Raw genomic sequence first — 72,089 nt, 5'->3', positions numbered from 1 at the left:
AAGACATTTACTGTTACACAGAAAGACCAACAGTACTGTCTAGCCTCGGGGCGACGTTAATTCTACTCTTCGTCATAATATGATCCACAGGGATCCTGATCATGCTGATATTTCACAGAACTTCACCCTGCTCCAATACATAAATAAAATTATACTGATTTGATCTGCAGGAAGCGGCAACTATGCTAGGCGCTTTAGTACAGAGGTTCTCAAACTTTTTTTCAGCTCAGGGTCCTCTTTACATTCTTAAAAATAATTGAAGGGGCTTCCCTGGTGGCACAGTGGTTGAGAGTCTGCCTGTCGATGCAGGGGACACGGGTTCGTGCCCCGGTCCAGGAAGATCCCACATGCCGCAGAGCGGCTGGACCCGTGAGCCATGGCCGCTGAGCCTGCGCATCCACAGCCTGTGCTCCGCAACGGGAGAGGCCACAACAGTGAGAGGGCCGCGTACCACAAAAAAAAAAAAAAAAGAAGAAAAATGATTGAAGATGCCAAAGAGTTTATGTGGGTTATATCTTCCAATGGCTACCATATTAGGAATTAAAATTTAAGATATCTTTAAAACATTTATGAATTCCTTGACAGATAATAAAAACCAATACATGATAACATAAAAGATGTATTTTTATTAACAACAACCATATTTTCTAAACCAAAAATCAATTAGTGAAAAGAGTGGCATTGGCATTGTTTTATAGCTTTGAGAATATCTGTCTTGAGAGAAAACAGCTGGTTTCTCCTATCTGTCTCTACATTCAATATGTTGTTTTGGTTAAAGTCTAAAGTTTATGAAGAAAATTTGACCTTACACATATATGTAGTTGGAAAAGAGACGGGTATTATGATAGACTTTTCAAATAATTGTGGATATTCTTCTTTTATACTATACAAAAACACAGCAGATGGTAATTTCTTTAAAGTTAGTTGCAGTGCAAAATCTGAAACCATATCAATGAGATATTTTTACTCCGTAACATTAAAAATCTTGCACTTCAAATGAATCTTTCACTAGTGCATGAATTTGTAATATCATTGATCATTTGAAAAATATTGACTCTTTGAATTACGCAGATATTTTGAATATTGACACATTTCATTATACAATACCAAAAAACTAAAATTATTAATATCACTACCACTCTTATCAGAAAAATGTTGAACTGGGAGGCTTTCGAGATCAAGATGGGAGAAACAAGGTTTCCAAACTTCTTTTTTTTTTTTTTCTTTTTTGCAGTACGCGGCCCTCTCACTGCTGTGGCCTCTCCCGTTGCAGAGCACAGGCTCCGGACGCACAGGCTTAGCGGCCATGGCCCACGGGCCCAGCAACTCCGCGGCATGTGGGATCTTCCCAGACCGGGGCACGAACCCGTGTCCCCTGCATCGGCAGGCGGACTCTCAACCACTGCGCCACCAGGGAAGCCCCAAACTTCTAATTTTTAATTGAAAGACTAAATTTTATCATTATCAACAAATACTGTCAGTTACTTTCCTTGAACTGACAGACTTATTTTTTTCATTTTCAAGGAAATGTCTGACAAATACCCAAGTCTGAGTAACTGAAGTTTGTCTGCTAATCATCCTTTCAAATACAAGGTGTTTTCTTCTTAAAAGTCAGTCAACTGGCTAGTTAGATTACTACCTCACATCTTACATCTAAAAACAAAATGTTTAGTGTTATCCAGGATATAGGGGAATAAGAAATCTCATAAACTGCTGGGGAGAGAGTAAACTGTACAATTTCCACTGGAAAATTTGGCAATGTGTATCAAAGACATTTACATGAGAAACTGACTCCTAAGGAAATAAGCAAAGAGGGAATGTATTCATACAACAGTGTTTGCAGAGGCATTGTTTACAAAGTGAAAACTTAGAAACAATCTAAATGGCCAACATCAGTAAACTGACTAAATAAATTATGCTACCTCCATGCAACAGAGTCATCAAATATGATGATATTAACATACTAGAACATACTGTTAAGTAAATACAGTGGGTTACAAAACAAAGTGGTTTTTTTTCCCTTGTGATTTCTTTTTTGATACATTAGTTGTTTAGAAATATGTTGCTTAATTCCCAAATACGTGGAGATTTTCAGATAACATTCTATGACTGATGCCTCATTTAACTTTATCGTGGTCAGAAAATACTCTGTATGATATCAAACAACTTTTTAAAAAGACTTGGTCTCTTGCCCAGTGTATGATTTATCTTGATGAAATTTATGTGAGCTTGAAAATAATGCAAATTCTGCTTTTATGTGGAATGTTTTATAAATGTCAATTAGGTCAAGTTGGTTGACAGTGTCATTCAGCTCTTCTATAAACTTACTGATTTTCTGTCAACTTGTTCTATCGGTTACTGAGAGAAAATTCTTGAAGTCTCCAACTATAACTGTGGATTTGTTTTTTTTCCCCTTTCAGTTCTGTCAGTTATTTCTTCATGTATTTTGAAGTTCTATTATTGGGTGCATACACATTCAGAATCACAATGTCTTCTTGATGAATTGCTCCTTTTATTATTATAAAATGTCTCCTTTTATTCCTGGTCATATTCTTTATTTTAAAGTCTGTCTGATACTAATATAGCCACTCCAGTTTTCTTATTAATGTTTACAGGGTATACTTCTTCCATCTTTTATTTTTACCCTACCCGTGTCTTTATATTTAAAGTCTATTTCTTATAGATAGCATATAATTGGGTCTTGCTCTCTTTTCTAGTCTGACAATCTCTAATTTTTGTCTTTTAATTGGAGTATTTAGAACATTTATACTTAATGTGGTTATCAATATGATTACCTTTAACTCTACTTTCTTGCCACTAGATATTTATTTGTCCCATATGTTGTCCTTCTTTTTCTCCCCTCTTATTCTGCCTTCTTTCAGATTAACTGATTTATTTTTTTAAGTATTTCATTTTACCTCCATTATTGGCTTATTAGTTGTACCTCTGTGTTATGTTGTTAGGAGTTGCTTTAGAGTTGTAATGTGCATTTTTAACTTACCACAGTCTATAAATAATATTATACCACTGGGATAAAGTAGCAGATGTAAAAATAACTTTATCTTTTATCTGTGTGTTCTTTTTTCTTACAAATATGAGTGACTTGTTTAGCTAAATAAGTAAAAAAAAATTTTTTTTTTTAAATTTCTAACCATTTGTTAAGTACCTGTTTTGATTCTATAACAAAAGATAGAAACATAGCAAGTTTCTGAATTCCCAGCTACACTGGTTGAGAACCAAAGTCAAGCCTGGGCTTTTTACAGTCCAAGAAATTATCTTGAAGGAAATACTCCTGGGGGTAGTAGTATTTGTGTTCCTTCAAGAAAATTCCAAACTATAGCCTCTCAGTTTACTGCTTTCTATTACATGTATGTCACTGACACATCACGAAGACCAAAACCAAATTATCTGTGTCATTAAAAAATAAAAATATGGTTTCTCTACTCTCATTTTTGGGTTTACACTATAATTCATCATGACTCAAGTATATCAAATGTCCAATATGTGTATGAGATAAGCAGCATTAATAATGGTTAATTAACATAGATATTCCTGGTTAACCTTTTCAGTTACTTGAAACAAAATAAAGTATTTGCATTAAGTGTATGCAGAGACAGATAAATTATTTTGTTGAAGAACTCAAATGTTTCTCCAAGGCAAGAATTCCATATTATTTATTATCCTTCCAAAGTCATCTAATATCATTTTCTAGTTGATAAAACCAGATCAGAAATTTGTCATACACAAGGAGAGGAGGGGTGAGACTCCTATTGTTGCTTCTAATTACACGTGAAGATAAGTGACTTTTATGAAACTAAACATATTCAAAACAAAGTTTCCTTTATGACCCACAAGTCCTCAGACCAACTTCATCCATTTGACATATTAAGTTAATACCTTAAGTGAGCCACTGTATTTTGTAAATTAATTGGTCATCCAGCCTCATGTGACTGAAGTTAATCTTACTGGTAACGTTTTAAAATTCTGATTACTGCCCTACTCCTCCTTTTCTCAGAACAATTTAAAGACTGTTTTCTGCATCAGTTGCTCTGCTCCATCTTGATAGTTAATAACACAGAATCTCAAACGATGTCATCTAAGTTCAGCCATGGGACCATCTCCTGTGTTAAATGGTCCTAAACTGAGCTCATTTTGATGCCTCAGTAAGAAAAGCCGGCTATGATAGGATCCATGATTCTCTATAACAAACAGAGGTATTCCCTAGTGCAAATACTATGTTCCAAAAGTTTGCTTCATTTTCGCATAGTAGTGGTATTTAAAACTGTGGTCAGTTTCCTAAGCTAGATCACAAGAATCTGCTTAACTGAACATAAACCAAAATGTTTAAAAAGTATATATGCAATAAAAAGAATAAAGCACTGTTATAATGATGCTAGCACTTAAATATATTGAGGGAAACAAATTCAGTTTGTAAATATTGTCTATTCATCTTAAGTGTAAGCGTTGAATAATGAAATTTTTTTTCTTTTAAATTACAAGCAACTTTTTAAAAATATCTAACATCAGTTTTAAGCTGAACACTGCTTTTTTGTGATCCACATAATCTTCATATGTACTGTGGATTCTGTGCCTTTATTTTTTTTACTTTTTATTTTATATTGGAGTATACTTGATTTACAATGTTGTGTTAGTTTCAGGTGTAGAGCAAAGTGATTAGTTATACATATATTTTTTTTTCAGATTCTTTTCCCATTTAGGTTATTACAGAATATTGAGTAGAGTTCCCTGTACTATACAGTAGGTCCTTGTTGATTAGCTGTTGAAATTTCTAATGATAGAAAAATAAGAAGACAAATGGGGGCTCTTGTGAAAATACTTTTGTGACCTTTTGGACACATGCAAGAGATTCCAAAGTTCACGAAAAGTCTGTATTACGCATGTTAACCCTAGGAGTTTTGACTTTGCTTTTCTTAGAGGTGTTACCTAATAGAGAGGCTTAATTGATACAATTAAATGGTACATTGATCATGGAAGTTATTCTTATTTATGACATTGGTTGTATGGCAGCTAATATTCTTTAAACCAAATTTTTCTCTTAATTTTGAAACACTAATTTTAAAGTCTTGTTAAATTAAGGACAAGGATTTTTAGCTGAATTCATATCCAATTACAGTATATATAAATTATTCAAGCTCAGAAAGTCAAAATTAATGAAACCATATTTAAACCATGTGTATCAGAGGAAAACCCTTTAAAACATAGAAACAAAACTTCCCATGAAAAGGATATCAAAAAAAGCATCTACTGTATCTAGTATATAATTATGCTTTTTATAAAGATGACAGGAAGTTATTTCCTAATATACTGTTAAATTTTTTTTTCTCTGACTTCTGTGGAAATAGAAAATAAGGAACATGGAAGGCTGCCATCACTATTACTAATCAAGCATGTGTCAAATATGAAACTGGTTAAACTGGTTTATTACTTATAGCCAGATTTCTTCCACAATGAGTTATAGGCAGTTCTTCAATGAATTTGCTAGACCCTGACCCTTGAGATGGTTTTTAATTGAACTATAATTGATTTACAATATTGTGTTAGTTTCAGGTATACAGCAAAGTAATTCAGTTATACATATATTTTTCCAGTTCTTTTCCATTATAGGTTATTACAAAATATTGAATATAGTTCCCTATGCTATACAGTAAATCCTTGTTGTTTATCTATGTATATATAGTGGTATATACCTGTTAATCTCATGCTCCTAATTTATCCCTCCCCACCCCCAGAGATTTTAATTCCTGATAAACACAGTGAAGAAAATGTCCCAGTCATACTAAAATGAAATAAAAATCCTAAGTTAGGTGGAGACCTATTTTCATGAGTTAAAGCAAAGACGTAAGTGAATTTAAGCTCTTGGTTTTTATCAAGATCATCCTCTCTCTAGCCCTATCTTCTTGCCCAGCTGAAGTTAAAAGCTTTCTGGTGGGCTTCCCTGGTGGCGCAGTGGTTGGGAGTCCGTCTGCCGATGCAGGGGACACGGGTTCGTGCCCCGGTCCAGGAAGATCCCACGTGTCACAGGGCGGCTGGGCCTGTGAGCCATGGCCGCTGAGCCTGCGCGTCCGGAGCCTGTGCTCCACAGCGGGAGAGGCCACAACAGTGAGAGGCCCACGTACCGCAAAAAAAAAAAAAAAAAAAAAAAAAAGCTTTCTGGGTTTCTGATTTTTGTTAAAACCAGGAAACTTTGATCATGAAAGAAAAACAAAAGCCACCAAAACACATTACAGGCTCCACTCAAAAAAGCACCGGTACGAATCTGAAGGGCTGCCGAACACGGAATTATTCTTCCCTGCCCTAAACCTCAAAACGGTTCACAGTACCACATCTCAGAAGGCCCAGATGCTGATATCTGAAGGCTGAAATCGGTCCCATTCCAGGCATGGCAGTGCTGAGTCCTCAGCGCCCACTGGAAGCTTTAGTTTCTGCTCTCTAGGAAGTTAATATTAAACCCTATGCTCTTAGGAGATGCATCCTCTAATCTGGTTACATCTATTTCATCCTACCAGAAAAAGGCAACAGTTTGAAATGTGAATAATGACTATTGAAAAGATCAACCAAGCCCTTAAATAACTTTGCAATACGGCAGGTTCTGTATTTTTTTTATTAGAGTAGTGCCAATGTTATATAACTTTATTATTTTATAATCCTTTGAACCCAAAGACCTCATCCTCCCTTGCTACATGAACCCATTAAACCCATTAAACCCTTCCAACATCACTGGATTGGCGGCAAGTTTTCTTTCAGTATTTTTCCCCTGTGTATTTCTGATAGATGAAGTGAAACTGCTTATTCACTGGTGGTCACTGAGTTCATTGGCAAGGTGAACTGGGTGGCAACTTAGTAGTGTAATATCTAGAGTTCTAGGAATGGCAGACATCAAAAAAAACCACTCCCTATTGACCGGGTCAGGAATAGCGTGAGGAAAGAAAGGCACTCGTCTGGTATTGGGGGTGGGGGCAGGTGAGGTGCAGAACTTAAAGGGGAATCAAAAAACACAGAAATGAGGATGAGTGGGTTTCCCTGGTGGCACAGTGGTTGAGAGTCCGCCTGCCGATGCAGGGGACGCGGGTTCGTGCCCCGGTCCAGGAAGATCCCACATGCCGCGGAGTGGCTGGGCCCGTGAGCCATGGCCGCTGAGCCTGCGCGTCTGGAGCCTGTGCTCCGCAGCGGGAGAGGCCACAACAGTGAGAGGCCCGCGTACCGCAAAAAAAAAGAAAAAAAAAGAAGAAAGAAAAAAAAGAAATTAGGATGAGTAATTTTTTTTTTTTATTTTTGGCTGCATTGGGTCTTAGCTGTGGCAGGCGGGATCTTTCGTTGCGGCACGCGGGCTTCTCTCTAGTTTTGGCGTGCAGGCCCAGTAGTTGCCGCGCACAGGCTTACTTCCCCGCAGCATGTGGAATCTTAGTTCCCCGACCAGGGCTCGAACCCACATACCCTGCATTGGAAGGCGGATTCTTAACCACTGGACCACCAGGGAAGTCCTGATAAATAATATTTTGATGCAATCTTTTTAAAAACAAAATTTTTTGCTGGGATGGATTTGGAGTTTGGAATTACTAGATGCAAACCATTATATGCAGAATGGATAAACAGCAAGGTCTGATTGTATAGCACAGGGAACTATATTCAATATCCCATGATAAACCGTAATGGAAAAGAATATGAAAAAGAGTAGATTTATGTATATGTATAACTGAATTACTTTGCTGTGCAGTAGAAATTGCAAATCAACTATACTTCAATAAAATAAATTTGAAAAATAAAAATAAAAAAATTAATGCAGAAAATCCAGGATGAGCAAACTGTCAAAAATTTAAATACAGAATTGCACTTTGCACTTGCATGGTTCAGCTTCACTCACCTCATTCTAGTCCTGGCTTTTCTGTACTGACTCAGTGACCCCAGAAATTCCACACTTCAGGAGCCCCTCTTTTTAAAGCATTGTCTGCAATTAACATGCAGATCTCCCAGAGGGAGCAGCATATTAAATCCCAGCAAATATATCCTAATGTTCATTAGTCTACTGAACACCTCCCAAAAACCAGACTGGGGGGCTGGAAAGAAAACAAGAAATTACTGGTGCTGGGTCTTCAACAGACAGTAAATGGCGAGTTAAAGCCAATTCTGTTTCTGACAGTCCAAGACCAAAGCCAACAGTTTTGGTTTTTCACTTCAAGATTTAGACATCATTTGTTGTATATTCTAGATCCTGGACATAAGGAGGCGCTGCCAGGCCACAGATGAAGGCTCAGAGTTAACTTCTGCTTTTAACTTCCAAAACTCACTAGGATCTGCTATAGCCCTGAAGAGAAAAGAATTTTTCTCAGCAGACACATTCGGCATTTATAGGTTTTGAAGCTGCTGTGAATTTATCTAACTACAGAGGATTTGTAAAAAAACCTCATCCAATTCAAGAGGACCTGCAGAAACTTTCTTTGGGCCACAGGGTGAGTAATATGTAAAGCTAGAATAAAAATATTTAATAATAACAATAATAATAAACCTATCAGTTTTCTCCATCATAGCCATCTTTTGCAATCAAGATAATTTTTAAGATTAGTTACCATATTTTATATAAATCTGAACACCCTTAAAATTTTAAAGATACTTATTTTTAGTTACACATTCAGCATACTTTCTTAAGCAATGGTAGACAGTATCTTGGGCCACCAATGTCAAAAAACATGCAACGAATAAGAATTTAGTCAAAACAGCTTCAGTGGGATTCCCCCTCTACCTCTAGATATATATTCTCTCTCCTCCAAACAAAAGTGATAGTTTATTTTATTTGTTTCTGACTAAATCCAGTAAACCAAGTTTATATGTTAAAATATCAGATAATCTCTTCATTGCATTTGTGGGGACTTTTCTTCTTTTCCAAGTGTCTACAGATGAAAGAACATGTTCATTTCTCAAACTTTTCTGTTTTAATTTTTCCTGATCTTACAAAAATAATACAAATGTAAAAAGAATATATAAAATATAAATATTCTAAAACTAAAGGTTAATTTTAAGCTTTGATGCTGAAATGGAAGGAAAAAAGCCATTTTCCTAGAAGCGATTAAAGTGGTTAAATCAGCCCTGGAAAATTCATAGACTGTCCCCAAAGTAAGTGACATGGATGAAATTAGGTCATCCCAATAGGAATGCAATCAGTGGCAGTAAATCAAGATAGTAGGGAACTTAGCCTGTAACTTATAATCTTACAAAACTAAACTTTTAGACACAGCATAATTTTTGCAGGGCATAAGGCTTCATATTAGAAAGTTGCAGAATAATATAGAGCAAAATATGGGTACAAGTTCAGAGGGAAAAAGGAAGGAATGATCAGTTTCTTCTGTAGTGAGAGAAATTAACTTACACATCTATGCTTTATGTTTAGTTGGCTTAAGGAACTAGAGGCAAAATGTGTGTATAATATACAATTTTCTTGTGAAGTACATTGTGTGAAATGCAGCAGATATTTCAGGTTGATGAAAATGAAAATAAGGTATTTAAGAAAATGTTAATAAATGTAATACACTAAGAAGTAAACTTTTAAAGTATAGGTGATCAAACCTCCAGAAAAATAATTTCTTAGAAAACAGTTAAATGGGGGCAGGAGAAACACCATTAAATTTAAAATTTGAGAAAGCCTTGGACAATTTTTAATGTTGATTATTAAATCTCCTCTTCTGCTTTCTTATTGTAGAAACTTAGCTGGTTTCATATTGCTACCTACTAAACTTATCCAAATCACAAAATTACTAAACTAATTGCTAATCAGTTACTTATCAAAAGGTTTTTTTCTTTGCTTTTACACTATGTATTGATAAACATGAATGACTTTTTGGACAAATTCAAGCTCTATTTAGATGCATAAAACACAGCCTATTCCTTTGAGAGTCAACCTTGGAAATCCTGATTTTGCTTGAATAAATCCCTTAACAAACCTGTAAAATAGAAAGTTGGACCTCAGCTTACACAGGACTTAATCCCAGACTGAGTTTTAGATTTCTGCAGTCCCTATGTGGGCAATTTAATTAAAGAGTAGGTTCTTTAAAATTATCTTCTATATCAATCTTTGCCAGAAATTTTTCTCTACATCTTGAGAACATACAAGGTTCTAGTACCATTATAAAACAAACAAACAAAAATTCTATTTAATGAATGCTGGAGTTTGAAAAATTAGCATTAGTCTTCTTTTTTCTTTACAGTTTGAAAAATATTAACTCCTTGTGAGTGGGTAAATTTATACACTAATGTATCAGGTTATAAATATGTCTTCATAATTGTTACAAACAAAACGATAATCATACCAGAAGATTATTTTATTTATTTATAAAATTGTCAAGTAACTTTTCAGATTCTTTTTTCAAAGAAATCAAAGGGGAGAAATATTGAGGAAATATAAATGCAAATTGCACTATAACCAGTGAAGTAAGCTGATGAGTTGTTCACAGTTCGAAATGTTGACCTGTTCAATCATAATTAATTGTAAAGTCATTTTCCTTCAACTAGGACATTTTCAAAACAAAACTAAATACCTGTTACTCAACTCAAAAACATTAAATGAGAAAATGCAGAATGTGTTCAAAATTTTTAAATAGCTCCATCAGTTTTGTAGAGTATATAAATAAAAGTTAAATATAAATGTATTTCAGGAATAAATAAAAGCTACATAGACAATTATACCAAAAAGGAAATGGAAAGATATTGACACCTTTATCTCACCAAGCCTATTATAACTGACCATTCCTGAATTAATGGAGAACTGATTTTATGGATTAAATATTTTTAGCTTGTAATATCATGCTAAACTATTCCAGATGACATCAGATTTCTAATAGGAAATACTAGATTCTTAAGAAAATAAGCAAGATATTTAGGAAGAAAATATAGAATTTCAGATTCTTTAATTTGTTTCTAATCCATTACATATATATGGGAAAAACTGTTGAATTCATAAATTTCATGTCATCTTCATGCTGGTCTGATGTAAAGTTAACGTGGTGCAGGATATAAAAATTGATATTAAGAAAATGAATACATGTGCACAAGTTATATGATACATACTCTGTAACATTCTTATTACAACCAAGTGTGTTATTGATTCTACAAAAGAAAATTAAATCACTGAATAAGTACATTGAAAGTTTAGCAATCGAGTAAATGTTTCATTTTGAAAATATTTCAAATGTGAAACTTATGAGTGTCATATTTATAACTACATATTGAAAATTGCCTTCTTGTAATACTTAATTCCTGCCTACCTTGGATAAGCTACAGGTTTTAAGAAATATAATGAGACTATTGTCAGCAGGAAATTCAGAAGTAACAAACTCACTTGCCTAATATAACACTCCTACAAGCCGTTAATAGTATCAATGATTAATTTTCCCTTAGCCACTGAATCAAAATGTTTGATTAATGGTTCACCTTGCAAATCAAAAGTAAATATCTAAATAGCATTACATTTATATCAGTTCTCTTATTTTGTAACCAATGACCATATACTGTGAATTCATTTTCTCTAATATAATAAAATGTCTGTCTTATTTATAATATTTGTCATCTGGGGGTAATTTTTTTAATAACATCTGTATCTTTACCCTGTTAATTGAGTGAATTAAATTATGCAACACAAACAACATTAAATTTGTCCAGGAACTAGTTAATGCCGAATGGAAATTGTTTATATTCTAAAGCATTACAAGATCTTAGTACCCAGGATTTCAGTCTATCACTTGAAGAATTTCTGTAGTCTTTTTGGAATAAAACTAATAAAATTATTCCCTTCGCATCTGAAAATTATTTACAGCCACTGCTCTCGCTAATCTTTGACAGAATTAAAAAAATAAAAATAAAAAAACATTAATCAAAAAATACAGCCTAATCAATAATGCAGCAAAAGTATGTGCTTATGAAATTTGTGCCCTTTGTATGTTTCTTGGGGAGAGAGGGGATTGGTTTTCTCTGTATCTAACACGGGTTTTTTATCTGACTTATTATATGCACCTTTCTGTGTGTATTTATAGTATATAAAACTGCTCACATGAATAGATAATAATTCTCTCTGCCCTTAAGTTGTAGAAAGCTGAAAGTATTTTACTAGCATTATCTCCTGAATCCTGTCTACCCCCTTGGGAATATAGATGATAAAGAAGACTCTTTCAGCAATGACATTAGTGTTCTTTTTTTTTTCGAAAGCATAACTTGTGAGAGCTGGGTCTTCACTTGATATTTGAAGTTAAACAATATTTGATTTATATTCGCTGCCGACTTTTGAGAGGGAACGTCAAGAGTAAGGGCTCTGGAGCCAGACTCCCTGGGTCTAGACCCTGGCTTTAGCACTTACTAGCTGGATGAATTTAGAGAAATCACTTCATTTTTCTATAGCTCAGTTGTCCTTATCTGAGGAATGAATAACAGGGAAATGAATGATAATAATTATATCTGCTTTGTTGAATCATTGAGGGAACAAATGAGTTTAAGCTGTGAACAGCTTAAGACAGGCAGTGACTTGCATTTTAAATGATTACATGCTTTTCATGAATTTGTGTGTATTCACATCAGAGTGGTAGTTTTATTTTCCCAATTTTGCAAAGACCAGCTATCAAGCTCTACCTTTGTTATCGTTTATCTTTAATACCTTATCGTGGCCGACGACAGTAACTGGGAACTCCGACTTTTATTTCAGATCTTTTTCCTTTGCAACGAATTCATCTATTTAATAAGTCTTACTGTGAAAAACATTAGTAAGTAGTAATTCACTTGTGCTTTTTTTTTAAACATCTTCATTGGAGTATAATTCCTTTACAATGTTGTGTTAGTTTCTGCTGTATAACAAAGTGAATCAGCTATATGCATACGTATATCCCCATATCCCCTCCCTCCTTCTTGTGTCTCCCTCTCACCCTCCTTATCCCACCCCTGTAGGTGGTCGCAAAGCACGGAGCTGATCTCCCTGTGCCATGCAGCTGTTTCCCACTAGCTATCTATTTTACATTTGGTAGTGCATATATGTCCATGCCACTCTCTCACTTCGTCCCAGCTTACCCTTCCCCCTCCCCGTGTCCTCAAGTCCATTCTCTACATTTCTGTCTTTATTCTGTCCTACCCCTAGTTTAATCAGAACCTTTTTTTTTTTTTAGATTCCATATATATGTGTTAGGATACAGTATTTTTTTTCCCTTTCTGACTTTCTTCACTTTGTATGGCAGACTCTAGGTCCATCCACCCACTACAAATAACTCAATTTCGTTTCTTTTTATGGCTGAGTAATATTCCATCATATATATGTGCCACATCTTCTTTATCCATGCATTTGTCGATGGACACTTAGGTTGCTTCCACGTCCTGGCTATTGTAAATAGTGCTGCAATGAACATTGTGGTACATGACTCGTTTTGAATTATGGTTTTCTCAGGGTATATGCGATTGTTGGGTCATATGGTAGTTCTATTTTTCGTTTTTTAAGGAGCCTCCTTACTGTTCTCCATAGTGGTTGTATCAATTTACATTCCCACCACGAGAGCAAGAGGGTTTCCTTTTCTCCACACCCTCTCCAGCATTTATTGTTTGTAGATTTTTTGATGATGGCCATTCTGACTGGTGTGAGTTGATACCTCATTGTAGTTTTGATTTCCATTTCTCTAATGATTAGTGATGTTGAGCATTCTTTTGTTTGTTTGTTGGCAATCTGTATTTCTTTGGAGAAATGTCTATTTAGGTCTTCTGCCCATTTTTGGATTGGGTTGTTTGTTTCTTTGATATTGAGCTGAATGAGCTGCTTAAGGAGACAAAATACCTGTATGCAGAAAACTATAAGACACTGATCAAAGAAATTAAAGATGATACAAACAGATGGGGAGAGATATACCATGTCCTTGGATTGGAAGAATCAACATTGTGAAAATGATACTACCCAAAGCAATCTACAGATTCAATGCAATCCCTATCAAACTACCAATGGCATTTTTCACAGAACTAGAACAAAAAATTGCACAATTTCTATGGAAACACAAAAGACCCTGAATAGCCAAAGCTATCTTGAGAAAGAAAAATGGAGCTGGAAGAATCAGGCTCCCAGACTTCAGACTATACTACAAAGCTACAGTAATCAAGACAGTATGGTACTGGCACAAAAACAGAAAGATAGATCAATGGAACAGGATAGAAATCCCAGAATAAACCCATGCACGTATGGTCACCTTACCTTTGATAAAGGAGGCAAGAGTATACAATGGAGAAAAGACAGCCTATTCAATAAGTGGTGCTGGGAAAACTGCACAGCAACATGTAAAAGAATGAAACTAGAATACTTCCTAACACCATACACAAAAATAAACTCAAAATGGATTAAAGACCTAAATGTAAGGCCAGACTCTATAAAACTCTTAGAGGGAAACATAGGCAGAACACTCTATGACATAAATCACAGCAAGATCCTTTTTGACCCACCTCCTAGAGAAATGGAAATAAAACCAAAAATAAACAAATGGGACCTAATGAAACTTAAAAGCTTTTGCACAGCAAAGGAAACCATCAAAAAGACAACCCTCAGAATGGGAGAAAACATTCACTTCTGTTTTTGCCTTTACATGTCTATCAGCTGGATTGGAGATAAGATGACTATCAATTTGTGATAAAAAATAAAGATGTCTGATCCTAACATCTCATTAACAAATGTGGTTATTGTTAAGGAATGTAAATTTTTATGTTATCTTATTCACATTTTATGAAAAATTCCAGTTTAGGATTAGGGTTTTTCAAGGCATGAGATATCTGCCAGTAAATGGTCAAAATGGAAAAGTATAATCCCTTGTCAAATAATATGCCAAAATAATATTTATTTGAAAAGTATCACATGGGAATAAAAGGTTAATTCATTAATTCACTCAAGAAATATTATTGGTTATCTATTATTTGCTAGAATAAACTAGAATTCAAAGCAGTTTCTATAGGAGTGGTGAAAATTTATTACAGTATTTAGGAACAATTTTGTGAATCCAAATTAAACCTTTTCTTTCTCACCAAGGAGTCAATCTTCAAGTCTATGAAAATAATGTTCTGTTTGTTTTCAACCCTTATAAAGTTGTCACGGGGCTATAAAAACAGCTATGGCTCTCTGCACCAAAAAGTCAGTCTTGGACTTCCCTGGTGGTGCAGTGGTTAAGAATCATGCCTGCCAATACAGGGGACAGAGGTTCAAGCCCTGTTCCGGGAAGATCTCATATGCTGCGGAGCAACTAAGCCCATGTGCCACAACTACTGAGCTTGCACTCTAGAGCCCACGAGCCACATCTAATGAGCCCGTGTGCTGCAACTACTGAAGCCCGTGCACCTAGAGCCTGTGCTCCACAACAAGAGAAGCCACCACAACGAGAAGCCTGTGCACCGTAATGAAGAGCAGCCCCGGCTCGCCGCAACTGGAGAAAGCCTGCGCACAGCAACAAAGACCCAACGCAGCCAAAAAAAAACATCAGCCTTACAATCTTGCTAAGGAAGTCAAGAATAGGAATGGATACATAGGGTTCAGAAAGAGGTCCCTGTTCAACTTCACACAGTCTGAATCATCTAGCTGCTCATGTTGTCTTTTGTTTTGTTTTGCTTTTGTTTTTTAACATCTTTATTGGAGTATAATTGCTTTACAATGGTGTGTGAGTTTCTGCTTTATAACAAAGTGAATCAGCTATACATGTACATATATCCCCATTTCTCCTCCCTCTTGCGTCTCCCTCCCATCCTCCCTATCCCACCCCTCTAGGTGGTCACAAAGCACTAAGCTGATCTCCCTGTGCTATGCAGCTACTTCCCACTAGCTATCTGTTTTACGTTTGGTAGTGTATATAAGTCCATGCCACTCTCTCACTTCGTCCCAGCTTACCCTTCCCCCTCCCCTTGTCCTCAAGTCCATTCTCTACGTCTGCATCTTTATTCCTGTCCTGCCCCTAGGTTCTTCATAACTTTTTTTTTTTTTTAGATTTCATATATGTGTGTTAGCATATGGTATTTGTTTTTCTCTTTCTGACTTACTTCATTCTGTATGACAGACTGTAGGTAATTGAAGTATAGTTGATTTATATCATTATATTAATTTCAAGTGTACAGCATAGTGATTCATTATTTTTATAAATTATACTCCACTTTAAGTTACCACAAAATAATGGCTATATTTCCCTGTGCTCTACAATATATCCTTGTCATTTATTTATATTATACATAGTATTAATAGTTTATATCTCTTAATCCCATACCACTAATTTGCCCCTCCCCCCTTTTCTCTCCCCACTAGTAACCAATAGTTTGTTCTCTATAGCTGTGGCTCTGTTTCTGTTTCATTATGTATATTCATTTATGTTATTTTTTAGATTCCACATGATGTGATAACATACAGTATTTGTCTTTCTCTGTCTGACTTATTTCACTAAGCATAATACCCTCTAGGTCCATCCATGTTGTTGCAAATGACAGAAATTATTCTTTTTTATGGCTGAGTAATAGTCCATTGTATATATTTACCATATAACTGCTCATGTTTTTAATGTCTTCTGCTATTTCAGTGAAACAGAATAGATCATTCAGTCTACTCCTTTCCCTCCCCACAAGGAAATACACAGGGAAAAGGGATGTCTTACAAATCTGTAATGGCAATGCAAAATTCCACCAAGTTTCTTTAAGAATCACAGGGCACTCCCTGTCTTCCTGAACTAAATAAAGCCTGCCTTGGGAAGAAATTGAATACCAGGATTCTGCTTCTACATTACTCAGTTACCCAGGCAACTGAAGCTTTTGCAGCCAAGTCTGATGAGTCCCTCAAAAGCAGTCTTCTTAGCCAGTATGAGAACAGTTCTTTTGAGTCATACTATTAATTCCTCTATACAAGCAGAGGTCTGGTTAATGTTCTGGAGACTGAGAAGAGAAACAAAGACCCTCTTCATTCCAGAAAAAAAAAAGAGATTTAAAAAAACTTCACCAATATATTTTATACTTGAGTAATTGTCAAACTCTTGGGACAAAAAATTTTGAGGACTTCCATTGCTGGTTAAAATAATATTTATTATAGTATTATTTAAATAAGCATAAATACAAAATGAGATTATATATTTTAGCTTATATACAGCTTTAGAAACAAACACATCTAAAATTTTAGTGCCAACAAAAAACCAAATCTCTGGCATTCATTTAATGTGATAAATCATGTTTTGCTAAAAATAAATCCACTGCCTACATGAATATAGTTCTGATGTTATGGTGGAGAATATTTTTTAAGATCAGCATCCTCAAATTACTATGTGCTGTGTAATGAATCCACACGCCCATCTACCCTCTAGATAAACTGTTATCAAACCCTAGAGTTCTGCAGTCAGGCTCCCTAGGTTCAAATCCCAGGGCTGCCACTTCCTGAGTTCTGAATGTGGGACCACTGGCAAGTTGCTTAACACCTCGGTGTTTCAGTTTCATAGGGCTGTGGTGAGGCTTACTAGAGTTGATAAATGCAAAGTGCCTCGTGTATAGTAAGCACTCAATTTATATTATTATCTTTCATTAACTCAAGCTCCACATAGTAAGCCTGCAAGAACTCAAGCCTCAGTCCAACAGACACACCAGACTATGAGGAACGGAATTTCTACTTCCTCAGGAAAACAGGAACTGAATTCAAACGAGGCTTTTTGCATAAAGTTGGGGCCAGCTTTGTACACAGAGAACTGAAGGCTACAGTTACCACTGGAAACAAGCTGCTCTCTTGGAAAACGGACAAAGACACACCTACCACCAGGTCCTGCTCATTGGCTCCTGGGACTGGGACTGTAATTTCCCCAACATGCAAACCCTAGGAGTAAAACTGCTTCTCAGCTGAGGTCACCTGCATCATCATTTTCTCCTTTCTACCAAATTATTACCATCCACATATAAGTATCACTTAATATTATATATATATATATATGTTTTTCCATCTTTATTAAGATACAATTGACATGTAACATTGTGTAAGTTTAGGGTGTACAATGTTATGATTTGATCCACTTATATATTGCAAAATGATTAAAACATAGCTAACACCTCCCACACATCACATAGTTATCATTGCTTTTTGTGGTGAGAAATTTAAGACCTACTCTCTTAGCAACTTTCAAGTATATAGTAGCTATAATTACCATGTTGTAAAATAGATCACCAGAACTTGTATATCTTATAACTGGAAGTTTGTATCCTTTGACAAACATCTCCCCATTTCCCTTGCCCCTTGCCCCTTCCCTGCCCCCACCCCCACCTCAGGCAGTCACCAATCTGTTCTGTTTATTTGAGTTCGGTGTTTTTAGAGTCCATATACAAGTGCTTTCATACAGTGTTTGTCTTTCTCCATCTGACTTATTTCACTTAGCACAACGCCTTCAAGGTCCATCCATGTTGTCACAAATGGCAGAATTTCCTTCTTTTTATGGCTGAATAATATTTCATTGTATGTGTGTGTGATACCACATTTTCTTTATTCCTGTATCAATGGATGCTTAGGTCATTTCTATGCCTTGGCTATTATAAATAATACTGCAATGAACATGGCTGTGCAGAAATCTCTTCAAGATAGTGCTTTTGTTTCCTTTGGATATATACCAAGAAGTGGAATTGCTGGATCATATGGTAGTTCTATTTTTAATCTTTTGAGGAACCTCCATACTTTTTTCCATAGTCGCTGCACCAATTTACATTCGCACCAACAGCCCACAAGAGTTCCCTTTTCTCCACATCATCTCCAAGACTCATCATCTCCTGTCATTTTGGTGACAACCATTTTAACAGGTGTGAGATGCTATCTCATTGTGGTTTTGATTTTCATTCTCCTGATGATTAGTGATGCTGAGCACTTTTTCATGTACCTGTTGGCCATTTGTATATCTTCTTTGGAAAAATATCTGTTCAGATCCTCTGCCCATTTTTTTTCATTGGATTATTTAGGATTTTTTGTTATCAAGTTGTATGAGTTCTTTATATATTTTGGATATAAACCCCTTATCAGATAGATGATTTGAAAATATTTTCTCTCATTTCATAAGTTACGATTTCATTTTGTTGATTGTTTCTTTTGCTGTGTGAAAGTTTTTTAGATTCATACATTCCCACCTATTTATTTTTGCTTTTGTTGCTTGTGTTTTGGAGATCATATCCAAAAAATCATTGCCAAGACCAACATCAAGGAACTTTTTCTTTACATTTTCTTCCAGGAGTTTTATGGCTTTGAAACTTATGTTTAAGTCTTTAATCCATTTCAAGTTAATTTTTATAAGTGGTGTAAGATAGGGGTCCAATTTCATTTTTCTGCATGTGATTATCCCGTTTTCCCAACACCATTTATTGAAGAGCCTATCATTTCTCCATTGAATATTCTTAGCTCCCTTGTAAATATCAGTCAACCATATATGTGAGGCTTTGTTTCTGGACTCTTGATTCTATTCCATTGGTTTAGGTGTCTATTTTTTTTCCAGAACCAACTGTTTTGATTACTGTAGCTTAGTAGAATATTTTGAAATTAGGACGTGTGCTGCCTCCAGTTTTGTTCTTCTTTTTCAGGATTGCTTTGGTTACCATGAGGCTTACATAAAACATCTTATGAATGTAACAGTCTATTTTATGGTGATAACCATTTAACTTTGATCAGTTACAAAAATCTACCCTTTCACTCTCCCCACTTTTATGTTTTTAATGTCACCATTTACATCTTTTTATATTGTGTATCCACTAACAAATTATAGCTATGGCAATTTTTAATACTCTTGTCCTTTAATCTTTATGCTAGAGTTAAGTAGTTAACACATCACCATTTTACAGTATAAGGGTATTCTGAATCTGACATTATGCTGACCTTTACTAGTGTGTTGTACATATATGTTTTTATGTTTTCATGTTCCTTTTACTATCTTTTCATTTCAGCTTGAAGAATTTTCTTCCAGCATTTTTTGGTAAGGCAGGTTTAATGGTGAAGAATCCCCTCAGCTTTTGTTTATTAGGAAAGTCTTTATCTCACCTTCACTTTTAAAGGACAACTTTGCCGGGTAAAGTATTCTTGGTAGGCATTGTGTCTTTTTTTTTTTTTTTCAGTACTTTGAATTTATCATCCCATTCTCTCCTGGCTTGCAAGGTCTCTATTGAGAAATGCACTGATAACCTTATGAGGATTCCTTTGTATGAGAAAATTTTTTTTTCTCTTGCTGCTTTTAAAATTCTCTCTGTTTTTGATTCAAGACAGTTTTATAATTATGTGTCTTGGAGAAGATGATTTTGGATTGAAATTTTGGAGTGACCTATTAGCTTCATGAATTTGGATGTCCAAATCTCTTCCCAGATTTAGGACATTCTCAGATATTTTTTTTCTAAATAAGCTTTCTACCCCTTTCTCCCTCTCTTCTCCTTCTAGGACACCAATGATGATTAACCAGAAGTAAATAGATTCTTACAGAATAGCAATTCAACTTCAAATCCTCTCAGTCCGTAAATTGGATTGAAATGATCCAGCATTGCTAGTGCCCCCTAGAAGCTTAGAAGAGGCAAAATGATACCTTCTCTGTAGGAAGATAAGATTAGCCTAGCCTCAAATTATTTATACAAAGAATTTTACTATGCAATATGTAGCACACAATCAAAAATAAGCAGACAAAAAAGAAGACAATATGACATGAACAAAAAAAAGCAGGAAAAAAATCAGACAATATAAATAGATCAACAGGGACTCCAATTATTAGGTTTCCAGACACAGACTTTAAAATAAATATGCTAAAGACATTTAAAGAAATAAAAGTATGAAAAATTCAGCAGAAAACTAAGAAAAATATGTATGCACATAAATTAAAAATGTATATTCAAGAGATAGAAAGTAAAATAATTGAAATGGATGGGTATAACTGCTGTTTAAATATATCTGAAAAAAAGAAGCAGTAGACTAGCACATAGGTCAGAAGAAAATATTCAGAATAAAGCACAGAAAGATAAAAAGATGGAAAATACATAATTGGATAAGAGGTATATCGGATGCAGTGAGAAAGTTTAACATATGATTACTCGGAGAAGAAAAGGAGAGGAAGAATGAACAGACGCAATATTTGATGAGATAATGGCTGATGAAAAACTGCAAATGAAATGAACTCCAAGCAGAAAAAAATAAAAAGAAAGCCACACTAAGTACATTATAATAAAGCTGATGAAAACCAAAGGCAATGAGAATAGGTCACTGAGGAAGTTTTGAGAATGAAAGGAAAAGGAAGGGAAAGACAAAAAAGAAAAGATTGTCTTCAAAAAGGTTGGACAACCAGCTGATATTTCTATAAAAATAACAAAAGCCAGAAGACAAAAGGATACTATATTTACCTTCTAAAAGAACATGACTGCTGACCAAGAATTTTACACCTGCTATAAAGACTTATTATGAGGCTATAGCAATTAAAACAGTGTGGTATCTATCCAAGGATACACAAATGACCAATGTAATAGAACAGAGTCATGAAACAGATCTATGCATATATGGACGCTGGATTTGTGACAAAGGTGACACTGCAGAGCAGTAAAGTATCTTTTCAATAGATGGTACGGGGTCAATTAATTAGGCATATAGAAAAAGATAAAACTTAGCCCCAGCCTCACACTCTATGTGTATATAAATTCCAGAACTGTATATCTAAATGTGAATTGTCAAGCAAAGTCTTTTGAAAATACCATAGGAGAGTCTTTGTGCTCTTAAGGTAGAAAATCTACTTGAACAGCACACAGTAAACACCGACTGTGTAAAAGGGTAAAAACCTGATAAACTGAATGGCATTAAAATTAAGAATTCCTGTTTGTCAAAGGACATGAACTATTAAGAAAGTGAAAAGGTAAGCACCAAGTGGGAAAAGATACTTTTAACACACACAATTAGAATGACCATAGTTGTTGACTCTAAAATGGTCACATCTGTTACCCCCTCCTTGTGTCCCAGCCATTACATTCGCATTCTAGCCAGCCAGAAAGAAGGGGGACAAATTTGCACACACAACTTCTCCATATACTCCATTTTTCAAAACTTATCACAAGGCCACATTGATCTTCAAGGGACACTGGGAATGTAGTCTTTATTCTGAGTATCTACGTGCCCAGCTAATATTCAGGGTTCTACTAATGAGGAGAAGAAGGAGAATGGATACTCTGCTATGTTCTTGATTAGAAAGCTTCCTTCCAGTGAATTTAACAGTGATAAAGTCTGGATAATTGACATGAATTTCCTAAGGCTCTGAAAAGTTTAAGTTCTTTTTCACATTCCCATTTTTCTCTATGTTCCTTTATCAGATGCAAGGGCATTATAAACAATCTTGGGAAAACATATTTTTCACAACTGATAATTGTTGTATCATTGATGTAGATTATAAACCAGTTGTTGCAAACGTACTGAGTCTGACAGATACTGATTTCTAGTTTGGGACATGCTCTTAAAAGAAGAAAATTGATGCTTAGATTATAATCTGCTTCAGCAGTCAGATTAGATTTCTTGAACTGGTGTGTTTCATCTTTGGGTGTTTATCTCAAAAGCATGGAAATGGACCTGCATATTGAATGTCCTGAGAGCGTTCTGGTACTTTAATAAAACCAAATATATGAGAGATAATGTTAGGAGTTCTCAGGAATACTGTCTCTGGGTAGTCAAAGCAAAACCCTTAACCCCAAACATAAAATTCATGGAAATTTTTCTCAGAAACAAATACAAAGCTTCCTTTCATGAGATTATAAAACCAAAGTTCAAGACAAGTTCAAACATCTAATAAAATATATTTAAAAAACACATCATTTTGCTTACTTATGCCATGCTAAATATCAGTTTGCAATATTTAAAATGACAAGGAAGGAGAAATTAAGGCAAACCAAATACTTGGAAAGCAAATAGAAAATGCATCAATTTTAAGAATGACATCCTTTTGATCTTTAAATACATATAATTTGTGAATATATATTATGTAACAGTGAATCAGGTTGTATACTTATTGGTAGGCTAGGGTGTCTGAATGCCTGGGTTCACTTCCTGGCTCTGCAACTTAACACTTGGTTGGGGCAAATTACTTACCTCTCTGTTTTTTAGTTTTTGCAACTAAAAGTAGGAAATAAAGGAATAAGTAACAAGAATATTAATTTCAAGTGATCATTTGGAGAATTCAGTGACTCAGAACTAGTCTTATAAAGTGCTTGAAACAGTAATGATTAATGTTAGGTATTATTATTACACAAATTCAGCCAGAAATGAGATTCAGGTAAAGCACTACAGGAGTTCAGAGAGAAACAGCACTTCAAGCCCGGGGGAATTGGTATCAGCTTTGTGCAGCTTCTGGGTGAAAGGAAGCCCAGTCATTCTAGTCACAGAGACAACGTGAGCAGATAAGTGCACAGAGGTAAGAAAGAGAAGTTGAGGATAAGGGAAAAGCAGATAATTCAGTTTGACTGACACAAGAGGTGATAAAAGGGCTGTGATAAAAAAAAAAAAAAAAAGGCTGAAAAGAAGAGATGAAGAGAGTTCACCTGAACTTTAAATTAGAAGCTGAAGCTTTTCCTGTAGACGATGAGACAACTTTTTTCATTTTTTCATTTTTATTTTATATTGGAGGATAGCTGATTTACAATGTTGTGTTAGTTTCAAGTGTACAGCAAAATAATTCAGTTATACATATACATATACATATATATATCCATTCTTTTCCAGATTCTTTTTAGGACGGGAACAATTTGAAGGATTCTGAGGCTGGAAATGGCATGATCAACTCTGTTCTTTGTAAAGATAATTCTGGAAACTTTGTGCAGGATGAACAAAAAGAAGACATGAACATCTGCGAGAACAGAGGTATGACAGAGAGTGGAGTGTCCTCATGCCACCTTTTAATTGTCTCCTTGCCTATTGAATACCCAACCCTTGGTCTCTCCCCTTGCCATTATTTTTTTTTTAATTTGACACCTGTTCACCATCTTCTAATCTTGCCATCATCCTAGCAAATTCCACCATGCAAGTGGATTACCCATCCTGTAGCCCCTGCTTCAATTCCTTGATTCCAAATAACGTTCACCTGCATTTTATAGCAGCCACTCACTTTTACAATCCACCCTTTTCACCAGGAACCATTCCACCTCTGCAATCTGAAACTTCAATTGCCCACTCTTAGGTATTTATTTCTTGTTCCCTATTCACCCTGATCTTGCTTTTTAATGTAAATTAAGCCATCCCTTCTGGTCCTCCCTAGCTCTTCTCTACTTCAGAGCAGCTGTGCAAATTTTCACAACTCTCCTTCAGCCTGGCCTCATGGCTATATTTTCTCAATAGAACAACCCTGACTTCTGAATGAAATAGAGACCACCATAGAGGGAGTCCCTCAACTTACTGTCCCTCAGCTACCAATTCACCTGACTTTTTATCTTCTTCTCTTTTCTACCTCAAGATGTTTTTCCTCCTAAACAAATGGATACTCTTATTCCCATTTTACATTCTAGGAAAACTGAGCTGAAGTCACATACTCGAGGTCACCACAACCAATCTGTTGAGAAGCTCTTATAGGGAGTTAGGTCTTTCTGGTACCAATCCTCAGCCAGGGATATGGGAAACAAGGAGCAATGAAATAAAGACCCCTACTCTGCTGGTTCTGCTAAGATTATGGAAACAACATAAATACAGCACACAAGTTCTCATTACGTGATAGCTTGTATTATAGGAGTGCCTTGGTGGCTTGGAGGTTGGTGATGTTACTGACAAAGTTAAGGAGGTCAAGAAGAAGAGATGATTTGGCATATGGATAATGAAGTTTGTTTTTAACACGCTGAGTTTGAGGCTGATAAGACCTCTAGCTAGGAAATGTTCAACAGACAATTAAGTACAGAGCTCTAGTGCTAAGGAAAATAATGAAGTGTGGAGATAAGATTTGGAGCCATTCATGGGGTGGAAACCATGACACAATCAAGTGAAAACATGAACTAAAAGAAGGAAAGAAGGCAGAGGATAGGGAAGCAGTAGAAAAAGAGATGCCAGTGAAGGAGACAGAGGACAAGTCACCAGAAAGATTGGAGCAGCATCATGGAAGCCGAGGAAAGAGTTTAGCTCATCAGTAAACTGGAGGCAGCCCACTGAATTTCTCTGTAACTTTTTTCCCATACACAAAAGGTAAATAATAACTTCTGACACTGTAATGTAGATCATGCTTTGCCTTGTTGCACGCATGATACCATATGCCAATATTTTAAACTTTATCCAAGAGTACTTTGCAAACTATAAAGTTCTACTCAGATTTACTATTATCACTTATGGTAGTCCCACAAAGTTGTCTTAAGATAATTCTATGATGGTTCAACCTCTTGCATGTATAATTCTCTAAATGGGACTAATTTCATTATGCTAATGTCTTAAGAGGAAGGAAAAAACTGTCATTGATGAATCAATACCAATTAAAAATGTGTAATCACTTGACTTGAGCTGAGCTAATGGCCACATTTGCATTCGCGTTGGAGGGTCCACTTGACACATAGTAAAAAATAATAACTAACTTTAGAAAATGAAATTACCCTACTTACTATAGTTTTGTGTCCCTGTTGCCCTATATTCAACAATTGGCTGAAGTCACCCCTCCACAAAGTTTTCATAGCCCCAAGCTATCCCCTCTGCCTCTAAAATAATAACATTTGTATCACACGTTTGACAAGACATTCCACTGTAGAACCTGCAGACTCAGTAGATTCAGATCATTTGCCAATTGGACAAGCCAAAGATGAGATAAAGTATTTTCAACAACTGAAGGAAGTAGGAAACCAATTCCGCATTGTGTTCATGGAAGATCTAAGGCTAAGCCACACACACACACTGAACTAAAGCTCCATCAAAAGTTTCTTTTGCATCTCCTCTAATATTGGTGAGCACACATGGTAGGCATGTAAAACTCTTACTATTATGGAAAAACATAATAAAATCGTGTTAGTATTTTGAATTGCTCCTTTCTTCCTATAATTTTCAATCACTTTCCCCCAAGTTAATGAGATTTCATTTTGTGTTTACAAAAAAAAAAAAAAAGGGCTTCCCTAGTGGCGCAGTGGTTGAGAGTCCGCCTGCCGATGCAGGGGACACGGGTTCGTGCCCCGGTCCGGGAAGATCCCACATGCCGCGGAGAGGCTGGCCCGTGAGCCACGGCAGCTGAGCCTGCGCGTCCGGAGCCTGTGCTCCACAACGGGAGAGGCCACAACAGTGAGAGGCCCACGTACCACAAAAAAAAAAAAAAAAAAAAAAAAAATCCAAACAAAAGTACAATTCTTCGGTAGTCACCAAGGATTAAATTGGACAGCAGAATCTCACATTCTCCAACTCCTGAACCATTATGGAGTTAAGCTTTAGGGAGGAGATAGGAAAGGCACTTGAAATTTGGAAGGTGAAAATGACCTGGTGTCTGAATAGAAGATGTGGAAAATAATAAGAACTTGCATTTTATGGCACTTCACTGTTTTCAAAACACTTTCACATGTATTATCTTATGTGATAACCCTCGCCTTAAATCTAAAAGGCAGGCAGGGCAGGTATCATTACCCCTACTTTATTGATAAGGAACTCAGGTGCAGAATGGTTTCATGAATTACCCAAGGTCACGCAGTCGTCTTAAATATAAATGCAGAGACCTGAATTAGAGCTTTGGACCCAAATTCTGCTTTTCCCTGCATTACAGAAGAAGCCAAGGAGAGTGAAGTATTATTTTTTTAAAAAGGCACACACATTCATGAGGGGAGGTGGAGGGCTTATAAAAAGCCCTTTCAACCAAAATGCATGAAATTTCATTTTCAGTTATGATATCCAGGGCATACGGCTATTTTTCAAAATGCTTAGCAAATTGATCTTCTCCTTTAAAATGCAACTGCCCTTGTATTAGTCATAGAGGTTTAATCATTTGTGAAGAATAAAATGGCCCTAGCTTTACCAAATGCCGTTGTAATCACTTAGGTAAATAGTCTGGAGCCATTTGTATTATTCCTTACAGGGTAATGGGTTCAAAGTTGTAAAATCTGGAAATATTTTACCACAAGAATGCTGCTATAGGCATTTCCCATTTTGAACCTCAGATGTCCCTGCCCACAGTTATATCTTGCAGGTCAAGAACTTCATTTTATAATGATACATTTAGTGAACAAACCAATTCTGAAGCTACCCACACATGGCCTCATAGACCTGGAATGGACCCCAGAGAGGTCACCTCCATCTCCCACTCCCTTCTCTTCTGATGGAGATACAACCCCTCTCCCATCAGCCCAGCTCCAATCAAGAATGTATTCCCTTCCTGGCTGTGGTTACCCTACACTCTCTGCCCTTTCCAGTGGAGAGCCTGGCATCAGTGAAATTCACCAGGCTGACCCTGTGTTGGTCGCTGGTAGGGAGAAGGTAAGAGGGTCCTTTTCTTAAAGCACTTGGGGATCATAAATGTCAAGGTGCCCACTATGAGAGTTCAACAAAGTGGAAGACATCAATGTGTCTTTACAAACACTTACCATGCACTGATAACTGCTACTTGATCTAATCCTCTCAATATTCACTGATCTTGGTGTCTTATGGATAAAAAAAAATGAGAGTCACAGGGAGGAAAGGGAATTAACATGTGTTAAAACTTATGACACAATGAGCCCCTTATACTTTCTCCAGCATTTTAATAGAGGTTAAGTGATGTGTCTAGAAACACACAATTGATCAATAACCAATCCAACATTTGAGGTATGTCCAATGCCAAAGCCCATGTGTTCTCCATCACCTGGAAGCTTTCCAAGCTTCAGTCATTCAAAACCACCTTCATGACTTTTGCTAAAATCTTATGCCATGTACTCTATTACTTTCTTAGAGGCAGTATTGTTTAGTGGTTAGAACACAGTCCTGAAATCAACCTACCTAAGTTCCAATCCTGGTGCTGCCTCCTACTAGCTTTGTGACTTTGGGCAGCTGACTTGGCTTATGCCTCTTTCCTCGTGTTTAAAATGGGGGTGAATTCCTGGTATCTAGGAATAAAGAAAAAGTATTGAATAGTTAAATTTCCTTTTTCTAATTAAAATATGTATTTAATCAATGTTTAATGCAAAATTGGTGCATATATATATCCTTAGGTTGAGGGAAAAAAATTTTGTAGCTGTTAATTTAATGAAAAATTTCTCTTGTGAATCCTTGAAAAAACAATAAGCAATACCTTTTAAAATGGTGTAACCAAAACAAAACACAAATATCAAATTAAAATTTCCCCTTATAAAAATAATAATAAATAAAATGGGGGTGAATAATATCACCTACTTCACTGAATTGTTTTGAGGATTAAATGAATTAACATGTTAAAACACTATACTAAGTGGTCAAAGTTAACTTGCATTATTTCAGAATTTTCTTTAAATCAGGCTTTTGCTAGTTAAGGAAATATATTAAAAAGGAGAGCTTTTATAACACAGCTGTGAACCTATAAGTTTTATGTGATAGTTATATTTCAACAAAAACTCAAATCAATACACAATTTTTTTTTAAAATGTGTTTGTTCATGTATCACCTAAAATATTTCCCATATCCTGCTTTGGGAATACAGTTCCATATCAGGTGTCTGCTATCCATAAAGAGAATAGAGGAAGTTGAATTTTTAAAGCTTAAAAGTAATCTTAGAGAAAGTTTTAAGCTTCTTAGATGTAGGGGAAATAAGATAAAAAATAAAATAAAAAGATAGAAGTGGAATGTAATAGACCAGATGCCAAAACTCTCTAGCAAAGGAAAGAAAACACAGTTTTTGCAAGACTTCGATTTCCATGGATCCAGCTGTCTCCTGTGGGGAGGACATCCTGAGAGAACACAAGTGGCCTTCAGAACAGACCTTAGGCCAATCTTCTGACGCTTGAGTTACAAAGAGGTCCTGTGTGAGGGAGCTACAAGGGGGACAGGAGCCCAGAAGAATTCATTGCAAGAACATAAGGGAAAAGGATGTAAGATAAAAAGCCTTTAGGCAAAGAAAACAGGGCAGAGCTGAAGGGAAATAAAGTTAGCCAAGAGCAGAACTGAAACACTCGTCATGTGCCACAGATGTACAAGCAGAGAAGGACACCAAAGCAAAGTAGCAAGAATTACTCAAGATGCTCAAGAATAAAACAAGAAACTCAAACATGAACCATGAGACCCTAGGATAGATGCACTGAAGGGACCCTGGAGATCATTCACCCAACGACTTCATGTCACAGAGGGAGAAAAGAAGGTCCAGGGGGAAAAGACTTATCCAAGATACGGAAGCACAGCCCAGTTGAAATCCAAGTTCATATCCAACATCCAAAATGTGACAGCAAAATAGAAACCCATTCTTTAATTAGAGGATAAAAGAGAATTCACTTAAATGGGGAAGAAAAACATAAGACATGACTCTTAAAGAGACACTCATTTAATGTTTTTAACTTTTTGAATCTCCAACATGGAATTTACAATAAGGCTTATTTACAATAAGCTCAATCTACAATTGAGCCTGTTCTCAATTGAGAACAGGCTATATAAAGGATAAAAGGTAGAACTAAGGGGGCGGAGTCAAGATGGCAGTGTGGGAAGACGCGGAGTTTGCATCTTCCCACAACTAGGGCGCCTGCCGGCCACTACTGGGGGAACCTCGATGCCCAAGGAGACAGGAGGAACCCCCAAGTGAACCAGTAGGATGTGGGGGGATTGGGGGGGGAGGAAATGTGGAGGCCAGACAGGACCAGCACCCCTGAGGGGTGGCTGAAAAGGTGGAGGGGTTCTCAGCCCTGGAGCGACCCACGGGGGCTCAGATCAGGGGGGAGCACGCCCAGCGTTTCCCCTGCCCAATCGGCCTGGGAAGTCTGCCTGGATCTCTGGCCAGGTCCTATGGCCTCAGAGGACCCCTCCGGGCCACCTTGGTCCTGGGGGTGTAGGAGGGAGGCCGGGAGAACAGGAGAGGCAGGTGAGAGGGGCCCTCCAGGACCTGGAGAAGCAGGAGAGAAGGGCATTTGCCCCACCCACTTGAGCCCAGGAAGCCTGCCGGGCTCCCAGCTGGGATCCCCTGCCCTCTGAGACCAGAGGCACAGGCACCCTTGGCCCCTTCTGTTCTGTTGAGCCTAAGGCCCACCTCCCACACCGGCAGGGCCTTTTCCATCCCTGTGGGTCCTGAGCATAGGCCCCCCCATCACCACCCAAACCCCACCCCTGCTTAAGGCCCTCCCTCCACAGCCAAGGCCTTTTCCACCTTTTTTTTTCTTTTCTCCTCCTCTTTTTTACTACTGTGGTTCTCTTTTACCTTCCGGTTGTTGTTTCATCTGTATTTTTATTTTTATATTCTTTCTAACATATCTGTTAGTTTCCTAGTCTAATTTTATTTTTTACTTTGTTATTGTTCTCCTTTTTTCTTGTTTTTTTTGGCCACCCTACAGAGCTTGCGGGATCTTGTTTCACAAGCCGGGGGTTCAGGCTGAAGCTCCTGCATTGGGAGCTCTGAGTCAGAACCACTGGACTAACAGAGACCCTCAGACCCCAGGGAATATTCATTGGAGTGAGGTCGCCCAGAGGTCTTCATCTCAGCACCAAGACCCAGCTCTACCCAATAGCCTACACACTCCAGTGTGGGAAACCTCAGGCCAAACAACCAGTAAGATAGGAATACAATGCCACTTATCAAAAAATAATAATAAGACAGCAAAAAAATATGTCACAGATGAAGGAGCAAGGTAAAAACCTACAAGACCAAATAAATGGAAGAGGAAATAGGCAAGCTACCTGAAAAAGAATTCAGAGTAATGATAGTATAGATGATCCAGAATCTCGGAAATAGAATGGAAGCATGGATTGAGAAAATACAAGAAATGTTTAACAAAGATCTAGAAGAATAAAGAACAAACAAACAGAAATAAACAACACAATAATTGAAATGAAAATACACTAGAAGGAAGCAATAACAGAATAACTGAGACAGAAGAACGAATAAGTGAGGTGGAAAACAAAATGGTGGAAATAACTGCTGAGGAGCAGAATAAAGAAGAAAGAATGAAAAGAATTGAACACATCTCAGAAACCTCTGGGACAACACTATATGCACCAACATTCTAATTATAGGGGTCCCAGAAAAAGAATAGAAAAAGAAATGGTCTGAGAAAATATTTGAAGAGATTATAGTGGAAAACTCCCCTAACATGGGAAAGGAAATAGTCAATCAAGTCCAGGAAGTACAGAGAGTTCCATACAGGATAAATCCAAAGAGAAACACACCAAGACACATATTAATCAAGCTATCAAAAATTAAATTCAAAGAAAAAATATTAAAAACAGCAGGGAAAAACAAAAAAAGTGGATACAAAGTAATCCCCATAAGATCATCAGCTGATTTTTTGGCAGAAACTCTGAAGGCCAGAAGGGAGTGGCAGGATATACTTAAAGTGATGAAACAGAAAAACCTGCAACCAAGATTACTCTACCCAGCAAGGATCTCATTCAGATTCAACAGAGAAATTAAAACCTTTACAGACAAGCAAAAGCTAAGAGAATTCAGCACTACCAAACTGACTTTACAACAAATGCTAAAGAAATTTCTCTAGGTGGGAAACACAAGAGAAGAAAAAGACCCACAAAAACAAACCCAAAACAATTAAGAAAATGGTAATGGGAACATATATATCAATAATAACCTTCAATGTAAATGGATTAAATGCCCCAACCAAAAGACACAGACTGAGTGGATACAAAAAGAAGACCCATATATATGCTGTCTATAGAGACCCACTTCAGACCAAGGGACACATACAGACTGAAAGTGAAGGGATGGAAAAAGATACTCCATGCAAACGGAAATCAAAAGAAAGCTGGAGTAGCAATACTCATATCAGATAAAATAGACTTTAAAATAAAGATTGTTACAAGAGATAAGGAAGGACACTACATAATGATCAAGGGCTCAATCCAAGAAGAAGATATAACAATTGTAAATATTTATGCACCAAACATAGGAGAGCCTCAATACATAAGGCAAATGCTAACAACCATAAAAGGGGAAATCGACAGTAACACTGTAATACAAGGGGACTTTAACACCTCACTTCAACCAATGGACAGATCATCCAAAATGAAAATAAATAAGGAAACACAAGCTTTAAATGATACATTAAACAAGATGGACTTAATTGATATTTACAGGACATTCCATCAAAAACAACAGAATACACTTTCTTCTCAAGTGCTCAAGGAACATTCTCCAGGATAGCTCATATGTTGGGTCACAAAATGAGCCTTGGTAGATTTAAGAAAATTGAAATTGTTTCAAGTATCTTTTCCTACAACAACGCAATTACAGGAAAAAAACTGTAAATAATACAAACCCATCGAGGCTAAACAATACACTACTAAATAGCCAAGAGATCACTGAAGGAATCAAAGAGGAAATCAAAAATGCCTAGAAACAAATGACAATGAAACATTACGGCCCAAAACCTATGGGATGCAGCAAAAGCAGTTCTAAGAGGGAAGTTTATAGCAATGCAATCTCACCTCAAGAAAGAAGAAAAATCTCAAATAAACAATCTAACCCTACACCTAAAGCAGCTAGAGAAAGAATAACAGAAAAAAAAAAAGTTAGCAGAAGGAAAGAAATCATAAAGATCAGATCAGAAATAAATGAAATATAAGTGAAGAAAACAAAAACAAAGATCAATAAAACCAAAACCTGGTTCTTTGAAAAGATAAACAAAATTGATAAACCTTTAGCCACAACCATCAAGAAAAAAAGGCAGAGGACGCAAATCAATAAAATTAGAAATGAAAAGGAGAAATAACAACTGACACTGCAGAAATACAAAGGATTATAAGAGACTACTACAAACAAGTATATGCCAATAAAATGGACAACCACAAAGAAATGGACAGATTCTTGGAAAGGTACAATTTTCCAAGACTGAACCAGAAAGAAATAGAAAATATAAACAGACCAGTCACAAGTAATGAAATTGAAACTGTAATTTAAAATTTTCCAACAAACAAAAGTCCAGGACCAGATGGCTTCACAGGCAAATTCTATCAAACATTTAGTGAAGAGCTAACACCTATCCTTCTCAAATTCTTCCAGAAAATTGCAGAGGGAAGAACACTCCCAAATTCATTCTACAAAGCCACCGTCACCCTGATTAAAAACAAGAAAAAGATATCACAAAAAAAGAAAATTATACGCCAATATCACTGATGAACATATATGCAAAAATCCTCAACAAAATACTAGCAAGCAGAATCCAACAGCATATTAAAAGGATCATACACCATGGTCAAGTGGGATTTATCCCAGGGATGCAAGGATTCTTCAATATATGCAAATCAATCAATGTGATACACCATATTAACAAATTAAGGTATAGAGTGAAAGAGGGGGCTTCCGGGAAGATGGCGGAAGAGTAAGACGCAGAGATCACCTTCCTCCCCACAGATACACCAGAAATACATCTACACGTGGCACAACTCCTACAGAACACCTACTGAACGCTGGCAGAAGACCTCAGACCTCCCAAAAGGCAAGAAACCCCCCACGTACCTGGGTAGGCCAAAAGAAAAAAGAATAAACAGAGACAAAATCTGATGAAAGAAATTAAAGATGATACAAATAGATGGAGAGATATACCATGTTCTTGGATTGGAAGAATCCACATTGTGAAAATGACTCTACTACCCAAAGCAATCTACAGATTCAATGCAATCCCTATCAAACTACCAATGGCATTTTTCACAGAACTAGAACAAAAAATTTCAAAATTTGGGGCTTCCCTGGTGGTGCGGTGGTTGTGAGTCTGCCTGCCAATGAGGGGAACACGGGCTTGTGCCCTGGTCCGGGAAGATCCCACATGCCGCGGAGCAGCTGGGCCTGTGAGCCATGGCCACTGAGCCTGCGCATCTGGAGCCTGTGCTCCGCAATGGGAGAGGCCACAGCAGTGAGAGGCCTGCATACCACCAAAAAAAATTTTTTTTCAAAATTTGTATGGAAACACAAAAGACCCCGAATAGCCACAGCAGTCTTGAGAACGAGAAACAGCTGGAGGAATCAGGCTCCCTGCCTTCAGACTATACTACAAAGTTACAGTAATCAAGACAGTATGGCACTGGCACAAAAACAGAAAGATAGATCAATGGAACAGGATAGAAAGCCTGGAGATAAACCCACGCACATACGGTCACCTTATCTTTGATAAAGGAGGCAGGAATGTACAGTGAAGAAAGGAGAGCCTCTTCAATAAGTGGTGCTGGGAAACCTAGACAACTACATGTAAAAGAATGAAATTAGAACACTTCCTAACACCATACACAAAAATAAACTCAAAATGGATTAAAGACCTAAATGTAAGACCAGACACTATAAAACTCTTAGAGGAAAGCATAGGAAAAACTCTCTGACATAAAAAACAAGATGTTTTTTGACCCACCTCTTAGAGTAATGAAAATAAAAACAAAAATAAACAAATGGGACCTAATGAAACTTAAATGCTTTTGTACAGCAAAGGAAACCCTAAACAAGATGAAAAGACAACCCTCAGAATGGGAGAAACTATTTGCAAATGAAACTACAGACAAAGGATTAATCTGCAAAATATACAAACAGCTCATGGAGCTCAATATCAAAAAAAAAAGTAATCCAATTAAAAAATGGGCAGAAATACCTAAATAGAAATTTCACCAAAGAAGACATACAGATGGCAAGAGGCATATGAAAAGATGCTCAACATTGCTAATTATTAGAGAAATGCAAATCAAAACTACAATGAGGTATCACTTCACACTGGTCAGAATGGCCATTATCAAAATATCTAGAAGCAATAAATGCTGGAAAGGGTGTGGAGAAAAGGGAACCCTCTTGCACTGGTGGTGGGAATGTAAATTGATACAGCCACTATGCAGAAGAGTATGCAGGTTCCTTAAAAAACTAAAAATAGAACTACCATATGACCCAGCAATGCCACTACTGGGCATATACCCTGAGAAAACCATAATTCAACAAGAGTCATGTACCACAATGTTCATTGCAGCTCTATTTATAATAGCCAGGACATGGAAGCAACCTAAGTGTCCATCGACAAATGAATGGATAAAGAAGATGTGGCACATATATACAATGGAATATTACTCAGCCATATAAAAAAACAAAATTGAATTATTTGTAATGAGGTGGATGGACGTAGAGTCTGTCATACAGAGTGAAGTAAGTCAGAAGGAATAAAACAAATACTATATGCTAACACATATATATGGAATCTAAAAAAAAAAAAAAAAGGTTCTAAAGAACCTAGGGGCAGAACAGGAATAAAGACGCAGATGTAGAGAGTGTACTTAAGGGCACAGGGAAGGCGAAGGGTACGCTGGGACGAAGTGAGAGTGTAGCATTGACATATATACACTACCAAATGTAAAATAGATAGCTAGTGGGAAGCAGCTGCATAGCACAGGGAGATCAGCTCAGTGCTTTGTGACCATCTAGAGGGGTGGGATAGGGTGAGTGAGAGGGAGACGCAGGAGGGAGGAGATATGGAGATATATGTATACATATAGATGATTTACTTTGTTATACGGCAGAACCTAACACAACATTGTAAAGCAATTATACTCCAATAAAGAAGTAAAAAAAAAAAGAAAGAAAGAAACCTCCTGCCAATGCAGGGGACACAGGTTCAATCCCTGGTCCAGGAAGATCCCACGTGCCGTGGAACAACTAAGCCCATACACCACAACTACTGAGCCCGTGCACCACAACTACTGAGCCTGCATGCCACAACTACTGAAGCCTGTGCACCTAGAGCCCATGCTCCGCAACAAGAGAAGCCACCACAATGAGAAGCCCATGCACCGCAACAAAGACTAGCCCCGGCTTGCCACAACTAGAGGAAGCCCGTGCATAGCAACGAAAACCCAACACAGCCCAAAAAATTAATATAATTAAAAAAGCGAAAAACACTCTCTGGGCTTCATTTTCCTCATAAGTAAAAGAGCAAACTGACTTTGCAGACATGTGTGATGGTTAAATGAGATCATATATACATGTCAAGTACCTGGCACATAGGAGTGCTGAGTCAATGTTACCATTATATGAAGATGCAGTCTATGTTGTCAAGGAACAGCTTTATTTGAAGATATGAGACATTGTTGAATTGAATTGAACATTTGTGAAATGAATACTATTTTTAAATAATATTTTTCTGGTATTATATAAGTATCTTATACTCATTATAGAAAATGGGGTGGGGCAAAAAGTATAAAGAAGAAACACTTTTAATGGCATGGAGTCCAAACATACTCACACATAATACCCATAAAATTGTATGTAGCTTTAAGTCCATATGGTTTTCTAGAAGTAAAATTCATCAGTAGGAGATTAGATATTTATTGATATAGACATGCAATGGAATACTATGTAGCTATTAATAGAAATAGAGTGAATCTTTATGTCCTGACTTGGAAAGTAGCCAGAATATATTGCTCACTTTAACAAGCAAGTTCAAGGGAATTCCCTGGTGGTCCAGTGGTTAGGACTCCACACTCACTGCCAAGGGCCGGGGTTCAATCTCTGGTCAGGGAACTAAGATCCTGAAAGCCACACAGCATGGCCAAAATTTTTTTTAAATAAAAAGCAAGTTGAAGATAAATTGGGAGTATGGGATTAACAGATGCACACTACCATATATAAAATAGATAAACAACAAGGATAAACACAGGAAACTTTATTCAATATCTTGTAATAAATGATAATGTAAAACAATCAAAATAGAGTATAGATATATACATATGTGTGTGTGTATAACTGAATCAGTTTGCCGTACACCTGAAACTAACACACTGTTTTAAATCAATATACTTCCGTTTTTTAATACGAATAAAAAGCAAGTTGAAGAACAAAACATACAGTTGGAAATGGTTATTTTATTAAGCATGCTTTCCTCTGAGGTTTGGAATTATCTCAAACACTTTATACATGTCTGCACAATTTTGTTTTATGACAGTTTAGTAATTTAAAAAATAGTCCTAAGAAAGGCAAAAAGAAATCAAGAACCCCCAGATAACATGGAAGCAACCTAAATGTCCATCAACAGAGGAATGAATGAAGAAGATGTGGTACATATATACCATGGAATATTACTCAGCCATAAAAAAGAATGAAGTAATGCCATTTGCAGTAACATGGATGGACTTATAAATTATCATACTGAGTGAAGGAAGTCACACAGAGAAAGACAGATATCCTATGATATTGCTTATATGTGAAATCCAAAAAAAATGGTACAAATGAACTTATTTACAAAACAGAAATAGAGTCACAGATGTGGAAAACAATCTTATGGTTACATGGGGAAAGTGGGGGGGGGGATAAATTGGGAGATTGGGATAGACATATACACACTACTATATATAAAATAGATAACTAATAAGGACCTACTGTAGAGCACAGTAGGTGCTTCAGTGGGTTCAATACTCTGTAATGGCCTATATGGGAAAAGAATCTAAAAGAGTGGATATATGTATGTGTATAACTGATTCACTTTGCTGTACAGCAGAAACTAACACAACATGGTAAATCAACTATACTCCAATAAAAATTTTTAAAAAGAGAACTCCCAAATAACAAAAGACACTATCTTATCATATGAGCAATGGGGCTCAAAACATCTGTTTCAAATGTGATGGCCTGAAACATATGTGGGCGTGGAAGTCCAAGTCCAGGACACTGTAAAGAGGAGATAGGAGGCCAACATTGTTGGAAACCACAGATATCTCACCCAGGGCATTCTTTGCGGTGAAGTGTTGAGCACTGAAGTGACTTATAAACTGTATATCAGAGCTTCATTTGAATGTTGGTGTCAAAAGAGAAAGAAAACACCTACTTGACAGACTGTGGGGTGAGAGGTGAGCCACACTTCACCATTTACCTCCCTTCATTCATTCATGTATTGATGTTTGACAGATAGTTACCTGAATATTTGGGTAACAGTCTGGCCACTGACAAGCTGTGTGACAGCCCATGCTAGGACACACACGTTAGCCAGACTCTCTCTAGCCCTGATTATTTGACACCATCTTATTGGTTACAGCAGTAGTGATGGCGGCAGTGACATGAAGAGTATTTCCTAGGAGTGACCACAAAAGAAGAAATCACCTTAGGCATCTAGCAAGTCTTCTAAGCATGATATTTAAAGGATTTTGTTTGTTTTTTGTTTGTTTTAGAGGCATTTTATTTAGACAACTAAAAACAATTAGATGTTCAGAAGCTGTGTAAAATGAAAGAGATCAAACCAGTTACTTTATCATGTATTCCCCCTCTTCTTTATAACTAAAGCAAAAAAAATGGCTTTCTGCTTTAAGAGGAAAGTCAGAAAACTAGGCCAATATATTTTCCCTCTTCATAATAACATAAACAGCTACAAGAAATCTGCCTGTAATAAGAGAAATTGGATGTTGATTTGCACATATTCATTAAAAAGACAACAGTGTTTTACATTAGGTCCTTTTTGGTTATCTATTTTAAATATAGCAGTGTGTACATGTCAATCCCAAACTCCCAATCTATCCCTCCCTGCCACCCTTCCCCCCTAGTAACCATAAGTTCATTCTCTAACTCTGTGAGTCCATTTCTGTTTTGTAGACAAGTTCGTTTGTATCATTTTTTTAGATTCCTCATATAAGCGATATCATGTGATATTTGTCTTTTTCTGGTTTACTTCACTTAGTATGACAATCTCTAGGTCCATCCATGTTGCTGCAAATGGCATTATTTCATTCTTTTTAATGGCTGAGTAATATTCCATTGCATATATGCACCACATCTTCTTTATTCATTCATCTGTCGATGGACATTTAGGTGGCTCCCATGTCTTGGCTATTGTAAACAGCACTGCAATGAACATTGGGGTACATGTATCCTCTGAAACCCATGTTTTCCTCCAGATATATGCCCAGTAGTGGGATTGCTGGATCATATGGTAGCTCTATTTTTAGCTTTTTAGGAACCTCCCTACTGTTCTCCATAGTGGCTGCACCAATTTACATTCCCACCAATAGTGTAGGAGGGTTCCCTTTTCTTAAAGGATTTTTTTAATAGTCCCATGATGCAAGGAAATAAAATGAGGCAAAAGGAGAAAGTGCATTTGATTCATGTCCTAAAAATGAGACAGTCATGGAGGCAGATATATACATAGAGGGGCTCAATAAAAACAGCTAACATTTTAAAGTCACTGAGTCTTTGCCAGGAACATGTGTGATCTCATTTTATTTTCACAGCACTCCTGGGAGTAGGTATCATACCTCACGTCGAAAAGTTTGGAGGATACTGACACTCCAAGAGGTGAAGTAACTTGCCCAGGGTCACACAGCTTCTAAGTGGCCTTCTAAACAGGATTTAAACGCTCATAGCCTGCTTCATTAAAATGCATCAACAAATATAAGACGTACTGAAAATATGAAAAAGAGACAAGCAGGTCCCCTGACATCTGGAACTGACACAGCTCGGCCTTGGTGTTGCTAGGATTGGCCTGGCGCTCACGGCTAAGTCAGAGTGTTCTGTTGAACACAATGTCTCAGGACATGAGCACCAGACAAGAAGCCACTCTGCCCTCTGATCTTAAGCTCAGTTAAAAATAAGAGCGCTCTGCCAGCCAGAGAAATACTGGACATCCCCCTACCCAGGATAATATGAATGACTGCTGTTCTTTACCAATTAAAACTGAAGCCTCGCTTCATTCCCCTCACCTTATAGACAGAATTCATTAAGACACCCAGTCATAGAATTATCCCACTTGCCGGCAGCATCTAACCCAGGGCAAAGCCCCCCTTCCTTGAATCCTCCCCCAGATCAGCTAACACAGCCCAGATGCTGTAACAAATCCTAGTGAACACACTCTTGCTAAGATGCTTCATGGTTCCCCATGGTGGACAGTCCCCTCCCTACATTGAACATTAAAACCCATTTGTTTTATTATTTATCCACAGGTGTGTCCTGGTAGTCTGTGGCTGAAAGGCAGTGACAGCCGTGGAGCTGAAGCCCTCACTGCTTCTGACTGGAACCTGGACCCAGGAACCCTCCATAAAGCTCTTGTTGGAGACGCCAACTTGGTTGGGAGGTGAGGTCCTGCAGAATAGGGCCCTGGTAATCCACTGAAGCCCTTCAGTATTGGGTCAATTTCGCTTTCCTAGGAACAAGGTGCCTTGGGATTTTTCGGTCATGTGATCAAGTCTATATTGTTCTTTGGTGAAATAGTGGAATGTGGCCTCTGCCCTCAAGACGTTTAAAATCTAATTGGGTGCCGACACTCAAAGCTGGTCTATGCTATACATTTTGGCATTTCCACTGTGAGTGGTGAGTCAAAAAGAAGACTAACTCTTGAAATCTTACTTATTAAAGTTGGTAGTTTAAAGAAGGCCTAGCATTCCTAAGAGCATTTATAGATCCGGGCTCTGTGCTGGGTACTCCACGGGGACCATCGCTGTTAATCTTCCCCAAAATCTCATGAGGCAGGAATTAAGACTTTCTCCACTTTTACAGATGGTAAAAATGAGGCTCAGGAAACTTTTTTTATTCACAGATAGTGGACTTCCTGAGGTCAAGCAGCTGGTGGAGCTGGGAGTTGACAGCAGGCAGGCCCCAGAGCCAGAACGCTCAAACTCCAAGCTATACTTCATAGTTTATGTGAATTCTTTTTTTTTTTTTTTTTTTTTTAACATCTTTATTGGGGTATAATTGCTTTACAATGGTGTGTTAGTTTCTGCTTTATAACAAAGTGAATCAGCTATACATATACATATATTCCCATATGTCTTCCCTCTTGCGTCTCCCTATGTGAATTCTTATAATAAAATCTCTCTGGAAACCCCTTTTCTTTATTCGTTAATTAATTTTTATTGGAGTATAGTTGCTTTACAATGGTGTGTTAGTTTCTAGTGTACAGCAAAATGAATCAGCTATATGTATACATATATCCCCTCTTTTTTTAGATTTCCTTCCCATTTAGGTCACCACAGTGCATTAAGTAGAGCTCTCTGTGCTATACAGCAGGTTCTCATTAGCTGTCTATTTTATACATAGTATCAATAGTGTATATGTGTCAGTCCCAATCTCCCAATTCCTCTCACCTTCCTGGAAAGCCCTTTTCTATAACCTAGATTTGGTCAGGCCATGGGCCAGATCCCGTCTCCCCACTTAGGAAGCCCTCTGCTGTGCAAGTTTTGACAATAGAAAGCAAAAGCTATAAAGCAAAGCTTCAGGCATCACTCCTTCTAAAAGTGTCATATTCGTTTTTTCTAAATACTTTTGAACACCAGAGGCAGATAGAAGACCTGGTTTTTATCATCACCGCTGCAAGCACATATCGACACCAGCCACTCTAAGAATTTATACCTCCTCCTTCCCCTCCCTCCCCTGAGAAAATGCAGGCAAAAAACCCACCCAGCCCTGTGGTTAAAAATTCCATGAAAATTACATTTGCATCTCCAAGCCTAAAAGAACCAGTGTGATATACCAAATATTGTGACTCTATATGGGAGCTTATTATAATGGTACAGCCACCTCTGTGAACACATGGTTCAAGTATGAGACAAAGGAAAGTCCGCCACCCTTCTGCCTTACAAAAATGAGTGAGATCGTGGCTCTATTTCCCTGCATGGAATGTATTCATTTCAGGGCATGCTCCTGAATCAGGACACTAGGGCTGGAAGAGTGGCAGTTTGTCATCCACAGAAAATCACCCTTTGGGGCAAAGTGACATGCTAACATAGAAAAGGAAGGAATCAGAAAAAAAAGAGAGAGAGAGAAAGCAGAAAGGAAATCACTTGGCTAATCTCATTCAAAACTCAAAAAAGTGAAAATGCCTTTTTAGGGTAAACAGAACAGGCTACTGTGTGATATTCACTCCCCAACTCATACAAAACTCCATTTACCAGTCCACAAGGAACCACCATTACACCCTCTCACGTTCTAACTGCCTTAGGTTATCTTGGTGCTCTTATTGTCTGCTGAAGAAGATAAAGCTTGCTGAGGCCCAGCGGGGCAAAGGGGGGCTTTGGTGACAGGCTGAGCAGTTTGTCCTCTTCCTGGAGCAGAGGGAAACAAGAGGGTCGACAGGAAGTTCAAGGCTGGTCAGCTTTCTGCACCAGCACAGGTGTGAGGTGTTAACGCTGCGCCCAAGAAATGGGACAGGAATAGAAAAGGAGGGGCTGATGTCAAGAGTCCTTTGAAGGGAACATTTATTGAGCGTAAAGATCAGTTAGACACAGGATGAGAGGGAAGGTGGTATTAAATGTGGCAGCAAGGTTCCAGCTGGTCTGGGGAGAGGAGCATGGAGGAGGGATTGTGGGCGGAATGCTCCCACTAAAACCAACAGAAGAGCATCACGGAACGGTGATTTTAGAATTGGGATAAACTCATGGATAAAGAAGATGTGGTGCATATATACAATGGATACCACTCAGCCATAACAAAAGAACAAAATAATGCCATTTGCAGCAACATGGATGCAACTAGAGATGATCATCCTAAGTGAAATAAGTCAGAAAGAGAAAGACAAACACCATATGATATCACTTATATGGTGGAATCTAAAATATGGCACAACTGAACCTATCCAGGAAACAGAAACAGACTCACAGACATAGAGAACAGACTTGGGGTTGCCAGGAGGGAGGGGGTTGGGGGAGGGATGGAGTGGGAGGTTGGGATTAGCAGATGTAAGCCATTATATATACAATGCATAAACAACAAGGTCCTACTGTACAGCACAAGGAACTGCGTTCAGTATCCTATGATAAACCATAATGGAAAAGAATATTTTTAAAAAGAATGTATATATACATGAATAACTGAATCACCTTGCTGTACAGCAGAAATCAACACAACATTGTAAATCAACCATACTTCATTAGAGAAAAAAAGAATTGGGGTAAACTCCCAGTGAATGTGGAATGTCTGTAGACTCCCGTGGGACATCCCCAGGGAGTCCTTAGCAACAGCTCCTGGGGCTCAAGATCCTGCGTGAGGCAGGAGATGAAGTGGTAGGTCTGCTGAACACAGAGCAGCATAGATCGTGGTGGGGAAGATGTCTGCATAAAATCGTTTCACCAAAAAACTTTGTTCCTGGTATTTCCCCAATCTGCACCCTCCAACATCCCTCCTACAAAAGCTTAGCGCCTGCTGCCTTAGAGAATGAAGTCTCAGCTCTCCAGATGGGTTGCCCTCTCCCTGTTTCTTCACCCACTGAACTACCCCAAGGCTAGTTTCAAATGGAAATCTTCTGCGCTGTACTTGACTCTACATTCTCTCCTCTTCACTTTTACCCGTGTTGACAGTACCACTGTTTAGTGCCATTTAGCTTTAAGGGGTATTTAACTGACAAAATGCGATTACAGAGATGAGAGGAGGTGGGATAAGAGCAGGAAGGATGTGAACGTCAGATTGAAAGCATAAGATAATAAAATCCATTGACACTTAACTCTGCTCTCACCTATTTGATCTCCTAGGATTCCTACAATAACCCTGTAAGGAAGATAACACAGGCTTTCATCATTAACCTCATTTATAGATAAGAAAACTGAAGCACAGTGAAGTTAAATGATTTGTCCAAAGCCTCCAACCCGGAACACCAAGTGCTGAACCTATTCATTCATTCATTCATTCATGTGCCAGGTACTGTGGCACTGTTCCAAGCACTGGGATAGAGGCTGAAGAACACAGTGGTGGATTATACAAAGCCTTATTCTACTTGGAGAGACAGGAAATAAACAAATGCGTAATATAATGTTACCAAGCGACAGTGCTACGAAGAAACATTAAGGAAGGTAAGAGACACAGAGAGAGGCTGGGTTCTCTCTTAAATGGAGTAGTCAGAGATTCTGCAGCCTAAGCCCTAGAGTACTGAGTACTTTCACCTCTGCTCCATACTCCAGACTCTTACTGCTGAAGGAAGCTAATGGTCATGAAATATTATGTAACCCTCTCCTTTTGCAGATGCTGCCCAGGGCTTAGAATGTGCACATCTGAGCACCAGAACCCGTCCAGCACAAGATCCCCCCACTCCCCGGCCATCCAGGTTACAGGTAGCTCTCTTTAAACTCCCACAAAGGTGGACTGCCTTTTTCACATATAGATTATAAACTCCTTAGAGGCAAGAAGCACTTGTACATGGTTTACAATAAGTATAAGCCAATTAATCAGTTGACTGATGGGTAGCATAAAAGCAATTGAAAGAAATGGAAGACTGTTCCCCTTATTCAATAGTTATAAAGATGCCAGTCAATTCATTGGAGAGATTTTCAGATCTATAGGGTCTCTCCCCAAAAAAGCCTAACCTCTCACCATTCCCTAAATCCCAGGAGTTCCCCTCCTACACAAACCCATTGGGTAGCCCCCACTAGAAAACCAGATCAGTCCAGGTTACAGTAAGTAAGGTAGCTGGGTCAATTGGTGACATTTCTACCAAGAGTGGAGAGCGGCAGAGGGGTGTGAAATGGAGACAGAATTAGTCCTGAATTATTAAAATCAATCCACGGAGTTACTGAGTGGAAACTGACTATGGAGTAAGTGACAGACAAAATGCGTTCAGCTACTTTGCGTTACCGGTTTAATTTTCACAAACATCTCTCAGTCATATATTTATTTGAAAAACTTTTTATTGATAGCACCATTGAACATCTTCACTTTTAAAGGTATGCGTCTGTGCATACATCACTGGGGGACTTCACATGCAATTAGCGATGAGTTATTGAAACTTTGTGTCTTAGGGTTTTAATAATTCCCCCAAATGTGACAATTATACTTTGGCAAAATCACCTGTGAGGACAGAAGGAAGACTTTAAGCAACAAAACTCCACAATACTGTAACATAATTTCAGACCTCCAGGAAGGGGTTATTCTCCCTTGAAAATCATCATCCTTTCCAGATTATTCCCATCAGAATTCAGAGGAGATTCAGTGTCTCTGGCCTGGCTTTGTACCAAGAGGAGCCCACTGATCCATCTAGCAATAAGCAAGAAAAGTTCCACGTAAACAAAAAAGTCCAGAATGAAACACCTGAAAAGTTCCAGAAAAAAAATGCACATTTTCATTAGCTAAACCCCAAATTCATAAGAACATTGAGATTACAGTGAGGATTAGGGTCTGAGGCAAGTTCCATTTGAGCAGCTACTTCCCCGATTCAACAGCTTCATTCCTGTGGCTAATCACATGTAAATACACTCAGAAGCACAAATAGGTGACCATTTATCAAGTGAACGACAAGGGCTATACAATAGGCATGCTTACTCAGCCTAAATTAGAAACCCAGATTAGGTTGCGTTTCGTCGTTTTTTTTATACCAGTCTTTTTTGCGATCTTTAATTGCAAGAGTGTGAAGATACATTACACGCGGGGTAATTTAAAAACAGGAAATGTATTTTGTACTCTTGGAAAAAAACGGATATGATTTGGCAAAGGATTAAGTGAGTCATGAACAATAAAAAAATGTTTTTAACATCCGAATTTGTCATAGCACTAAGATGCGCTGTTGGTCAGAAACCAGTAACAAAAAAATATCGTCAAGTTTAAAATTGGTAGGAAATTAAACACCTTAACTCCAAGAATCAATTGTGCTGATGTAACCCCTTCTAAAGACGACTGTATTTTTATAAATAGTTTTTTCTAGCCTTTAAAAATATTTTTTTAAAGAGCAAATTCTTCAGAGTGATTATATTAAAAGGATTATTGGGCCCTGGAAGGGCTTTCATCAACAATATCCCTCAAGGACCCTTAGGTTAAGTCAGTGGCTCAGAACTAGGGGCTATTCTGCTCCCCAGGGGACCTGTGGCAATGTCTGGGGACATTGTTGGTTGTCACAACTTGAGGGAATGCTACTGGCATCTAGAGGGTAGAATCCAAGAGATGCTGCTAAAAATCCTACAAGGCCGAGACAGCCCCACACAACAAGGAGTTAGCCAGTTCAAATGTCAAGGACAAGGAGATTGAAGAAGCATAGCAAAAGCTCTTGCTACCTCAAAAGGCAGTTTATTACAATCCAAAATCTACCCCAGTGATTTCTTTGACATTCAAAGCACCCATTCCTACTGAACTTTGAAGTTCCTGATTTACCTCCACTAGAGTTTGGCCAGCTGGTGGCAAAAAAAAAAAAAAAAAGAAAGAAAGAAGGAAAAAAAGTAACTAAACATGGAGAGTATTCTAAATTATTCCTCAATGTCTCCCTATTTTATTGATCAAAAAATTAAAAGAATAATATTTTTTTCTGTCAACAATGGAACCTGGTAGCCCCAAGGGTATTCATAACGGACAAATATCATGATAAAAAACGTAACCTCTATTTTCACAAACAGAGTTGAAAGTTGGAAAATAAAAGTAGACTTAGTTTTTCCTATAGCTGGTGCTGAACTAATGCGGAAAGGACTCTTTCCATAGAAATAGGAGGCTATCCCTCATCCCCAGGTTAGAATACCTGATGGCTGGTCCTGATCTGACACCCAGAGGATTCCCTAGACTCTTAAAAACTTATTTTCAGTTCCTTAAAAAAAAAAGAGAGAGAATTTTCTGGAACTAACCTATGCACACAGTAACGCGAAACTGAGTAGCAGTATTTTTGTAATCTCAGGAAAAAAAGCACTGTTGTTTAGGCACCACTGCCACTTTGCAGGGCTCATTCAAAGGAAAAAAGAAAATTTTTGTGTTTCCTTGGGAGAATTAAAATGCAGGACAACTAAAGGGAGAGTAAAACCCGAGTAAAAACACCATACAGCAGGCATCACGGTGCCCGAGTGGCAAATGCAAGCACCTAACCCGATAGAAAAATATTGCACTTAATTAGCTTGTTTGGACATTATTAAACACACCGAGCCCAACTGTCTTCAAAAGGTACTATTTCACATTGACTGCACTTCATAATTTGGTATGTTCATAAATGTCCATCGAGATAATTTTCTGAGGTTAGATTTAATTATGTTGGAATTAGCCTTTTCCTTTCCAGAAAAATACTTTAGAGATTAATTAAAGAACATTATTTGGATGTAAACTAATATGCATTCCTTTACCCAGCTACACAAAAACTATAAAATTATAATTTTTCCCTTTTAATAAAAGCAGAATGATACGAAATCAAATTAGACCTTCAAATCTGGAAGTGAGAGACATTTCTTCTTTGGCTCCAATCAGTGTATCTCAACCAACATTTATACAAGAGAATTTGGTCCACATTTTACTGTGGTGAGTTTCACAGAGAATCCTCTGTTTTGTGTGAGTACATGCCATGCTTTTAATATTAAAAGTAAAAATATTGCCTTATATCTACCCCCATTTTAGCTATTAAGTACATACTATATAATAGCTATAATACTATATAATACTATTAAGTATATATGCTTAATAAACTCCTAGGGATAAAAACATATTTAGGCATTTTTCTATTTACCTAATTCATGGCCAATTTAAACTCGGATAATAAATTTTCAAGGAATAAAAATTTTCCTATTCTACTGATCACAGTTGCTTCTTTATTTCAGCCTTAGAACTTAAAACTAAGACACAGTTTTTTAAATGGTGTTTGTGTTGAAAAATGTGGGTGCTTTTTCTGTTCCCAATCCAGCATTTCTGATGAGAACTGTGAAGATTCTAAACTGCGCAGACAATGCTTACAGCCTGAGGGGTGATCTTTTTCAGTCAATTTTGCAACCCATCAAAAAAGATTCTACGGCTTCCCTGGTGGCAGCAGTGGTTGAGAGTCCACCTGCCGATGCAGGGGACACGGGTTCGTGCCCCAGTCAGGGAAGATCCCACATGCCGCGGAGCGGCTGGGCCCGTGAGCCACGGCCACTGAGCCTGCGCTCCGCGACGGGAGAGGCCACAACAGTGAGAGGTCCGGGTACCGCAAAAAAAATCCCGAAAAAAAAAAAAAAAAAAAAAAATTCTAGTTCTTTAGCGAGTCACCTCTCGTTTTCTTATACTTATTTTGAGATTGTTCTGGTGAAAATATTGCTGCCTAAACAGTTTGTTAAATTCATGTCAGATGTTTCTCCAGTACATGGAACGAAAATCAGATTCTAATAGATGTATTTGAACTTGATAATATGGGTCAAGAGACATAAAAGAAAAAGGTAAAAGCTCCTTGAAACACATTAAAGGCAGCAATTTAATTCTCATTTCTCCCTTGGACATACACTTTTCCATCAAATTACTAGTTGGCAACTATAGTAAATACCTTAAAATATGTCTAATTAAAGGAAAGTCAATCTAGCTTATTTTTTGGGCAAGAATGCATACTCAATGCCATATATTCTCCTATCCCGAGAATACTCATTTTCTCCTGGTAAATGCTACATAGATCAATGTGATCATATAAAAGAAGACTGAAGGGAAATTTGGGCAAATAAGTAAATCATTAATAAGCAATAAATGAAAACAGTCCTAACTAGACTGACTCTAAAAGACAGTATATAGGTACTGTGTCATACTTAAAGGAGTAGAAATATTCCCACACTTCCAAGTGAAAAAAAAAGCATCTTATGTATTTGAACATTTGAAGCATCCTATAGCTGTAGTTCAGTTCACAGCAGAAAGTCTTTTTCTCTCTACCTCTCAAAATGAAGAAATCATCAAAATGCATTTTCTTCCTGCCTTTCCCCACCCCCAATAAACCTGACATCCTCTAATGTTCTGAGAATATTTTCTACCTTACTAGGTATTCGTTTTACGTTTATTCAAAAATTAGTCAAAGAAAAAAATTTCTGCAGTTATAGGACTACTTAACTTTCCTCTTTTATGATCTCCCAGTGGAATAGAAAAGAATATAGCTATTATGGTTCTTAAGTTTTTGTTTGATGTGCTTGGCTATGAGCTCACCTGAGAGCCAGCTAGCCGTTCTAAGCAATCCCAAACAAAAACTACTTTGAATCCTGTTTCCACAATTATTGAGACCCAGCCTTCAATGTCCCTGATATGTATACTAGTGCATTTGCTTCGGAAAATAAATGTTCACACAAAACTGTTGAAGAGCAGCATGAAACACCCAGGATAATGTAAAAGGGTTCTCGGTCACACAAAAATTAACAGACAAGTTCAACTAACATCCCAAACAGCCAAAACCCTTACTGAACACAGAGTGTGTGCACACTGTGAGTGTGATCAGAGTCTATGACCCACAAATCTCTTCCCACAAGCCCAGCTAGTGGTTCCAAAGTGCCTCGCCTATACAGCTTACTGATGTGGGCACCAAACTAAAAATGTGTGCTGTTGACATAACGTGAGTCCTCCTGAGATTTGCTAAGAGCTTGTCCATGGTCACTCAGACAACCTTCCAAAGATACTTCAAGAGCCACTTCTGCTGTTTGTCGTCTCTCAAGGCCATCACTCCGGGACAACTCCAGTGGGGGACAGCCATTGTGCTCGGCACAGCCATTGACATGGGCCAGAGGCAGTGCCCCGGGGGGACAGCACAGCTGCTTGGTGCAGTCCTTGGAGATGCAGGGTGAGCTGCAGAGCAGCTGCAAGTCCTTCTGCCCCAGGGGCCCCTTCAGGTCCACCTTCTCAAACTGGATGGTCACATTGTGGATTCCTGTGTTGTGGAAGATTTCTCGAATTTTTATACTGGCATCCTGATCTCCCCCATCCTGCTGATACTTGATGTGCAGAGTGGCAATGATCTTCCCACTTATAAGTTCCCAGATGTGAACTTCATGGACACTGCTAATTCCGGGCACGGCAGAGAGTTTGCTCACTAGAATAGGGGAGAGAAAACAATAGCCAAGGTGAAGGTTCCATTTGAAACATGGAACCGCCATGGGAGAATAGGGTCCCCTTAAGCATTCTCACCAGAATGATGTAGTTACTAAGAATAACAGGAAGCAAAATAGCTGTACCGTATATGGCTACATCTTCCCATACATTTTCCCATAATCTTCTTCCTCTCTGAATTCCTCTACCATACACTGTTAGCCCATAAAAGGCAATTCAAGGGGCTTCCCTGGTGGCGCAGTGGTTGAGAGTCTGCCTGCTGATGCAGGGGACATGGGTTTGTGTGGAAGGCCCCCTCTCCCAAAAAAAAAAAAAAAAAAAAAAAAGGCAATTCAAGAAAATAAGTTTCATAACAATCCTCCCCACAAAATGCCCAGGGTGGTTGAGTTTACAAGGCATTTGACGCTCTGATGGACTGGAGTGGGAATATAAAGTAGGATGCCTTTTTTAAAGGGGATTTGGCAATGTGGATCAAAAACCTCAACCAGCAATTCTAACACTAGGAATTTAACGGAAAGAAATAACCAAATATTTATGTACAAGAATGGCTTGGACAATGCTTTTTGTGTTAATGAAAAAAAATGGAAATCGTTAAATCAATTATGTGATAGAATATGATACAGCTGTGAAAAAGTAAGTTGCATATTTAAGGATATGAGAAAGTGTATATAATGTATTTTTAAGTGAAAAAGCAAATAGCTAGAATGTATATGTGGTATGACATTCTTTCCTCTTTTTTTTTTAACATCTTTACTGGAGTATAATTGCTTTACCGTGTTGTGTTAGTTTCTGCTGTATAACAAAGGGAATCAGCTATACGTATATATATCCCCATATCCCCTCCCTCTTGAGCCTCCCTCCCACCCTCCCTATCCCACCCCTCTAGGTAGTCACAAAGCATAGAGCTGATCTCCCTGTGCTATGCGGCTGCTTCCCACTAGCTATCTATTTTACATTTGGTAGTGTATATGTGTCCATGCCACTCTCTCACTTCGTCCCAGCTTACCCTTCCCCCTCCCCGTGTCCTCAAGTCCATTCTCTACATCTACATCTTTACTCCTGTCCTGCCCCTAGGTTCTTGAGAAATTTTTTTGTTTTTAGATTCCATATATACGTGTTAGCATATTCCCGTTGTGGAGCACAGGCTCCAGACATGCAGGCTCAGCAGCCATGGCTCATGGGCCTAGCCACTCCACGGCATGTGGGATCTTCCCGGACCAGGGCACGAACCCATGTCCCCTGCATCGGCAGGCAGACTGTCAACCACTGCTCCACCAGGCATTTCTCTAATGATTAATGATGTTGAGCATGCTTTCATGTGTTTGTTGGCAACATGAATATCTTCTTTGGAGAATTGTCTATTTAGGTCTTCAGCCTATTGTTGGATTGGTTTGTTTGTTTTTTTGATAATGAGCTGCATGAGCTGCTTATATATCTTTGAGATTAATCCTTTGTCAGTTGATCCATTTGCAAAGATTTTCTCCCATCTGAGGGTTGTCTTTTCATCTCGTTTATGGTTTCCTTTGATGTGCAAAAGCTTTTAAGTTTCATTAGGTCCCATTTGTTTATTTTTTTTTTTCTATTTTCACTTCTCTAGGAGGTGGGTCAAAAAGGATCTTGCTGTGATTTATGCCATAGAGTGTTCTGCCTATGTTTTCCTCTAAGAGTGTTATAGAGTCTGGTCTTACATTAAGGTCTTTAATCCATTTTGAATTTATTTTTGTGTATGGTGTTAGGGAGTGTTCTAATTTCATTCTTTAACATGTAGCTGTCCAGTTTTTCCAACACTACTTATTGAAGAGGCTGTCTTTTCTCTATTGTATATTCTTGCCTCCTTTACCAAAGATAAGGAGACCATATGCACATGGGCTTATCTCTGGGCTTTCTACCCTGTTCCATTGATCTATATTTCTGTTTTTGTGCCAGTACCATACTGTCGTGTTTACTGTAGCTTTGTAGCATAGTCTGAAGTCAGGGAGCCTGATTCCTCCAGCTCTGTTTGTCTTTCTCAAGATTGCTTTGACTGTTCAGGGTCTTTTGTGTTTCCATAGAAATTTTTTGTTCTAGTTCTGTGAAAAATGCCATTGGTAGTTTGATAGGGATTGCATTGAATCTGTAGATTGCTTTGGGTAGTAGAGCCATTTTCACAATGTTGATTCTTTCAATCCAAGAACATGGTATATCTCTCCATCTGTTTGTATCACCTTTAATTTCTTTAATCAGTGTCTTATAGTTTTCTGCATACAGGTCTTTTGTCTCCTTAGGTAGGTTTATATCTAGGTATTTTATTCTTTTTGTTGCAATGGTAAATGGGAGTGTGTCCTTAATTTCTCTTTCAGATTTTTCATCATTAGTGTATAGGAATGCTACACTATTTCTGTGCATGAATTCTGTATCCTGCTACTTTACCAAATTCATTGATTAGCTCTAGTAGTTTTTTGGTAGCATCTTTAGGATTCTCTATGTATAGCATCATGTCATCTGCAAACAGTGACAGTTTTACTTCTTCTCTTCTGATTTGGATTCCTTTTATTTCTTTTTCTTCTCTGATTGCTGTGGCTAAAACTTCCAAAACTATGTTGAACAATAGTGGTGAGGGTGGGCAGCCTTGCCTTGTTCCTGATCTTAGTGGAAATAGTTTCATTTTTTCACCACTGAGAACAGTTTCAAGTTCAGTGCTTGTGATTGGTCTGTTTATATTTTCTATTTCTTCCTGGTTCAGTCTTGGAAGTTTGTGCTTTTCTAAGAATTTGTCCATTTCTTCCAGGTTGTCCATTCTATTGGCACAGAGTTTCTTTTAGTAATCTCTCATGATCCTTTGTATTTCTGCAGCATCAGTTGTTACTTCTCCTTTTTCATTTCTAATTCTGTTGATTTGAGTCTTCTCCCTTTTTTTCTTGTTGAGTCTGGGTAATGGTTTATCAGTTTTCTTTATCTTCTCAAAGAGCCTGGAAAAGGTTTTATTATTTAGTTTTTATTTTGTTTCATTGATCTTTGCTATTGTTTCCTTCATTTGTTTTTCCTTTATTTCTGATCTGATATTTATGATTTCTTTCCTTCTGCTAACTTTGGAGTTTTTTTGTTCTTCTTTCTCTAATTGCTTTAGGTGTAAGGTTAGATTGTTTGTTTGAGATTTTTCTTATTTCTTGAGGTAGGACTGTATTGCTATAAACTTCCCTCTTATAACTGGTTTTGCTGCATCCTATAGGTTTTGGGTCGTCATGTTTTCATTCTCATTTGTTTCTAGGCATCTGTTGATTTCCTCTTTGATTTCTACAGTGATCTCTTTGTTATTTAGTAGTATATTGTTTAGCCTCCGTGTGTTTGTATTTTTTACAGTTTTTTTCCTGTTATTGATATCTAGTCTCATAGCGTTGTGGTCGGAAAAGATACTTGATCGATTTCCATTTTTTTAAGTTTACCAAGGTTTCATTTGTAACCCAAGATATGATCTATCCTGGAGAATGTTCCATGAGCACTTGAGAAGAAAGTGTATTCTGTTGTTTTTGGATGGAGTGTCCTATAAATATCAATTAAGTCCATCTTGTTTAATGTGTCATTTAAAGCTTGCGTTTCCTTATTTATTTTCATTTTGGATGATCTGTCCATTGGTGAAAATGGGGTGTTAAAGTTCCCTAGTATGATTGTGTTACTGTCAATTTCCCCTTTTATGGCTGTTAGCATTTGCCTTATGTATCGAGGTGCTCCTATGTTGGGTGCACAAATATTCACAATTGTTATATCTTCTTCTTGGATTGATCCCTTGGTCATCATGTAGTGTCCTTCTTTTTCTCTTGTAATAGTATTTATTTTAAAGTCTATTTTGTCTGATATGAGAACTGCTACTCCAGCTTTCTTTTGATTTCCATTTGCATGGAATATCTTTTTCCATCCACACACTTTCGGTCTGTGTGTGTCCCTTGGTCTGAAGTGAGTCTCTTGTAGACATTATATATATGGGTCTTGTTTTTGTATCCATTCAGCCAGTGTATGTCTTTTGGTTGGAGCACTTAATCCATTTACATTTAAGGTAGTTATCGATATGTGTGTTCCTATTACCTTTTTCTTTCTTTCTTTTTTTTTTTTTTGCGCAGTACGCAGGCCTCTCACTGCTGTGGCCTCTACCGGTGCGGAGCACAGGCTCCGGACGCACAGGCCCAGCGGCCGTGGCTCACGGGCCCAGCCGCTCCGCGGCATGTGGTATCTTCCCGGGCCAGGGCACAAACCCTTGTCCCCTGCATTAGCAGGCGGACTATCAACCACTGCACAACCAGGGAAGCCCCTTATTACCATTTTCTTAATTGTTTTGGGTTTGTTATTGTAGGTGTTTTCCTTCTCCTGTGTTTCCTGTCTAGAGAAGTTCCTTTAGAATTTGTTGTAAAGCTGGTTTGGTAGTGTTGAATTCTCTTAGCTTTTGCTTGTCTGTAAAGGTTTTAATTTCTCTGTTGAATTTGAATGAGATCCTTGCTGGGTAGAGTAATCTTAGTTGTAGGTTTTTTCCCTTTCATCACTTTAAATATGTTCTGCCACTCTCTTCTGGCTTGCAGAGTTTCTGCTGAAAGATCAGCTGTTAACCTTATGGGGATTCCCTTGTGTGTTATTTGTTGCTTCTCCCTTGCTGCTTTTAATATTTTTTCTTTGTATTTAATTTTTGATAGTTTGATATGTGTCTTGGTGTGTTTCTCCTTGGATTTTTCCTTTATGGAACTCTCTACGCTTCCTGGACTTGACTGAATATTTCCTTTCCCATATTAGGGAATTTTTCAACTATAATCTCTTCAAATATTTTCTCAGTCCCTTTCTTTTTCTCTTCTTCTTCTGGGGCCCCTATAATTCAAATGTTGGTGCATTTAATGTTGTCCCAGAGGTCTCTGAGACTGTCCTCATTCTTTTTTCTTTATTCTGCTCTACAGAAGTTATTTCCACTATTTTATCTTCCAGGTCACTTATCCGTTCTTCTGCCTCAGTTATTCTGCTATTGATTCCTTTTAGAGAATTTTTAATTTTATTTATTGTGTTGCTCACCATTGTTTATTTGCTCTTTAGTTCTTCTAGGTTCTTGTTAAATGTTTCTTGTATTTTTTTCATTCTATTTCCAAGATTTTGGATATCTTTACTATCTTTACTCTGAATTCTTTTTCAGGTAGACTGCCTATTTCCTCTTCATTTGTTTGGCCTGGTGGGTTTTTACTTTGCTCCTTCATCTGCTACGTGTTTCTCTGTCTTCTTATTTTGCTTATCTTTCTTTTTTTAAAAAAATGAAACATCATTGTATATATACACACACAAAAATGATTTTTTTAGATAGATTAAGTCTTGTTTTATTGAATGACTGACATAAAATATTAAGAGTGGTAATTTCTGGGTGGTAGGATTATGAGAGATTTCTATTTTCTTATTTAGGCTCTTCTATATTTTCCATACTTTCTAAAATTAGTATGTATTTAGAAAGATGGTATTGAACAGTGATGACGAACAACCTGTAGCCAGCTAGAGTTTGAATCCCAGCTAATCATTTACTACCTGCATGACCTTGTAAAATTTACCCAGTCCCTCTGTGCCTCGGTTTCCTTATCTGTAAATTAGGAATGATAATGACAGTACCTCATAAGTTTATTTTAAGGATTAAAATGAGTTAATATAAGTAAAGCATTTGGACAATATTACCTAGCATGTAATAAGTATCATAAGAGTGTTCCTATTGTTATTACACTTTAATTTTTTTAATATCTGCTTTTCAATATATCTACATTATTTTGTTAAAAGGCAATATAAGCCAATATATATCACAAGTTGCTTTGTATATGCTTCTTTTGTTTTTTCCATTGGCAAACAAGCCCCTGGAAGGAAAATGATGTGGTATATCTGCTCCTCGGAGCCTCTTTTACCTCTGTCGTCCTCTGCCTGCAGCACTGGGCAATGAGTAGGCATGCAGGAGAGTCACACTGTAAATCATGCCTGTAGGGGGAAAGGCTATCCACGGCTGTTTAATATATTAAGACCTATCAAATCTAATTTCAGCTATTTGTCATGAAATAAGGTCTTCCAACTTTCAGCTGCATAGTGGGCCTGGGCTATAGTTCATGTTTACTGGCTCACTGATGAAGTAATGATAGATAGAATAATAGCAAATATTCATGAAAAAAATTTTTTTCCTATAAAAACTTCATCTCCATTTAGAAACACTAGAACTAAAGTTGCACAGTTTCTCACCAACATCTGGAGAGTTCCCATTCAGACATCCTACAAAGTCTATAAAAACGTTCTATCCTCAGATGCACATAAACTCAAGTGAGAGTTTGACCTATTTGAGCAAAGCAAAGAAACAGATTCCACTACTGAATGAGTGAATTTAAATATGGTCCATTTTACTGTGTTATAGGACACACGGTGACTTGTGTGCCCACAAGAATTAGTTAACTAAAAAGCAGGATCTAGAATAGGAAGGAATGACTCATGTTTTCAGAATAGGGGGAATAAAAATCAAGTCCTGGATGGAGTGGCCTTATCTGAGTTAGAATAAATCTCTGACATGAAGGTAAATAAATAGCCCAGGAATAGGTATTGCCCAAGCAACACATTCTTAAAACTTTGCAGTAGAGTCAGAGGATGATGGGCTAAAAAGGACCTTTGGTTCTCAGAGCTGTGAGTCATCTTAGTAGCAGCAGTCATCTACAAAACATGTGAGAATGTCTCTATTGCTTTGTGATTTAAAGTATTTCAGGAGACAGAAATCAAACACTGCTCTGAAATAATGCTGGCCCTTTGGCCTGAAGAACAGTCACTGGGCAGTGGTTCAAGATAAGAATCGCATGACTTACTCAGCTCTTCCATGTTGACGCCTTTGGGGACCATCTGTAGCAGAATGGCAGCAGTCTCCTTGATGAGTGGGAAGGCAGATGACAAAATAATGATGACCATGATGACAGTCAGGCTGGGGTCAATGTAGCACTGCCAGTTACATGGGTCCTCATGCTTCAGGGGAAGCACGTAGAATATGATGGCCGTAATCACCACAACCACCGACCCCAGGGCATCTCCCATCACATGTAAAAGGACCCCTGCGGGGAAGAAAGAAAGACCAATAAAGCCCACGTGACACTCACTGACTTGGCTTCCCAAGTCTATGAATACCTGTTGCTATTTGTTCTCTGTTCAGTTAGAGCAGCAGGCTGGATTTGAAAGCAAAAAACAACGGCCACTGCTGCACAAAAAACAAAACCTCAGGCCACCATCCCAGGACCCAGAGAACCTGGAACAGCCTAGGAAGATTCTGAGCCGCAGACACTTGCGGGAAGAGGGACTGTGCCAGTTCAAGGTGCCACATTGCTGCCACCTACCACCCATCAGAGGGCACCAAGCCGGAAACAGACGCTATGCAAATGGTTCCTTTTTCTTTCAGACAGGTGTCTGTGATTTCAATTGTTTCAAACATTTCTTTTTTTTGGGGGGGGGTGCCATGCCACGTGGTTTGTGGGATCTTAGTTCCCCAACTAGGGATCGAACCCAGGCCCACGGCAGTAAAACCACAGAGTCTTATCCACTGGACCACCAGGGAATTCCCAAACTTTTTTTTCCTAACTGAAGTATAGTTGATTTACAACATTGTGTTAGTTTCTGGTGTACAGCAAAGTGATTCAGGTATACATATTCTTTGTCATATTCTTTTCCATTATGGTTTGTTACAGATAAATATAATATTTATATTTATTTATTCTTTGTCTTCCCTCTACCTTGATCCATTTTCCCCTTCCCTAAATGCATTTACCTACTTCTCACTTAGCCTGTGGTCACTTAAACTGCCTTTGGTTTAAGAGGTCCTCCACAGTGTCCAGCAACATTCCCACTAAATAAAGAGCCCTTTGTAACAATAAAATAACATTTAAATTCTACAGATAATAACAAAAATTGTGGATGCCTTTACTTAAGGGAACCACTTCGAAAGTTTTCAGTCATGAAACAGAAAGCATGTAATTCTAAAGAAGATCTAAGTGTCCAGTTGTTTGTTGGACACAGACTGAACTGGGATTTAGTGAATGGAGTGGAGATTTGTTAGGATTATAAAGTATAAACACAAAGGTTTTTTCTTTACAGAAAGCAACATCAGAATCTTTCTTTCCAAAGTATGGTTTGCAGACCAGAAGCACCAACATCACCTAGAAGCTTCTGAGAAAGGCAGAATCTCAGGCTCCACCTCTTATCTATTAAATCGATTCTGCTTTTTTTTTTTTTTTTTTTTTTTTTTTGCCGTACGCGGGCCTCTCACTGTTGTGGCCTCTCCCGTTGTGGAGCACAGGCTCCGGACGCGCAGGCTCAGCGGCCATGGCTCACGGGCCCAGCCACTCTGTGGCATGTGGGATCTTCCCGGACCAGGGCACGAACCCGCGTGCCCTGCATCGGCAGGCGGACTCTCAACCACTGCGCCACCAGGGAAGCCCCGATTCTGCATTTTAGTAAGATTCCCAGGTGACTGAAATGCACATAAAAGTTTTCAAGGCGCTGCTCTAGAAGAAAGTATATGGACTAACCCTCCATGTATCCGAGATTCACTCAGTAGAATTAATAATCATCCAAAATACTAACAACTCACTCATGGCTGCAACTGAATAGTTTCACTTAGAAGAGGCTACTTCCTCCTGGCAGCACTTCTAAGATTCTGAGTAGCATCATAGGTCGAATGGCATTTTGTAAACACACTAAATGTAGTTTGTGGCAACCTCCCCCCGCCACCAAAAAAATACAAGAATAAAAAGAATCCCCACATCTCCTTCTGGCTGAGTGTTTACTTATGGTAATAGGGTCCCGATTCAATAAATACATTAAGTAGTCCCATTTTTTTTTTTTGCGGTACGCGGGCCTCTCACTGTTGTGGCCTCTCCCGTTGTGGAGCACAGGCTCCGGACGCGCAGGCTCAGCGGCCATGGCTCGCGGGCCCAGCCGCTCCGCGGCATGTGGGATCCTCCTGGACCGGGGCACGAACCCGTGTCCCCTGCATCGGCAGGTGGACTCTCAACCACTGCGCCACCAGGGAAGCCAGTCCCATTTTTTAATTCTATGCCCCCTTCTTCCCACCCCACCCCTATGGGGGCTTCTTACTCCCCAGTCCCTGTCCTCAGCCAAAAAGAGAAACTCAACATGTTCCCAAGAGTTGGTCTCTACAGCTTGTTTCTCCAGGAGGAACTGAAGATCAAAGCTCTAACCTTCTCCAGGACAGTACAAAATACTACCATAAAAATATGAAGACCAAACATTTCCTATACGCACTCGACATCATTTTCACAGCCTGAGACCATCTGTTATTCTCTTTTTCATGGATGTCAGCCTCGTTTCCTCCATTAGACTAAGTAACATGAAGGTGAGGGTCGTACCCTGCATTTCCTTTGTTTGTATTTTAGCACTGGAGGCATACAATCTAGGCACTCGAAAAAAAACAGTTTTCTGGTTGGTCAGTCATAACTCCCGCGACATAGAGTGCCTTCTGCCTTTTACTTAATTATAATAACTGTAATGCTAGCTAACATCTATGTACCAGACATTGTTGTATGTTGCATGTATTTACACATTAAGTCCTCTTAAGGACTCTCTAAAGTGGTTACTCTCTCCACTCTACAAATGAGCAAACGGAGGCACAGAGTAGCTTAGTAACTTATCCAAGAGCACACAGCTACAAAGTGTTCGTGTGGGGATATAAATCTCCATAGTATGACTAGAGAACCATTGGGCATCCTGCCCCATCGAAGTCCTAAATTCCAGTTTCAAGTTCTCCTTCTGAGAAATCTCACTACCGGACCCTAAGAATTATATAAAAGAGTGTTCACACTTATTTTTCACATAATCCACAGTAAGAATCTTATTTTGCATCCTAGCCCAGGCACAAACACACACTGAAACAAATGTTTCTCGAAAAAACAAAACCTATCCTTACGTGGGACTTATTACTATTTTCTATTCTATTTCATTCAATCCTAGTTAGTTTTCAAAATGCTGATCATACTTTACTAAATTGATTTTACAACCCAAACTATCGTGACTTTCAGTCTGAAAAACTGCTTACAGCTTCATTTCACTAAATTCCTGAGATATTGCGGTGTGTTTTCTGGCCTTCCGTGCAAAGATGGTCATGATCTTCTGGGGACCTCAGTCCACTGGCAGGGCTCCGGATAAGTGCGTCAGTAACTTCCAGAGGGAGGATTATTCCCTGTGATGAGAAATCTCAAGAAAGGCTTCTCGAGACATGGGCAAGACTCTGAAGAGGAGACAGGCTTCAAAAGGCAATAGTTCCAGGCAGAGAAACTCAGAGAAAAGGTGTTCCAAGCAGAGAACTCAAAGGAGGCTGCAGAAGAGGATGTGCTTGTCAGGCAACATGGGAGACGGGTGCGCTACATTTAGAGTCACAGACCTGACAGTCTCTGTGAGTCATGGATCTTGGGAAAGTCAACCTCTCTGAGCGGCAAGAGTCTCACTGGTGAAATGGGAATAAGAATAGTATCGGCCTCACTTCTCGAAGAGGCTAGTTCTGAAGAGGACGTGATACTAGAAAAAATGTGTATAAACATCTAACGAAAACAAAGCCGGTGTGTGTGTGTGTGTGTGTGTGTGTGTGTGTGTGTGTGTGTGGCAGGATAAACTGTTGAAATACTGCCATGATTTGCTTTTTGCTATTAACTGTCAGGATCATAGAATAACAGAGTCAGTAGAACGCTTGGAAATTAATATGACCTAATCTGGAGCTCTGAAACTTAGTGACTCAACTATCTTGAATACATTCGTGTTGCATGTTGCCATCTCAAAGACTTTCAGGGATAATGTCTTATTATCATGCTAGTCAAAAGATGTTTTATTTGTTATTTCTATGTCTAGCTGAAATTTGAGGTGTCACTTACTATGCATATATAATTTATAATAAAAATAAAATGTTGTAGAAATTAAAAAAAAATAGAGGACGTGAAACAACGTCTAAAAACCCACTGAGAAGTAAGTGCACAGAACTGATGGGAAGGCAATTCATTATGTGAATCCTCTGTGCTGTTCCCATCAGCCATGTATCTCTCACAACAACACAGAGATGTCAGCACTGCTATTATCTCCCTTATGTAGATAAGGAAACTGAAGGTCCAAGAGGGAACGTTACTTGCCCAAGGTCACATAGCTAGTGGAAGGCAGAGACAGAACTCAAACCAGATCCGCCTGCCTAAGCCCTCCTCACCCCACTATATGTATGTCTTAAATGGTGGTGAGACAGGCTGGGACCTGGGACCCTTTGCTGCAGTACTTGCACCTGGACAAACGTCTCCTTGAGCAGCAAAATCAACAAGCTCATTTGTATGAGGCATCTTTAAAAAAAAAGGCTCACAGATACAGAGAACAGATTGGTGGTTGACAGAGGTGGTGGAGGGGTGGGCAAAATGGGTGAATGGAGTCAAAAGGTACAAACTTCCAGTTATAATATAAATAAGTCATGGAGATGCCATGGACATCAGGGTGACTATAATGATGGACCTAGTGGCAGGGCAGGAATAAAGACATAGACATAGAGCATCGACTTGAGGACACCAGGTGTGGAGGGGGAAGCTGGGACGAAGTGAGAGAGTGGCATGGACATATATACACTACCAAGTGTAAAACAGATAGCTGGTGGGAAGCAGCTGCATAGCACAGGGAGATCAGCTCGGTGCTTTGTGACCACCTAGAGGGGTGGGATAGCGAGGGTGGGAGGGAGACGCAAGAGGGAGGGGATATGGGGATATATGTATATGTATAGCTGATTCACTTTGTTATAAAGCAGAAACTAACACAGTGTTATGAAGCAATTATACTCCAATAAATGTGTATTAAAAATAATAATAAAGAAAATAAGAAAAAAAATAATCCTGTACCATATATTTGAAAGTTGCCAAGAGAGTAGATCTTAAAAGTTCTCATTATGAGAAAAATTGTTACCGTGCATAATGATGGATGCTAACCAGACACTGTTATTCATGTATTTATATTTATACTGTGGTGATCATTTCACAATACATACAAAGATCGAATCATTATGTTGTACACCTGAAACTAGTGTTATATGCCAATACTATCTCAATTAAAGAAAGAATAAAAAAACAGAATGTGCTTTGAAAAGGTGAAGTGCTATGATGGTGAACTCCATCTTAAAAACCCATTAAATATATATATAGAATATATATGTTATTAATATATATTACATATGTAATATATATTAATAACATATATATTCTATATATTTATATTTAAACTGAACCTAAAAAAAAGGATAAACTAAAGGATTATGAGTTTTCATCACAGATCCTCTTTCCAAAAAGATTCACCACCATGTTTTTTAGGAATTTCCCTGTTGCAGTTAAATTTTTTTAACTGATTCATTTAGAAATTTTTAGGAGCTCATGTGCTGCTGTCGTTCTTTTCTGATTTTCCCTCCAGATTCATTCTGGGTATCACTTTGTAAAACAGATGTGAGACTCTCAGAAATGAAGGCATTTCCTGCATTATTTGTTTTTCTTTGTATTATTTACCTCTAAGCCCCACTTCAGGCTTCCTCAAACCATCTAAAGGTAAAGGGCTGCATAACTTTTGTTGAAATTCTCCATCAGATTGGGAACTGGGCTTTCTTGAATCGCTCTGAAGCAAAATCTGTGCCCAAGAAGTTGGAAAGGGGAGATGTACTGTACCATGTTGGTGTCTGGTGAGAAACCCACTTTTGAACTCCCAGGGCTCAACTTTGCCCTGGGTTTGTGACCTTGAGCGCATGGTAGGAGGGATGCAAGTGATGTGCCTTCCTCTGTCTCCCCAGAACCCCTTCTTTAGACCTTGAGGTGGAAACTCAACTGAACCAACAGACCATCTCAGGAGCAGTTTTCTGACCAAAATAAGTGAGGCAATGAGGGTCAGTCAGCAAGGTCACTTGGGGCGTAACCTTGGATAGATCCCACCTACTCTCTTCCAACCTTTATCAAAATGATATCCAATTCAAACAGGCTGCATTTTATGTTAGCAATATCCACGGGCGGGCAAAATCAAGCAGTAGCATGCCAGGGATCTGTGAGACTCTGGAGCAGGCAGCGTGAGCACGGGCCTAAGTGGAGCAAGGATAAATCATTAGCAACTCTGACTCCCCCAGAATCGATGCCGTGATTAGGCAAGAGATCTAGGTAATAGTCTCTGCATGTAACCAGCCTACTCTCTAACACACCTATGAAAAGGCAAACAGAAAGGAAGAGTCCAGCCCAGTCCATGTGTAACACTGAAAAGGATTTCAGCTTGACCCCAGGTCAATCCTACCTCTGATATTCAGGGCTTCGGACTTGTCCTTTTTCATAGTCTCTTCTGGTTCATTCTGCGTAGTCAGGGAATCACCTGCATTCAAAGAAGAAACCTTGTGTTGTGTATAAGTTCTACAAACAAAAAGAACCAATGGACTCAAAAAAACGTTTCATTATTTTCAAAGCCCACTACCTCATCAGCCCCCGCACCTCTCCAAACACACAGCCCAGAGTGGCACATTTTGGCCTTTAAATCAGCCTTGTGATTCACCTTTGGACTTCCTTCACACTTTCATTCAAGTTCAAACAAACAAACAAAAAACGAGGCAGTGGGAATCCACCCCCAACCCCAAACCCATAACTCCCAGGGGGATGGACGGATGGGCAAAGGGGGAGGGAGAAGAACAAAGTGCAGATAGTATCCAATGGAGGAGGGAGAGGTGCGGAGTGCTATCTGTTGCCCAGTAATAATAACTGATTTCCGAAAGAATCAATACTCCTATACAAAGAGAATAGGGGAAGGGGAAAAGAAGCAAAGGGGGCCCGAGGACCCAGGAGGAAAAAGAAAAGAAATCGGGGGAATACGTTCAGTTAGCGGCACAGACTTAAAGCCGGCCAGCAGAGGAAATAGTTGTGGCTTTTTTGTTTTTTTGTTTTTTTGTTTTTAAAGCAGACAGGTAAAAAGAGGGCGTGGGGCGAGGAAGAAGGGACCGGGCGCGCGGGGGAGGGAAGGGCAACGCTGTCCAGAAGATGCAACCGAAAGGCACCTGCTACGTTGGAGAACACGGTTGCCCCCTTCTCGTCCTTCCTGTCCACCGAGGCCACACGGAGGGTCACGGCCGAGTCGCGGCCGGGGGCTGGCAGGGCGGCGGCGTGCCAGCGGCCCTCGGCGCCCTGGGGAGCCGGGAAGACGCCTCGAGGGCCGCCCCCGGCCGCCGGCTGCTGATGCCGCTTCTGTTCGTGGCGGCGGCGGCCGCAGCAGGCGAACCAGGCGGCGCAGTCCCGGAAGATGAGCAGCCCTACCACGTTGACGGCCAGCCCCAGGGCGCCCACGATGAGCACCAGCTCGGGGTCATCGATGCGCTCGGGCCGGGCCAGGCGCAGCACGGCCTCCACGAAGATGGTGAAGCAGAGCGCGGTAAGGAAGACGGCGTTGCCGAGCGCGCCCACCACCTCGGCGCGGGCGTAGCCGTAGGTGGCGCTCAGGCTCCCGCGGGGGCGCCGGGCGATGTAGCCGGCGCTCAGCCCCACGCACAGCGAGATCAGGTCCGACAGCATGTTGAAGGAGTCGGACAGCAGCGCGATGGAGTTGCCCAGGTAGCCCGACACCAGCTCGGCCACGAAGAAGGCGATGGTGAGCACGAGCATGAAGAGCAGCCTGCACGTCTTGCCCGAGTAGCGGCCCATCCCCGCCCGGCCGATCGTCCCGCCGCCACAGGTCGGGGCGCGGCGCCCTGGACTCCGCCGTAGCCTGGTCCCCGCCTCCCGGGCCGCCCTGCCCGCCGGCACCCGGGCTTCTTATAAGGCGGAGGCGGAGGCAGAGCGGCCCCGGTCCCCGCACGTCCAGAGTCTAAAGGAAGGGCCGGGCGGCAGTATCTAAGGGACCTTTCGCCGCCTCCCCGACCCCTGCCCCTCCCTCGCGGCTCGGCCTCCCTTGGCACGTGGCCACGGGCCAGTGTCTTTCCTTCTAAGGACGGAAGTGGGCAGAGAGGAAAGCTGCCGAAAAGAGGGTGCGTGCCTGGATGGCACCCGTCACAGACACCCCTTAAACACAAGTGGTGTTCACCCGACGACCCTTTTTCTCCAGTCCCTCCAATCATCCGTTCCGTGACTGTCGGCTTTTAGTGATAAGGACCTTGACTGCTGCGGGGTGTGTTCGCAGTGGTGGACGTGAACACCTTCGCGTACGTGCCCAGACACCGATTCATTACAGATTCCCTAATAAGCTGGAAGCACCGACCCGTCCCACCCTGCCCTTCCGGGTGCTTCCTGCCTTGCATTTTGCGAAGTTGGAGCTGATTGCTCACTTGGCACTCCCACTCCAACACCACACATGGTGTAGCTATTTTATCCTCTCTTCTTGCTCACAGCCTTCATAAAGGGCACACTATCGCTTCTGTCACCCCCTCATGGCCCAGCATCATCCCTGTCCGCCTTTAGGAACTTGGCTCACAAGGTCACCTTCCAGAGGTGAACTGCAGGCAGCCCTGGGGGAGAGCTCAGATCACACTTCTGTGAGCCTGGCACTCCCTCCCAGCTCTCAGAAATACAGTTTCTCTGTCATAGGTGCAGGTCCCTTGGCCACCAAAAAAAACAAGGCTGGCTTCCTCTGTACTTGTCTCCATTCTCCATTGGAGAGAATACTCTCCTCACCCCCATGGGTCCCTCCCAGCATGACCTGATAGAGTTCAGTGACTAACCTACGTGAAGGCTTATTCCAAATAGAGCCTTTCTGTTGACAACAGGCTGTGTTCCAAGTAAACGTTACCCAGAAAAGGACTGTCTCCAGGACTCGGGGAAAAACCAAGGATCGGGGTCCTTGAAGATGGGTGTTTGCTCTTGGTCAGTTCAGGGACCGGGGTGGAGGAACCTTGCAGGTTTCTTTATTGGTTTGTTTTGGTTTTATACTCTTGTCTCATTCCGAAAAAGATCTGAGGGTGAAGTCTGATGATCTCTCTTCTCCCTCCCCCATTCCCAACCCCTGAACTTTAACCATTCCTAAAAAAACACATCTGCTTTTGGCTTGGAGATGAATAAAAATGTCTCACTCCAAAACAGCCACAGAATCCATTCAGGGAACATTCTAATTCTAGTCCCATTCATTGCCTTAGCCTTATAAAGCATGATCTTGTCTTTTAATGGTCCCCAAGGGTCCTTAACAAGATGCAAAAACTTCTTGGATCTGAGGGTTCCACCTTATACAAGATGAGCCTCGAAATTCTGGGACCCTGTGAGGCATTCCCTTCCCACCTCCAGGAAAATACCCCTACACTGAGAACTTGAGGAAATTGATCATTTAAAGTCTTCTCTAGGGACTTCCCTGGAGGTCCAGTGGTTAAGACTCCGTGCTACCAATGCAGGGGACACGGGTTCGATCACTGGTCAGGGATCTAAGATTCCGCATGCCCCATGGCGCGGCCAAAAATAAAATTAAAAAATAAATAAAACCACCACCGTTATTTCAAAAATAAATCAATAACTAAAGTCTTCTTCAAAAATTAGTATTAAAATGATCAAAACCTAAAAAGCAGTAAAGATATATAGGCTGATGAAAGTTTTGAGGCTGAATGGTCTTGCACAAGTTCCTTAATTGTCTGGGCCTGTTTTCACTACTGCAAAATGAGGGTAATAATAGTGCCCTCTCATAAGGTTGTGAGGATTGAAGGGGTTAATAGGTGTAAAGTGATTATAACTGCTATTGTATCAGATTATAATAGTAAGCACTCAATAAATGTTAACTGCTTATTTAAAAAATAAAAAAGAAGAAGCAGACAGGAAGCAAAAGAAGGTGTGGGATGAAGAAGAAAGTGGGCAAGAGAAGGGAAGAACGAAGTGGTCCAAAGGGCCACATTATAGTATTAATATTAGTATTAATATTAGTAATACAGCATGTGTAACAAAACTGCTATTGAGCCACAGATGACACATTCTCATACAAGAAGAAGCTATGCCCAAGTACTGCAGACTATGAAACCCCTGAGACATGTAACCTACGACAGAAAGCCAAGCAGTCAAAATAAGAGAGAAAGGCCTTTCGGAGATCGCTTGACAGCGTTAACACAGTCCCTGCTGATTGCATTTCTCTGTCATTCACAACTGCAAGAAAAACCTGAGAACAGCAGAAATATATCACTTGTGTCTGTTGCCCAGTCATTCTCCTAACCAAAGGCATATAAGAAGAATTATGTCATTGCCCCGGGAAGGCAGTCAGTGGAACTAGAAAGCCAGCGGCTGAGGAAGCGTAGTGCCCTGCCCAGGGCCTAGTTCCTGACTTCAAGGAAGTCTAAAGACTAAGGGTGTCAACCAAAAGCACTTAAGGAAAATGTTCTGATATATATAGTTGTGTGTATATGTATATACATACATGTTGCTGTGTGTACATATATATATAGTTGTGTGTAAATATACATATATATAGTTTGTGTGTGTGTATGTATACATACACATCTATATATATATATAGGTTATACACATATAATCTAAATTAATTGCCCAAAATTTAGACTTCATCTTATAGTTAGTATGAATTATGAGGTTTCGGTAGCTTTTTTTTTTTTAATTTTTATTGGAGTATAGTTGATTTACAATGTTGTGTTAGTTTCAGGCATATAGCCAGTGAATCAGTTATACATATACATATATCCACTCTTTTTTCTTTAGATTATTTTCCCATATAGGCCATTAAAGAGTATTAAATAGAGTTCCCTCTGCCATACAGTAGGTCCTTATTAGTTATCTATTTTATATATAGTAGTGTGTATATGTCAATTCCAATCTCCCAGTTTATCCCTCCCCCCCAACCCTCTGATAACTATAAGTTTGTTTTCTACATCTGTAACTCTATTTCTGTTTTGTAAAGTTCATTTGTACCATTTTTTTAAATTCCACATATAAGCAATATCATATGATATTTGCCTTTCTCTGTCTGACTTACTTCACTCAGTATGCCAATCTCTAGGTCCATCCATGTTGCTGCAAATGGCATTATTTCGTTCTTCTTTATGGCTGAGTAATAGTCCATGGTATATATGTACCACATCTTCTTTATCCATTCCTCTGTTGATGGACATTTAGGTTGCTTCCATGTCTTGGCTATTGTAAATAGTGCTGTAATGAACATTGGGGTGTGTGTATCTTTTTGAATTATGGTTTTCTCCAGATATCTGCTTAGGAGTGGGAGCTTTTGGTTATTGAGCTCTGACTCTCTGCCTAGTCCTCGTGCTGAGTACTTTATAGTCATTATCTCATTTCTTCCTCACAACAGCCCCATAAAATAAGTACAGGAAGACTTCAGAGATACTGTGGGTTCAGTTCCAGATGACCCCAATGACGGCCAATGAAGCGAATATCACAATAAAGTGAGTCACACAGAATTTATGGTTTCCCAGTGTATTTAAAAGCTATGTTTACACTATACTGTGGTCTATTAAGTGTACAATAATAGCATTATGTCTAAAAATGCAATGTACGTAACTTGATTGCTAAAAATGCTAACCATCACCTGAACCTTCAGTGAGTCATAGCAGTTACATAAAGATCACTGATCACAGATCACCAAAACAAATATAATAATAATGAAAAAATTGGAAATATTGTGAGAACTTTCAAAATGTGACACAGAGACACGAAGTGAGAAAATGCTATTGGAAAAATGGCCCCAATAGACTTACTCGATGCAGGGTTGCCACAAACCATCAATTTGTAAAACACACAATATCTGTCTACCAAGCATAATTAACCAAAGCACACACACACACAAAAATGAGGCATGCCTGTACTACTTTATAGGTGAGGAACCTAAAGCCCAAAGATTTTAAGTAACTTGGGCTTCCCTGGTGGCGCAGTGGTTGAGAGTCCGCCTGCCGATGCAGGGGACGCGGGTTCGTGCCCCGGTCCAGGAAGATCCCACGTGCCGTGGAGCGGCTGGGCCCGTGAGCCATGGCCGCTGAGCCTGCGCGTCCGGAGCCTGTGCTCCGCAACGGGAGAGGCCACAGCAGTGAGAGGCCCGCGTACCGCAAAAGAAACCAAAAAAAGCAAACAAAAAACCTCTTTGCTGCTACACATCTAAGCCATATCCTGTAATATGTCATATCTATAATAAAGTTGGTGTTATGTTCAACTATCATCTGTCTCTTAGCTATCAATTGCTTCCAAACCTAGGAGAGTAAGAAAGGGGTATTCTTAATTAGTACCTAAAGCCCTAACATACTGGTGAGTTGGCAGGAACCTTGAGAAGGATAAAGGTGAGAATCTAGAGGCCAAAGTAACACATGGAGATTGAGGCTTCTGGTGAGGCCAGGGCAGGCGCTGTTAAGTTTTAGGTCTCCAGTAAGTGTGAGCCAGGCAGGATTTTGACCTTGGCAAATGAAAGCAGCTTATTGCCTACAGAAGAATGGTTGTTGTTATAGATGTTTTAATAGGCCTTTGAGAGCATGAGTTTTTAAGACTGTTTTTTTACTGTGTGCTTCAGTCTTACTGTGCAAAGAAAGTGAGAGAGAGGGTAGTTTGCTCTCAAAAACAAGGACATTGCACCACAGGATGAGAGAGTTTTCTTCAGGCTAGACAAATGCAGAAAAGAAAAGGAGATGCACATCTATCTAAATATACTTAAAGAGGGGATTAGATTAGATCAGACTGGGAACTGGGAACCAAAGATATCTTTCAGAGACAGGAAGCAAGATTTCAAATGGCTGATTGGCATCTAGGAATGCACCTCACCACTCCCAGAGGGAACCAGATGCAAGGACCTATTAAAAGTCATCCTCTTAGAACAGACTTAGGGTTGCCAAGGGGTGGAGGGGAGGGATGGACTGGGAGTTGGGGATTAGCAGATGCAAACTATTATATATAGGATGGATAAACAAGGTCCCACTGTATATCATAGGGAACTATATTCAATATCCTGCGATAAACCATAATGGAAAAGAATATGAAAAAGAATGTAAATATATGTATAACTGAATCACTTTGCTGCAGTAGCAACTAACACAATACTGTAAATCAACTATACTGCGATAAAATAAATTTTAAAAAAATTTAAAGAAAGAGTCAATAGTCTTAACAAAAAAGGCCTCGTAAAGCTATGATACCATCTGAAGTAAAAGCAACTGGGGAATACAGCAATTGTCCCACATCTGCCCCATTGTCAGATGCTGGGGATCTGTGTGAATGGGGATGATGCCCACCCACTGTGGAAGTGGATGAAAGTCCAGCCCAAGGGGAGGGGCATGCTGGGAAATGCCATCAAATGGAACTTCACCAAGTTCCTCATTGACAAGAACGGCTGTGTGGTGAAGCGGTACGGTCCCATGGAAGAGCCCCTGGTGATAGAGAAGGACCTGCTGTGCTACCTCTAGCTCCACAAGTGTGCTCCCCCGACCCGAGCCTGCCACCTATGCCCCTCGGAGCACCTATGCCCCTCGGAGCCTTCCACCCGGTGTCCACGATGGTCTGCCTGAAAACCAGCCCCTGGTGGGGCAGACCCGAGAACCCGGCGTGCACCCCTGCCGGAGGAAGGTTCCTCGGCCCAGCTCACGGCTTGGCAACCCCACCCCCTGCTGCCTTGTGGGAATAAAACACACAATACAAATTGGAAAAAAACCCAAAAAGGCCCTTTCTTTGTTTCTTTAGTTCACAGATCTTCAGGGTGGGGATGGAGGGGAGAAGACTTAAGGAGCTGCACCTGAGGAGCCTCATTTGCCCTGGGCCCTGAATAAGATGACAAGATCCTGAACGTGAAGCTGATGCCCTATGAGATGAGACTGTAGGGGTTTGGGGAGCAGCGAATGATTTTGTATGTGGAAATGACGTGAACTATAGCTGGAGGGCAGACCGTGCAGATCGTTTTTTCCAAAGATGCCCACAACCATATCTCCTATTCCACAGGGAGACCTTGATGCTTCTATCCAGAAGTGTGTCTGAGGGCTTGATTCTCCTTTCATCTTGTCACTTGCTTGTAACCCATACAATCTGAGGTCGGGCCAGAAAAGGCATTGAGGTGTTTACCTTGTTTGATGGAACACTCATGTTTGAAACCTGACCCACCGTGGACGATGTCCTGAAGCCACGCTGTGTGAGGAAACCAAGCCCCACAGCAAGGGCATGTGTAGGGGTCTAGTCAGCAGTCCTAGATGTTGAGACCTCCCAGCCCAGGAGCCAGACATACGATGATTGCAGCCTCTCACCATCACCTCGCTACCCCCAGCCTTTGAATCTTCCCAGCCGAGGCCTCAGACATCGTGAAGCAGACAAGCTGTTCCCACTATGTCCTTTCCCAATTCTGGCCCAGAGAATCGTCAGTATCATCAGACGATTGTTGTTTTACTGTTTTACTCCACTATTTGTGGTGGTTTGTTACACAGTAACCAGAACAGGGAACCACCATGTGAAGACTGACAGAGCTATACCAAAGCTTCTACACAATTTGGAGCTATCTGAGAGGAGAAGCCAGGAAGATTAGCATAGAATATTTAAGGTGTCATTAGATGTCCTTCAAAGCAAAACAGTTATCGTGGATGTGGCGGTTTGCCTGTGTCCTGTTGGACAGGTCAAAAACAGACAGAGCTAGGACACCAAGGTCAGGGAGAAGGAGGATGAGACGTACTGAAGGGGATCAGGCAAGAACATAAAAGTGTGAGTCCAGGCCTGGCTTAGACTTTTGGTTTATTTCGAAAATGCTTTTCAAGTGAGAAGATCCAACTCAGAGAGGTGGAAGTTGATGAGATCTGTTTGGACAACAGTTAACAGTTGCTTTTGGCAGATCCATAAACACTGAATTCATTTCCCTCACTGTGATGAGAAAAAAATCTATGTTGGAAAAATAAATGTCTGGCCCAGAAAATAAGGACCAAGTAAAAGGAAAAAAGTCCAACAAAAACACTAGCCTCATGTGGGGTAGAGAAGGAAAGAGAACAACTTTAAGAACTTATTAAGCCACGAAACCATGAGCAACTCAACTTAGCCTTCCTGAGAGAAGAGCACAAGAGGAACAAAAGCACTAGAAGCCCCTCCTACGCTTCAGAAGATTCAGCAGGAAGATCCACTCTGCAAGGCCTGAGGCAATCAAAGGCTGTGGGCAGACAATCTCTGGAGGGTCGGAAAGCAGCAGCAGGAACAACAGGATGAGCTTCCAATGTTTCAAAACAGCTTCAGCTCAGAAACCCACGGAGACTGACCCTCAGGCTGAAACAAACATGGGAGTGAGGGAGAGGCTTCCTCAGGAGGCAGGAGTCACAGGCCTAAGTAGCTCTGCAGCTGGAGACAGCAGCAGCAAATCCCTGAGGTACAGGATTAATAAGAGCCCACTCACAGGAGAGTGAGTGTAGACAGAGCGGAAATAGGCACTCAAGATGGA

The 72,089-nt window shown here is 39.2% G+C and overlaps 1 protein-coding gene across 1 annotated transcript; it reads right to left on the bottom strand.

Moving 5' to 3' along the window:
- Positions 1–49,151: 49,151 nt before the first annotated feature.
- SLC30A10 (solute carrier family 30 member 10) lies at positions 49,152–64,423 on the bottom strand. The gene is made up of 4 exons (XM_024750492.1): positions 63,784–64,423; positions 63,036–63,110; positions 56,561–56,800; positions 49,152–49,722 (listed from the first exon to the last, which is right to left on the bottom strand). Exons 1-4 carry the CDS (start codon positions 64,421–64,423, stop codon positions 49,223–49,225), a joined length of 1,455 nt encoding a protein of 484 aa, XP_024606260.1. The 3' UTR covers positions 49,152–49,222.
- Between the last annotated feature and the right edge of the window lie 7,666 nt (positions 64,424–72,089).

This window comes from Neophocaena asiaeorientalis, unplaced genomic scaffold (assembly GCF_003031525.2).
Source record: "Neophocaena asiaeorientalis asiaeorientalis breed wild unplaced genomic scaffold, Neophocaena_asiaeorientalis_V1.1 scaffold430, whole genome shotgun sequence".
NCBI lineage: Eukaryota > Metazoa > Chordata > Mammalia > Artiodactyla > Phocoenidae > Neophocaena > Neophocaena asiaeorientalis.
This window is presented reverse-complemented; position numbering and strand designations above follow the sequence as displayed.

Excerpts from the sequence above, each read along its gene's own strand:
- SLC30A10 (XM_024750492.1), bottom strand. The coding sequence starts at position 64,423 with ATGGGCCGCTACTCGGGCAAGACGTGCAGGCTGCTCTTCATGCTCGTG. Across the intron at positions 63,111-63,783 it reads CGTGTTCTCCAACGTAGCAG|GTGATTCCCTGACTACGCAG; the intron begins GTGCCTTTCGGT and ends CTTTGAATGCAG. Across the intron at positions 49,723-56,560 it reads CGTCAACATGGAAGAGCTGA|TGAGCAAACTCTCTGCCGTG; the intron begins GTAAGTCATGCG and ends CCCCTATTCTAG.